Raw genomic sequence first — 72,089 nt, 5'->3', positions numbered from 1 at the left:
ATTTCTTAAATGATCACTTGGTTGAAGAAATGTAGGAGCAGATACGGTGACAGGGAGGGGAAATTCAACTTGTATAAAAAAGGGCAGTGGAGTAGTTAAAATAGGTACCTGTTTATTTCAAAAGGTGAGAAGCCAGTTAACCTACCGTTCCACCCACCTTTGTCCCAAGCTCTTGTTATGCTCAGTGGCTTGAGTTGAAGGAACCTGAATGCCTGTGAGTTGAGAACATGCCTGCTCCTGGGCTGTCCTATCTGGAACAGAGATTTCTCCAACCTCATGCTGTGTCTGAAGTGTTCTCACAGCCATCCTGGCTGGAAGAACTTCCCCAATGGACTTCACATCCACCTTCAAAGCAAGCCAGAGGCTGTGTCCGGTATGGTAACCATATGCTCCTGCAGAATTTTGGGCAGAAGTAATTCCTGCATCCCCCAAGGCCAACCAAACAGAGGCTCAGAGTGCCCTGGGGGTGACCTACCAGGCAAGCACTTCTGCCCCTGAGCCAGTAGCCAAAGTGAGCCATTATGCAGAGTAGTCCATACAGAAGGCTGAAGTCACCCAGGATGCAGAAAATGGAGGTGAGGCACAGAACTCAAACTGGGACACGAGGGCACCAGTGACCACCACACCTCAACTTTTGCCCTCAGGAGCACGGACTGATAGGTGCACATGGGCAGTGCATACTTGATATCTGTGTGAGGCACACAGAGTCTGAAATGTGCCCAGCATATGTGGTCCTGGGCCTTTCAGAGCTGTAGTTTACTCCCCACTCCCTACAATGGTCCTGTCCTGAGGCTCCATCTGCCCTGAGTCTCATATCCATTTGAATTTAATGCATCCTTACCCAACAACAAATCAAGCCCACTCTGGGTTCAGGGTAGTTCTCTGTCCTGTTCACAAGGACAATGCATTAAGGCATTTAATAAAGATTGTGGGGTCGGTGGAGCCCTTGGATGAAGAGCTACTGTTCAGATGTTACTCCATATTGCATAGACCTAGATTTAGTTAGACTGTATATTTCAATGTGGCTTGATCTAAAAAAATGTGATAATTAGTGAAAAAGATACCTGCTGGACACTGACCAGACTAAGGAGTTAAGTCTCTGTGCTCATGGAGATAATGTTCTGGGAGAACTAAGACAGTGAAATGAGGTAATCGTAAGGAATCCTGGGGCCAGTGTGTTAGATCCGGGGCTGGATGTAGAGTGCTGGGTGATGGATTAGTTTGTGGAGAGAGATCTTTGGGAGTTTCTTAAGGAATGTGCATGCCCCAAGCACATGGCGGTGGTGAGGAGCAATCTAGGGGAAATAGATAGTGATAGAGTGAGTGAATGCAGGACTGGGGGACCCTGTTGGGTGGGGTCAAACAAGGAACATGTGTCCTGGCATCCACATGAGGACTGTTCAGGGCTATGGTGGGATACAGGGGATTTGCTCAGCTTTATTCAGGCTGCCACAGGGAGAACAGTTGCTCAGGCAGAGAGAAACAAAGCCAGGGAGATGTGTGTGTGCAGGAAGGTTGTCTATGGAGACACTTTGGTCATGGGCATGAGCAGGTAGATTGTGGCCATTTGATGAATGGGAGTTGGGGTGACCATCACCATGGATTTGTATAGCAATACCCCACAGTGCTTTCTTCATTTACACAGCAGAAAGCAGGTGTCTACAAAGGCTTATACAAGGTGAGGTTCAGGCATGTTCCACCTTCAGATTCACTGTCCTGTAGTATCCTAACAACCCTGTTGCTGGTGAGTCTACCTGGAGCATCGTTATACCAGTTCCCAGACAGTCTCTCCATCCCTCCACCCTGCAGTCCAGTCTTCCCACTGCTGCCACACTCAGGAGCATAGCACTAACAAGATGAACTCACCTTCAGTTTTCCGGTGTGGAATTAAAGTGTCTGACTTTGAAAAGTGACTAAGGACATCACTTCCATTTTCAGGAAACCCACTCCTTGCAGGAAATGGTAATGGTAAATTTGGCAAAAAAATTTCCCCCAAAGGTATGTTTTATTTTGCCCAGAATGAATGGACTCCCCCATCTGTGGAGCCAGACTGATGGACTGTAGGGGCAGTTCTCATAAAGGCAGACTTGGGTTGAAATGAATGATACACACATTGGGAGTCACAAGGATAGTCTCATCCTGTCTAATTGGGATGATCTGAAAAGTCAACTTATTCCAGCTGCTCCATGTCACGTGGGTTCTCCAATTCAAGTGGGGATGCTTGATTTGGTTAAACAGAGGAAGATTTAATCATCAGGAAATAAATACCTGTGGCTGGCAGAGGAGAGATATCTGGATCAGAACTGGGAATGGTCCTCGGTGTATGTCTGAAGCGATAACCCTCCTTTAGATCTCTGGTCCTTTAGTCAGTTTTGAGAGATCCACACTCTCTAGGTGGTGTCAAGGTATATGTCAGAGTACCCCACCCTTGCCCCAGGTTCATCCGCAAAGGAGGAGAGACTGGCCTTTAGGCTTCCAGGTGAGCTGACCACCAGGTTCTTCTCCCTCTGTGATTCTACTGTGCTGGTGGTGATGTGGGCAAAAGTCATTCCCAAGCAGGCATATGAGGAGAGTGGGTATAGAGGAGTGTATCCCGTGTCACACAAGTAACCACAACAGCTCAGGGCTCATCCCCACCAGTGAACTTATCTGTGTTGGCAGACCCTGGGATATGCTATCTAAGCTGAAGACACTAATAAGAGAGGCCACCTTGCTTTAAGGTTTGAGCAAGCCCAACATCAATGCCAAATGTCCCAGTAAAGTGTATGCTTACCTACTTCCTGTGGTGTAAACTAAAATTCTCCAATATCCTCAACACACAGAACACACTTTTCCTGAAACATTCCCACTCCCAACCAGACTTTTGGTCTTTATAAAGTCTCATCATTCCATCTTAGAAATAGTCAGTAGACAAAATATTTTTAGCTGCATTGTACATTCACTGTTGCCTGCAGGAAAGAATGCCAGGATGATGATGTGTCTTTCTACACAGTAGTCCTATAACTTTCTTCTGGTTTGGGAACATTAATGGGGCTTCACTTGCTAGCCACAGCCTTGTAGACCCACCACCTGCTGACACACCAGATTTAAGAAGATATAGAGTCTTATGACACACCTCACATACGAAAAATGTATAATTAAGAACACTCTCGAAAGCAAAGCCCAGAAAATGTCATCTTGAACATGTCACACAATCCATAGATCTCCAAATCAAATTCTGACCTAGATGTGGGATTGCCAATTGATTTGAAGGGAACCATCAGAAAAATGCTTCAAGAAGCAACTTCAAACGTGTTTGAAGTTAATAAGAGCAAGTCTCTGAAAAGAAATATGTAAAGAAGAAATCAATAGAACTGAACAATATAATAAGTAAAACTTTTAAAACAGTCAATTGGCTCAGAAGGACAAAGGATATGACACCAGAAAGAGTCAGTTAACATGAAGGTAGAACAACAGAAAGTACCGCATGTGAACAATGGAGAAAAAATAGACTGGAAAAAAAAAATGAACAGAGCCCCCCGTGCATGAGAAACTACAAGAAATAACCAACCAATGAACAAACAAAAACCCAGAAACCGAAACCTAATATTCATGTCACAGGAATCTCAGAATAAAAAAAAAAATAGGGATTAAAATATTTCAAAAAATGGCTAATAATAGCATAAATTTGACCAAAAACATGAACCTAATGATCTATGAAAGTGATTAAAAACAAAAGACTTGAAACCCCAAGATATCCCCAGGACACATGGTATGGACTATATTATGCACCCACCCCATTCACATCTTTCCAGTCCTATTCCCATGAGCTTGCTTGTGGGGCTTCAGGAGACTCTGAGTGTGACTTGGGGCACAAGGTTAGGACCTTCATGATGGGGTTAGGATACTTAGAGATGAGTAACCAGAGAGTTGGCACTCTCAGTGCACACATACATAGAGAGGTCATGTGAACACACAGCCAGAAGGTGGATATCTGAAAGCCAGGAATATGGGCCTTGCTGGAACATGACCACACTGGTGTCCTATGTTGGACTTCTACCCTACAGAACTGTGAGAAAGTACAATACGGATGTTTAGTCATTGGCCTAAAATTAGTGCATTTTACATATTATATGAAAGCATGACTTATAAGCTAAAACACATGGTGATTAGGACTTTAACAAGATTAAAACCTTTTGCTCTAGTAAAGCTCCTATTAGGTGGATGAAAATACAAGCTACAGGGTCATCCAGGTGACTCGGTCAAACTTCCTTCAGTTCTGTTCATGATATTGCGGTCCATGAGTTCAAGCCCCAGTTTGGGCTATGTCTTTACAACTTAAAACCTGGACCCTGCTTCAGATTCTGTGTGTGTGTCTCTCTCTGCACCTCCACTGCTCACTTTCTGTCTCTGTCCCTGTCTCTGTCTCTGTCTCTCTCTCTCAAAAATATATAAACAAAAAAGAAAACATGGGACGCCTGGGGTGGCTCAGTTGGATAAGCGTCTGACTCTTGGTTTGGACTCAGGTCATGTTCTCATGGTTCGTGGGTTTGAGCGCTGCATTGGGCTCTGTGCAGTCAGTGTGGAGCCTGCCTTGGATTCTCTATCTCTCTCCCTCTCTCTCTGGCCCTCCCCTGGTTGTACTCTCTCAAAATATATAACTATACTTTTAAAAAAGATGTAAAATAAAGAAAATATGACTATGGATTAGGCAAACATATTTCAAACCACATAAATGACGAAGGACTTGTATCTACACAGTATTAAAACACTGAAAAAGCAACAGAAAAAAAAAACTGTCCAAGTAGGAAATGGGTAAAAGACATGAACAGACATATCATTATAAAATACATACAGATCGCATAAGCACATAAGAAAACGTTCTACATCACTAGCCATGAGGTAAATGAAATGGAATGGAATGGAATAATGAAATGAAATGAAATGAAATGAAATGAAATGATGAAACCCTGACTGCATAATTACTTCCAAAATGTTAGAACAGCTGGTTAAAATGAAATAGTTAAAAGATCAAATATTGTAAAGAGGTGGCTCTTTCATACATTGCTGATGGTAATGTAAATGACACAGCCACTCTGGAAAGTCATTTTGAGAGCTAAACATAAACCATACAACCCAGTGGTCAGGCTCCTGGACATTTATCCCAGAGAATGTAAACTTAAGATCCCACAAAACATTGTGTACAAATGTTCACGGCAGGGTAATGTGTAATAGCCGAACCACTTGAAACATACAAAATGTCCCTCAAATGGATGAATTAAATGTTACATCCACACTAGGGATCCCTACTCAATGATAAAGTATTTTTAAAAAATTCATGCACAAGATTTGGGTGGATCTGAGGATCTTTATGCTGAGTGAAACCAAAACAAACAAGCAATAAACAAAACCTACATCAAATATCACAACTGCAGGATTCTCCTCCTTAACAAAATGCCCAAACTCCCAAAATGTAAAACACATTGGTTATTGCCATGGCCAGGGATGCTGGGGCAGGAGTCAATAGCATTAGGGAAATCTTTATGCTGATAGAGCAGTTCCACACATAGATTGTGCTGTTGGATACATAAATGTAGATGACAAACTGACAGACCCAGACACACCAATCATGCCACTGTTGGTTTCCTGATGTTAATATTCTTTAGCAGATGTTACATTGTGGTAGAGAGAGTGAAAGGTGCCTTTGTGAAGGGACCTTTCTGTAAAACCTCAAGCTTCCTATAAGTCTACAAAAATACCTACCTACCTATATACCTATCTACCTTCACTAATGTCATACATGTCATTACATCTCAGAAAAGCTAACAGTCTCATATTGGCTTCTTGGAGTTCCAAGCTTCCCCAGGACCATAAGCTGTGGGCATCAAGCAGCATGGAAGGAGCAAGAGGGGTCTGATTCTGGGCTGTGATTGGGCAAGTGCTGCCCTGTGACAAACTGTAATCCTGAGGGTCAGTGTAGGCCAGGTGTGGGATAGAAGCAGAACCCAGGCTTCTATCCTCCCAGACCTGAAATTTTCCCTTTAGGAAGAAAGGACCAGGATCAAAGCGGACCTTCCATTTTTTTCCATCTATTAGAAAACATCTCTCTTGTACCCTGTGGATCCCCTTCCCAAACCTGCCATCTTTTGCCTCTTATTCACATAAACACCTCCCACCCAAGTTGTCTACATTCTACACATGACAAAATGGGGACTTGGGGATGAGCAGCTCTGGGGTCTCAGCTCAACCAGCAGTCTGATGTTTCTGGAAACCCAGGGTGTGATGAACAGGGTGTGAGCAGCCACACATAGGATGTTCCAATGGTGGGATCACATAAGCGACATACATCTCCCTTACATCTAAGTGACCCAGACTCCACCAGCCTCCCCACAGGCTCCTAAAAGCAGCAGCTCTAATATAAGCTCAGACACCATCCATCTTAAAGACAGAATCCTACACTTCCTATGTCCTCATGAACTTCATATTCCACCTCCACAGCTAGTTTCCTCATGGTTCCCATCAGTTTATGCCCAGTGGCTGGGAGCACACTGCCTTGAGGTGAGCTCAGGAGCCACTGGACTAGACAATTCCCTCGCATCTCAGGTGGAACTATAGGTGGGCCCCACCTCACTGGTTCTGCACCACACTTGAGCTTCCACCCCACATCCCTGGAGCTAAGAGGGACCATTTCCCAGGAGGGGTTGAGCCTGAAAATTTAACCTCCAAGTATCTTCTAACCCCAGTGCCCAATTCACGAAGGAATCTTAGCTCTGCCTCTTGAGAGTGACCACTTTCCGTCATGCCTATGCACACCCTACAATTGTCAAGATGCAACTGTTTCCACCTCTTTCACACTATGCCTTCCTCTGTCCCCGACCTCTGCATCTAAAACACCCAATTTGAATCCCACATGTGTGTCCCAAGTCCTTCAATGTTTCCTTTGTCAGAACAGAACCCACCATCATGGCCCCTCACACCACTCTCTGCTTACTGCACCTCCTCAAGCAGAGACAGGGAATTATCCAATGCCCCTGGCCTCCCTCCTCTCTGGTTATCTGGTATTCGTGTGATATTTGTTCTTCAAAGGCCTGGATCAGAAAAGAAACCTAAGTGTAGAAACATCCGCTTCCACGGCTTGTGTTTGAAGCCATGGCATCAGGGTCCATACTCAAGTTTAGCAACAACGTGTCTGGGACGTCTCAGGACAGAAATGCTTTATGCAGAAATACCTGAGTACAGACATACTGCTTCTCTTATCCTTTCTATCAGAATAGAGCTGACTTGATCAACTGACCTTGGGTTTGAGAAGTCACTGTGTGTGAATGTGCTCATGGGGACAGGCATGTTGTGATCAAGGTCATCTCCCTGTAGTTCACTTACACTTTCTCAGAGCCGTGGAGACACTGTCCACCATTAGGATGATGTTATGTGGCATAAAGCAGTGTTGACTGAGCCAATCTGCACATCACAATCACCCAGGGATTGTTCCTCGTCATTATTCTTATAATATCATTCTCAGTTATTCATTTAAAACTCATGTAAATTATAAACTTATGACATGACCCCACTTCTGGAGATGACCACACTTTTTGATGCTCTCCTTTTATGTCATCTTGTGTGGACGGAGGGCAGCACTCCTTGGACATTGCTTGGAAGTAAAAAGCATCCAGTAAGACCGCCACGTGCACAAAGAATCTCTCTAATTCATGGAGCTGAGCCTGTCTCCCTCCTCACTACTTGGCCTGTTCTTCTAAGGCCCCATTTCTCCAGGTGGGAACACCATTCCTTTATCTGGAGGATTTCATTCAATGACTACTCTGTGTTAAGGGCCTAGGTTTCCTCTACAACTTCCTCCCAGCTCCCCTGCTCATGTTCTGCCATGAGTTTCAGTACAAAGTCTTCAAAAAAATGGTCTGTCTCTTCTTTTATTGGATGGTGTTTGTTTCTTCTGAAGAGGGGGACTCCCAAAAGAGGAAGGCTTCACAGGTTACAGACCACAAGGACTTATGTTTGAAGTCAGTCCTGGGTGCAAAGGGACTCAGTTTTCCTGTGCTTTATTGGGATGTGGAGATTTTGGTCGAAAGTCCCAGTTAGCACAGTGTCCATGGTAACCATTGGTCCAGTGTCAAGCTAGAATAGAGGGCTTGGGGGTCACAGGGCTACCAGTGAAACTGATGTCCTGATAACTCAATTGCTCACTTTTGTGCTGGGTTGGAGGGCTCCTAGAGAGACACGATTGGGTCAGGCCAGTGTTCCAGTGACTTTTTTTGCCCAGTGCTAAGCAGAGTTGGAGGGCTTATGGTTTTAAGGCTCCCATTTGGCCAAAGGTCCAGTGGACACGTGGGTGCAGTGCTGAGCTGGGCTTGGAGGTTTCATAGACTAAAGCCAATTGGCAATCTCTGTGTTCAGTTGCCCTGAACTCTGCTTGATTAGAGTCGTGTTGTTCTCTTGTACAGCCTCGTGTCCAAGGACACATAGTGAGCTCATTCTCCCGGTGACTACATGATGTTGTGTAGAGCTGTGGTGGATGGCTCCAGTTACAAGGTCACATAGTGAGCCTCCTTTTCACCTGATTCCTTGGCCTAGGGAAGAACTGGTTTGGATGGCATGTAGTCTGAAGTTCTTGGCAAACCCAGTGTTCTTGAGACTTGATTGCCTTGTGCTTTGCTCTGTTGGAGTGCTCCAGATCCAAGGGCACGTGATAAGCCAACTAAACGGGACACTCTTTGGCCTAGTTCTGAGCCATTTGGAGGCCTCCAACTCCACAGGCAGGTGGTGATCCCAATGTCCACATCACTTCTTGGCCTAGTACAGAGCTGGGTTGAATGCCTGATGGTCTGAAGTCTCCTGGTAAGCCCAGTGTTTTGACGACTTGATCGCCCTGGCAGTCTGTTTGGAAGTCTCCATGTCCAAGGGTACACGGTGATCTCACCGACCAGATGACTCCATGGAATAGTGCAGAAGTAGGTTTTCAGGCTGCATGTTCCAGGGCATGTGTTGAGCATGTTGTCCAGGTGACACCTTGGCCTAGTTCAGAGCTGGGTTGTAGGAATCATGGTCTGATGGCTCTTGGAAAGCCTGGGGTTCTGGAGAATTTATCTCCCAGTGCTGTGCTCTATTGTGGGGCTCCAGATCCAAGGGCATGTGGTGACCCCACTCTCTAAGATACTCCTTGGCCTAGTACTGAGCTGTTTTGGAGTCCTCCAGGTCCAAGCGAAAATAGTGAGTCCACTGTCCAGGTCACATCTTGGCTTCATGGAGAGCTGAATTGAATGGTTCATAATCTGAAGGCTCATGGGAAACCTGGTATTCTGGAGGCTTGATTGTCCAGCGCTCTGCTCTTTTGGAGGACTCCAGGCCTAAGGGCACATGGTGAGCTCACTGACCAGGTGAGAACATAGCCTAGTGCAGACATGGCTTTTTGGGCTACAGGTACAATGACATGTGGTGAGTTCAGTGTCCAAGTGACTCCTTGGTCTAGTATATAGCTGGGTTGGAGAAATCATGGTCTGATGGGTCTTGGCAAGACCAGTATTCTGGAGACTTGATTGATGTCTCCTCTTCTCAATTGGAATGCTTGTTTTCTGAAAGCACCTTGCAAATCTAGTGTCCCGAGCACTCAATTGTCCTCTATCCTGAGTTGAAGGTCCCATAGTTCAAGGGCCTCTAGTCAGCTTGGTTTCCAGGTGACTCTTTTGCCCAATACTGAGCTGGTATGCAGGACTCATGGTAGAGTGGCTCCTAACAAACCCGGTATTCTGGGGATTCGATTGTACTGTGATATTCTGGGTTGGAATGGTAGTGCTCGAATGGCTTCTGGTCACCCAAGTGTCTTGGGAATTTGTTTTCCCACCACTGAGCTGGATAAGACAGCTCATTGTTCTGTGTTACAAAGACCTCCACTGTGTCCAGTGTTGTGGTGACTCCTCCCAGTACTTTCTTGGGTCAAAAAAATCTCCTCTTTTCCAGGTGTCTGTGAGCATTGTCCACATTGTGAACATCTGGGTCAGCCTGATGTGCCAAGCATTTATATGCCCTGTGCTGAGTTGCAGGACTCCAAGGGGAGTAAGGTGTTCTGGGTTCTCTCAGGACATGGCCTTGGCTTTCCTGTGCTGACCCTTGTTTTGATCACAGAAGTTTGGGAGGGGCTCTCCCACCTGGCTGAAAATCCACTGTACTCTCTTTACTAGTGCCCCGACCCACTTGCCAAGTTGGAATGCATAGGTGAGTGGCCCAGCCAAACTTACAGTGGGAAATAGGTCCTGGAAACATGAGGTGTGGTTACACAGACCCTCAGAACTACATAAGGGTGTAAAGGTAAGAACAAACATGCATGTGGAATGCAGAGTGTCAGCAAGAGGCCTCACATTGGGGAGTAAGCACACATCTTGCCATCATCAGGGGCAGGGAACAGGACAGATAATTTGAGGAACAGCAGGAAGAGCTGTGGTGGCCTTGCCATCTCTTTCCTCAGTATGGCCTGAGCTGTTGCCTGCCTTTATTAAAGCGCTGGTTCATCATATTGCTCTCTTGTGACATCAAAACCATATCTGGCCAATCACCAGGATTCTCTTAGGTTGGCCTTGATCATGCAGCCAATCACCTGGCAGCTCAGCTAGCCAATAACAGATGGCTTTCTCATTAGCCCTCCTGACATCATTGCTTGGACACCATGTTTTAAAGGAAAACATGTTAACATTTCTTCATGGTGAAAATTAATATTTTGGATATATTTATAGTACATTCATGGTGATGTTGAAAGAGTCAACTGGAACAAAGCCAAACGTGTCACTCAGAATCACCATTCACTATAACACACCAATGTGAATCAATACATGGGTCATGAAACCCCATCAAAGGACACACATCAGTGGTTATGTGAACCCCAAGCAAAAGACACACACACAAAAGCAAACAGTGGACTGAAATAATGAGATTGTGGCAATCAGTGAGAAAGGGAAAATCTGAAAACAGGCAGAAAACACACATGATACACATGGGAAAAAGGGGTAAATGAACTGTGAAAACTTTTTTAGAAGAAAATGCAAACTAATAATATTGAATGACATCTTCAAAATCTTAAAGAATAAAAATGACCCTGCCAACACAGAATTCCACGTCTAGCAGAATTTTCTTTAATAAATGAAGACAAATAAATAAATTTCAGGCATATCAACACTGAGAGTGTCCGAGAATAGACTCACGCTACAAGAAAAGTCAATGGGAGTCCTTTAGGCCAACATACAATGGTACCAGATGAGCACTTGTATCTAGGAAAGAATGAGGTGGGTAGAAACAGTAATAGGAAATATGTCAGGCTTTCATCATCTCATTTAAAATTTTCCGCTATAAGATACTAGAAAGTTTAAGTAACTATAAAAGCAATATACTGTTGATCGTGTAGCAAATGTCAAGTAAAACATAGGACAAGAATGGAAGAGTGCTCAAAAACGGGAATGAATTTATTATTGTGTTGTGTATTGTTTGTATAGGGCAGATGGTAGCAGATTTAAGTATCAAGTTATAAGTCCTCAAGCACATACATTCTAATATTTATAGCAACACTATCAATAATAGATAATCTATGGAAAGAGCCCAAATGTCCATCAACTGATGAATGGATAAAGAAGATGTAGTGTAGGGGTGCCTGGGTGGCTCAGTCAGTTGAGTGTCCAACTTCGGCTCAGATCATGATCTCGCAGCTCGTGAGATCGAGCCCCATGTCAGGCTCTGTGCTGACAGCTTTCAGCCTGGATCCTGCTTCGGATTCTGTGTCTCCCTCTCTGTGTGCCCCTGACCCACTCGCATTCTGTCTCTGTATCTCTGAAAAATAAATAAACACTAAAAAAATTTAAAAATGAAGATGTGGTGTGTATACAATGGAATACTACTCAGCCATAAAAAAGAATTAAATCTTGTCATTGTCAATGACATGTATGGAACTAGAGTGTATTATGCTAAGTGAAATTAGTCAGAGAAAGACATATGTCATATGATTTCAATCATATGTGGTATTTAAGAAACACACCAGATGAACAAGGGGAAAAGAAGGAAAAATAACATAAAAACAGAGATGGAGCAAACCATAAGAGATCTTAAATACAGAGAACAAAACTGAGGGTTGCTGGAAGGGGAGGGAGTGGTTGGAGGAGTTAAATGGGTGATGGGCATTAAGAAGGGCACTTTAGAGAATGAGCATTGGGTGTCATATATAAGAGATGAATCACTAGCTTCTAGTCCCCAAACCAAGAATATACTGTAACTAACCTGAATTTAAAAAGAAAAAGAAAAGAAAAAGAAGACATGGGAAAAAAAGGGAAGTATGCCTAGGATGGAGTCTTTGCCTCAACAGTCAGGAAAAATAAGTGCTGGTCTTCATTTGCACCAACCAAGGGTTTGTATTTTAGCAAGTAATTTTTCCTCCTAGCTTCAGTTTGTCCATCCATACAATGAGGAGATGGTCTACAAGGTTCCGTCCCACAATAAGAATACATGATCACAAGAAAGTTGTCCCACCAACAGTCATTTGCAAGCAACTACAAGGACAAAACCAGAGGCCTCAATGGGCAGTATCCCATTGATACACATTGAAAAGGTGGCAAGCATCTGCCATGACACACTGGAGGGAGTAGAATAGAGGCCCAAACAGACCACAGGGAGAGAGACAGGAAATGAGAATGTGGCTATGCAGCTGCATCTTGAGAGAAGACAGGGTGGGTGATTACCCACCAGCAGAGGGAGCTTATAGGTAAAACCTCTCCCTTCCCTTTCCCCTGGTTGTGTCCAAATTTCCTTTTGAGTTTCCTCTTCTCTGGGAAGGTTTCTTTGACAACCAGGTCCACGTGTGTTCTCAGAGTGCCCTGGGTTTTCTTCTGCCAGAGCGTGGAGACCACAGCACGGCAACTGCCTGCCAGCTACTTGTTTCTTCTACTGCACTTTCAGGAGTTCCTTGAAGACAGGGATGATTTTCTCTTTATTGCTAGCACCAGAGACAGGACCTGCCACACCACTGACTCCTTCCTTGTTTTGCATACACTCATCAAGCACTTGCTATCTCCTACCACTGTATTAACAATATAGACACAAGAGGGGCGAGAGGAGCACAGCTGGTCTTTGACTTCATGGAGCATGATTTACTGGTACATGTTATAAAGGGGAACAGGGACAGGTCCACAGAGGAAGTGATGCATGGTTGGGGAAGGGTACTTGGAAGACCAAAGAGAAAAAGTCTCTTTGGCTAGAGGAAAAGAGAATGCATCTGGAAGAGAGAGGGGAACATACTGAGACTGGAAGACCAAAGTCAACTTTTTGGCCTTATCTCAGGACAACACGTAGATACTAAAGAGTTTTATGCATTAGGGCCCTGGCGGTCACCATTCGCCAAGACGTCAACAGGGCCAGTCTTTTCAAACAATCATGACTAACAGCCACCTCACCTCACAGCTAGATGCTGCTTTAAATCTCTCCCACCCCTTTTCTTTGTGACTTAACACACCCCATGTGTGCCCCATCATCGTTCCAGACAACAGGTTCCTCTGTGCTTTAATTCAGTTATCTCAAACTTTTGAATGTACACTTATTAGAAAAACACTATTGGCCACACATCCTGAATCACACAACCATTGTAAGCTATATTCATGTTCAACTGTGTTTTTATACACAGCATAATACTCACATGACCACGATTTAAGATGTGGGGAAAGTGGCTGCAGTTAGAAGTTACTTTATCTGCACAGAGGAATGACTCTCCTTCTCTGAGCCTAACTCCCATTTGTGAGCTGGCATGGGCATCGCTAAGGAGACAACCTGCAGCTGTGCCACTTACTAAAATCCATTTTCTACTCATAAAATAACTCGTATCAAAATAATAAAAAATAAACTCCAATTACAAAGAGTACACAAAATATCATGGTACTGGTATAAAAATAAGTCCATGGAACAATGGAGGAGAATGGAGAGAATAGAAATGAACCCATATACACATAGTTAATGAATTTACAACAAAGGAGCCAAGGACACACGATGAGGAAAGGACAGTCTCTTCAATTAATGGTGCTGGAAGAACAAACAGGCACATGAAAAAAATTAACCTGTGACCCTTTCTTCAACCACATGAAAAAGTCACTTTAATATGTGTTAAGGAGTGAAACATAAGACTTGAAACCATAAAACTGCCACAATAAAACATAGGTGAAAAGCAGCTTGACATCAGTCTTTGTGGTGAATTTTTTGGGGGGTCAGGATTTGACCCCAAAAGTAAAGGAAATAAATGTAAAAATAATCAAGTGGTACTACATCTAACTACAAAGTTCTGCACACCAAAATAAACCATCAATTAAAATGAAAAGAAACCTATTGAAAGAGAGAAAATACTTTCAAATCATAATATGAAAAAGGGACTAGCATATAAAATATAAAAATAAAACAACTTACACAACTCAATAGCAAAACAATAATCCATCCAATGAAAACATGGAAAGTGCTGAAACACTAATTATCAGGAAAATAACAATCTGCCCCACAAAGAGCTATCACCTCCCACCTGTCACAACGGCTTTCACCACAAAAGACAAGAAATAACAAGTGTTGGCAAGATTGTTGAGAAACAGTATTAATAGGATTCAAAATCAAAGAAAGCTGGATTAAAATCCAAATAGATTAAATTTAAAACATCTATTCTTCAGTCTGTTTAGGAAACAGAAATATCATTATAACATATTTACTAAATATGTTTGGCTTACATTTAAGAAAACGAAAACAAGGGGCGCCTGGGTGGCGCAGTCGGTTAAGCGTCCGACTTCAGCCAGGTCACGATCTCGCGGTCCGTGAGTTCGAGCCCCGCGTCAGGCTCTGGGCTGATGGCTCGGAGCCTGGAGCCTGTTTCCGATTCTGTGTCTCCCTCTCTCTCTGCCCCTCCCCCGTTCATGCTCTGTCTCTCTCTGTCCCAAAAATAAATAAAAAAAAAAAAAAAAAAGAAAACGAAAACAAAACAAACACAAACAAATAAGCAAAAACAAATAAACCACGATTTCCTGGGCTAGGTTTAAATAAGGGAAGGGTTGTAATAATAAATCAGGTGACCTGGGTGGAAAACCTCATCATCGTTTACTTAAATGACGATCCATGGGTGCCTAGCATTGACAACAACATAGGATTATATGCAAAGAAACTGACATCTCTTTTACATGAAACTGTTATTTGAATTATATGGAAATGTAGGCATTCGAATCCTTATAACAAAATTTTTGAAGTGTTTGTAAATCCCTTTTATTTGAATGGTTGCAAATTGAAACGAAATAGCCACATTGTTGAGTATCGTAACGTTACCAATGGTCCATTGTGAACAATTGGCTTCAGAACGCTGGTGGGTACTAAGCATTTTGTATTTATAATTCAGTTGAGTCTGACATGCTCTAAGTAGGGAATTTGATGTTGACCAGATATATAAGGAACCACTGGCGGCACGGAAGGCACAGAAGAACCCCTTTCTGAAGGTCATCAAAACCTAACAGAATCATGACAGTTCTATAATGTGTCTGTCTATGGTGGGTAGACATGAAATCCTACAAAACCTATCTAAGTTAGTGTTAGGCTTTATTCAAGGAACACTCCATTTTATTATTTTTTATTTTTTATTTTTTTTATTTTATTTTTTTTTTATACACATTTTGTTTTTATTTTTTAATATATGAAATTTACTGTCAAATTGGTTTCCATACAACACCCAGTGCTCATCCCAAAAGGTGCCCTCCTCAATACCCATCACCCACCCTGCCCTCCCTCCCACCCTGCCCTCCCTCCCACCCCCCATCAACCCTCAGTTTGTTCTCAGTTTTTAACAGTCTCTAATGCTTTGGCTCTCTCCCACTCTAACCTCTTTTTTTTTTTTTCCTTCCCCTCCCCCATGGGTTTCTGTTATGTTTCTCAGGATCCACATAAGAGTGAAACCATATGGTATCTGTCTTTCTCTGTATGGCTTATTTCACTTAGCATCACACTCTCCAGTTCCATCCATGTTGCTACAAAAGGCCATATTTCATTTTTTCTCATTGCCACGTAGTATTCCATTGTGTATATAAACCACAATTTCTTTATCCATTCATCAGTTGATGGACATTTAGGCTCTTTCCATAATTTGGCTATTGTTGAGAGTGCCGCTATAAACATTGGGGTACAGGTGCCCCTATGCATCAGTACTCCTGTATCCCTTGGATAAATTCCTAGCAGTGCTATTGCTGGGTCATAGGGTAGGTCTATTTTTAATTTTCTGAGGAACCTCCACACTGCTTTCCAGAGCGGCTGCACCAATTTGCATTCCCACCAACAGTGCAAGAGGGTTCCCGTTTCTCCACATCCTCTCCAGCATCTATAGTCTCCTGATTTCTTCATTTTGGCCACTCTGACTGGCGTGAGGTGGTATCTGAGTGTGGTTTTGATTTGTATTTCCCTGATAAGGAGCGACGTTGAACATCTTTTCATGTGCCTGTTGGCCATCCGGATGTCTTCTTTAGAGAAGTGTCTATTCATGTTTTCTGCCCATTTCTTCACTGGGTTATTTGTTTTTCGGGTGTGGAGTTTGATGAGCTCTTTATAGATTTTGGATACTAGCCCTTTGTCCGATGTGTCATTTGCAAATATCTTTTCCCATTCCGTTGGTTGCCTTTTAGTTTTGTTGGTTGTTTCCTTTGCTGTGCAGAAGCTTTTTATCTTCATAAGGTCCCAGTAATTCACTTTTGCTTTTAATTCCCTTGCCTTTGGGGATGTGCCGAGTAAGAGATTGCTACGGCTGAGGTCAGAGAGGTCTTTTCCTGCTTTCTCCTCTAAGGTTTTGATGGTTTCCTGTCTCACATTCAGGTCCTTTATCCATTTTGAGTTTATTTTTGTGAATGGTGTGAGAAAGTGGTCTAGTTTCAACCTTCTGCATGTTGCTGTCCAGTTCTCCCAGCACCATTTGTTAAAGAGACTGTCTTTTTTCCATTGGATGTTCTTTCCTGCTTTGTCAAAGATGAGTTGGCCATACGTTTGTGGGTCTAGTTCTGGGGTTTCTATTCTATTCCATTGGTCTATGTGTCTGTTTTTATGCCAATACCATGCTGTCTTGATGATGACAGCTTTGTAGTAGAGGCTAAAGTCTGGGATTGTGATGCCTCCTGCTTTGGTCTTCTTCTTCAAAATTACTTTGGCTATTCGGGGCCTTTTGTGGTTCCATATGAATTTTAGGATTGCTTGTTCTAGTTTCGAGAAGAATGCTGGTGCAATTTTGATTGGGATTGCATTGAATGTGTAGATAGCTTTGGGTAGTATTGACATTTTGACAATATTTATTCTTCCAATCCATGAGCAGGGAATGTCTTTCCATTTCTTTATATCTTCTTCAATTACCTGCATAAGCTTTCTATAGTTTTCAGCATACAGATCTTTTACATCTTTGGTTAGATTTATTCCTAGGTATTTTATGCTTCTTGGTGCAATTGTGAATGGGATCAGTTTCTTCATTTGTCTTTCTGTTGCTTCATTGTTAGTGTATAAGAATGCAACTGATTTCTGTACATTGATTTTGTATCCTGCAACTTTGCTGAATTCATGTATCAGTTCTAGCAGACTTTTGGTGGAGTCTATCGGATTTTCCATGTATAATATCATGTCATCTGCAAAAAGCGAAAGCTTGACTTCATCTTTGCCAATTTGGATGCCTTTGATTTCCTTTTGTTGTCTGATTGCTGATGCTAGAACTTCCAGCACTATATTGAACAGCAGCGGTGACAGTGGGCATCCCTGTCGTGTTCCTGATCTCAGGGAAAAAGCTCTCAGTTTTTCCCCGTTGAGGATGATGTTAGCTGTGGGCTTTTCATAAATGGCCTTTATGATCTTTAAGTATGTTCCTTCTATCCCGACTTTCTCAAGGGTTTTTATTAAGAAAGGGTGCTGGATTTTGTCAAAGGCCTTTTCTGCATCGATTGACAGGATCATATGGTTCTTCTCTTTTTTTTTGTTAATGTGATGTATCACGTTGATCGATTTGCGAATGTTGAACCAGCCCTGCATCCCAGGAATGAATCCCACTTGATCATGGTGAATAATTCTTTTTATATGCTGTTGGATTCGATTTGCTAGTATCTGATTAAGAATTTTTGCATCCATATTCATCAGGGATATTGGCCTGTAGTTCTCTTTTTTTACTGGGTCTCTGTCTGGTTTAGGAATCAAAGTAATACTGGCTTCATAGAATGAGTCTGGAAGTTTTCCTTCCCTTTCTATTTCTTGGAATAGCTTGAGAAGGATAGGTATTATCTCTGCTTTAAATGTCTGGTAGAACTCCCCTGGGAAGCCATCTGGTCCTGGACTCTTATTTGTTGGGAGATTTTTGATAACCGATTCAATTTCTTCGCTGGTTATGGGTCTGTTCAAGCTTTCTATTTCCTCCTGATTGAGTTTTGGAAGAGTGTGGGTGTTTAGAAATTTGTCCATTTCTTCCAGGTTGTCCAATTTGCTGGCATATAATTTTTCATAGTATTCCCTGATAATTGTTTGTATCTCTGAGGGATTGGTTGTAATCATTCCATTTTCATTCATGATTTTATCTATTTGGGTCATCTCCCTTTTCTTTTTGAGAAGCCTGGCTAGAGGTTTGTCAATTTTGTTTATTTTTTCAAAAAACCAACTCTTGGTTTCGTTGATCTGCTCTACAGTTTTTTTAGATTCTATATTGTTTATTTCTGCTCTGATCTTTATGATTTCTCTTCTTCTGCTGGGTTTAGGCTGCCTTTGCTGTTCTGCTTCTATTTCCTTTAGGTGTGCTGTTAGATTTTGTATTTGGGATTTTTCTTGTTTCTTGAGATAGGCCTGGATTGCAATGTATTTTCCTCTCAGGACTGCCTTCGCTGCGTCCCAAAGCGTTTGGATTGTTGTATTTTCATTTTCGTTTGTTTCCATATATGTTTTAATTTCTTCTCTAATTGCCTGGTTGACCCACTCATTCGTTAGTAGGGTGTTCTTTAACCTCCATGCTTTTGGAGGTTTTCCAGACTTTTTCCTGTGGTTGATTTCAAGCTTCATAGCATTGTGGTCTGAAAGTATGCATGGTATAATTTCAATTCTTGTAAACTTATGAAGGGCTGTTTTGTGACCCAGTATATGATCTATCTTGGAGAATGTTCCATGTGCACTCGAGAAGAAAGTATATTCTGTTGCTTTGGGATGCAGAGTTCTAAATATATCTGTCAAGTCCATCTGATCCAATGTATCATTCAGGGCCCTTGTTTCTTTATTGACTGTGTGTCTAGATGATCTATCCATTTCTGTAAGTGGGGTGTTAAAGTCCCCTGCAATGACCACATTCTTATCAATAAGGTTGCTTATGTTTATGAGTAATTGTTTTATATATCTGGGGGCTCGGGTATTTGGCGCATAGACATTTATAATAGTTAGCTCTTCCTGGTGGATAGACCCTGTGATTATTATATAATGCCCTTCTTCATCTCTTGTTACAGCCTTTAATTTAAAGTCTAGTTTGTCTGATATAAGTATGGCTACTCCAGCTTTCTTTTGGCTTCCAGGAGCATGATAAATAGTTCTCCATCCCCTCACTCTCAATCTAAAGGTGTCCTCAGATCTAAAATGAGTCTCTTGTAGACAGCAAATAGATGGGTCTTGTTTTTTTATCCATTCTGATACCCTATGTCTTTTAGTTGGCGCATTTAATCCATTTACATTCAGTGTTATTATAGAAAGATATGGGTTTAGAGTCATTGTGATGTCTGTATGTTTTATGCTTGTAGTGATGTCTCTGGTACTTTGTCTCACAGGATCCCCCTTAGGATCTCTTGTAGGGCTGGTTTCGTGGTGACAAATTCCTTCAGTTTTTGTTTGTTTGGGAAGACCTTTATCTCTCCTTCTATTCTAAATGACACACTTGCTGGATAAAGGATTCTCGGCTGCATATTTTTTCTGTTTAGCACACTGTAGATATCGTGCCAAGCCTTTCTGGCCTGCCAAGTTTCAAAGGAGAGATCAGTCACGAGTCTTATAGGTCTCCCTTTATATGTGAGGGCACGTTTATCCCTTGCTGCTTTCAGAATTTTCTCTTTATCCTTGTATTTTGCCAGTTTCACTATGATATGTCCTGCAGAAGATCGATTCAAGTTACGTCTGAAGGGAGTTCTCTGTGCCTCTTGGATTTCAATGCCTTTTTCCTTCCCCAGTTCAGGGAAGTTCTCAGCTATAATTTGTTCAAGTACCCCTTCAGCACCCTTCCCTCTCTCTTCCTCCTCTGGGATACCAATTATGCGTATATTATTTTTTTTTAGTGTATCACTTAGTTCTCTAATTTTCCCCTCATACTCCTGGATTTTTTTATCTCTCTTTCTTTCAGCTTCCTCTTTCTCCATAACTTTATCTTCTAGTTCACCTATTCTCTCCTCTGCCTCTTCAAGCCGAGCCATCGTGGATTCCATTTTGTTTTGCAATTCGTTTAAAGCGTTTTTCAACTCCTCGTGACTGTTCCTTAGTCCCTCGATCTTTGTGGCAAGAGATTCTCTGCTGTCCTGTATACTGTTTTCAAGCCCAGCGATTAATTTTATGACTATTATTCTAAATTCACTTTCTGTTATATTATTTAAATCCTTTTTGATCAGTTCATTAGCTGTTGTTATTTCCTGGAGATTCTTCTGAGGGGAATTCTTCCGTTTGGTCATTTTGGAGAGTCCCTGGCGTGGTGAGGACCTGCAGTGCACTTCCCCTGTGCTGTGGTGTATAACTGGAGTTAGTGGGCGGGGCCGCAGTCCGACCCGATGTCTGCCCCCAGCCCACTGCTGGGGCCACAGTCAGACTGGTGTGTGCCTTCTCTTCCCCTCTCCTAGGGGCGGGATTCACTGTGGGGTGGCGTGGCCCGTCTGGGCTACTTGCACACTGCCAGGCTTGTGGTGCTGGGGATCTGGCGTATTAGCTGGGGTGGGTAGGCAAGTTGCACGGGGGCTGGAGGGGCAGGCTTAGCTCGCTTCTCCTTAGGTGATCCACTTCAGGAGGAGCCCTGTGGCAGCGGGAGGGAGTCAGATCCGCTGCCGGAGGTTTGGCTCCGCAGAAGCACAGAGTTGGGTGTTTGCGCGGAGCGAGCAAGTTCCCTGGCAGGAACTGGTTCCCTTTGGGATTTTGGCTGGGGGATGGGCGGGGGAGATGGCGCTGGCGCCTTTGTTCCCCGCCAAGCTGAGCTCTGCCGTCCGGGGGCTCAGCAGCTCTCCCTCCCTTTGTCCTCCAGCCTTCCCGCTTTCCAAGCAGAGCTGTTAACTTATGACCTCCCAGACGCTAAGTCGCGCTTGCTGTCGGAACACAGTCCGTCCGGCCCCTCCGCTTTTGCCAGCCAGACTCGGGGGCTCTGCTTGGCCGGCGAGCCGCCCCTCCACCCCGGCTCCCTCCCGCCAGTCCGTGGAGCGCGCACCGCCTCGCCGCCCTTCCTACCCTCTTCCGTGGGCCTCTAGTCTGCGCTTGACTCCGGAGACTCCCCTCTGCTAATCCTCTGGCGGTTTTCTGGGTTCTTTAGGCAGGTGTAGGTGGAATCTAAGTGATCGGCAGGACGCGCTGTGAGCCCCGCGTCCTCCTACGCCGCCATCTTCCGGAACCGAAATTCTCAGTTTATGTAAAGAGTTGATTTCCCTGAAGATATCCTAAAGCATCGGAGAAGCCTTCAGCAGCAACACAGTTTTCAACAAGTTGCTCCAGGAGTTTGTGGGCAGCGAGACATCCAAGAGCCGGGGAACCCAGTCCAGATGTTACCCTACAGCAGCACGCGGGGGATGCATTTACTGTCTCATTGCAGAGCGCCTGCCCCGGAGTGCAGCCGGCGTCCCCCCGCGCGCCCGGCGACCGCTCCGCTCCCGCAGCCGCTTCAGCCGCTGCCGCCGCCGCTGGCTCCGGGCGCGGAACAAGAGCAACACTCCATTTTATAACATGCTAAATTTATTTGCTTTTTTATGGTTTTGTGTTTTCTTTTTCATGTTTATGTGTCATGTATGTGTTGGTGTGTTACTAGTGTTACTGCATGTGTTGATGTTTTACTAGTAGAATTAAAATATATTGCTTTATCAATTGATCAATAGCAAGATTGGTCATTGATACATATCTTTTTAAAACCCATAACTGTTTCAAAGCACATAGCAAGGACCTTTTTTGACAGTTCACTGCAAAGTGAATTCTGTTACATACTTCAGTGACATTAAAGGGAAGTTACCTTAACAGCATTCTGTGCTTGTGGCCGAAATTGTCCACTACAGCTAAAATTGTTTCATTAATCACCATGTAACTTATTTTAATATTTTATTTTAATTCCAGTTAATTAACTTACAGTGTACTATAATTTCAGGTGTAAGTATGATGATTCCACAACTACATATATAACCTACAGCTAATGACAAGTGCACTCTGATCCCCATCATCCATTTAACCCATCCTCCCCACCTCCCCTCTGATAACTATCTGTGAGTTCTCTTGTAGGTAAGAATCTGTTTCTTGGTTCTCCTCTCTCTTTTTCTTTCTTTGTTCATTTGGTTTGTTTCTTAAATTCCCCATATGAGTGAAATCATGTGGTATATGTCTTTCTATGAGTTATTTTGCTAAGCATAATAAACTCTTGCTCCATCTATGGCTTACAAATGGCAAGATTTTGTTGATTTTATGTCTGAGTAATATTCCAGTGGGTGTGTGGGGGGTATTTTTTTGTGTGTGTATGTTTGTAATCATTCAATGGAAATCTTGGCTGATTTCATAATTCAGGTATTTGTAGATGACTGTGTTAAAATTGGGGTACTTATAAATATTGAGGTATATGCACCCCTTTGTATCAGCATTTGTTTACCCTTTGGGTAAATACCCAGTAGTTCAATTGCTGGGTATAGGGCAGTTTTATATATTTACTTTTTGAGAAACCTCTGTACTATTTTCAAATGTGCTACACCAATTTCTATTCCCACCAATAGGGCAAAAACGGTTCTTCATCCTTCATATCCTCACCAACATATGATGTTTCTTGTGTTGTTGATTTTAGTCATTCTGACAACTGTGACATGGGAATTCTTTTGGTTTTGTTCATATTCCCTTGGTTATCAGTGATGTTGAGCATCTTTTCATGTGTCTGTCTATAGACAAAGTCATTTATACGTCAAAAGTATTAATCAAAATAAAAAGACAACTCTTCATCCAGATCCTTGCTGACCACAAGGAGTTCAAACCTGTTTGGTACTCCAACTTGCCCTCAGGATGATTGGTACAAAAAGGAAACAAAGTGACTGGATAACCACTTTGATATGTCCCAAATTTTATAAGGGAATTAGAAAGGGTGAAAGACACCATTGACTAAGGTATTGAGTAAAAGGGAGAAGAAATTACATGTCACACAATAAAGATATTGGCAATATGTTTAAAATAGTTAAGTAAAGGCAGGAAAAATAGGAAATCAAAGTAATGTGGAAAGAGTAAGAAACTATACAATAGTCAAATATATTAAAAAGGAGCCTAATATAATTACATCTTGAAAAATAAAATGACACAATTTAGAACACAATATTTTTGTTAAATATTACATTAGTTTGAGGTGATTTGAAAAATAATAAACTAGAATATTGAGCAAAAATATTGCAGCCAAGGACATTAAAGTAAGATCATTTATAGAGAATAGAATTGTTGGGGTGCCTGGGTGGCTCAGTTGGTTGAACATCTAACTTCAGCTCAGGTCATGATCTCGGGCTCATAGGTTTGAGCCCCACGTCAGGCTTTGTGCTGACAGTGCGAAGCCTGCTTCAGATTCTCTGTCTCTGTCTCTTTTTCTCTCTTGCCCCTCCGCTGCTTGTGCTCACTCTCTCTCCCTCGCTCTCAATAATAAATAAACAGTAAAAAAAAAATTAAAAAAAGAGAGAGAATACAATTGTCACAACAGATAAATGAAGATCAGAATGGGAAGAATTAACAAACATTTAATAGTTTCACTAGAGTATACAAAATAATCAAGTAAAATTAAAGAAATGATGATTAATAGAGTTCTAATTTCAGGGGCGCCTGGATGGCTCAGTTGGTTAAGTGTCTGACTCTTGATTTCAACTCAGATCAGAATCTCACAATTCAAGGGTTCAAGCCCTGCATCATGATCTGCGTTGACAATACGGAGCCTGCTTGGGATGCTCTCTCCCCACTCTCTGCCGGCCCCACCCTGCCCCGTGTTCTCTCTCACTCAAAAATTAAATTGAGTTAAAAAGTAAAAATAAATAAATTTCTAATTTTAAACCTAGGCATGATGTTACAAAACAGAAATGCCGTGTAATAAAATGAGAGAAATAAAATAGAAAAAACTACAGAGGTGAGAGTACAATCTCTGCCGCCTTAACAGAAGCCAGAACTCAGAAAACACAGAGAAATAAGTAGAAAGTGCAGAGAGAAACTGTTGCTCAATTAAAATTAGTTGTGTAGCTAAATGTCTTGAAGTAAGAAGTGTAATTGAATTTAAGAATATTGCATTATCAATAGGGAACACTAACATTGAACTAAAGTATAATAGTAGTGCTTAGGGTACAATTTCCTGTATAAAGAGAAAATTTTCCTTAAGGGAGTTTGAGAAATAAAATGAAAGATAAAGGAACTTGTAAACACATGGGAATATCGAATCTTTCTTGATACTAAACTAGCAACTGGACTGTCCTTGCCATCACAGGTTTCAAAAATATTTAGAAAAAGTAAAATATACTTTTAAATTACATTTAAATTCAAATTAAATTTTAAATGTTATATAAATAAATACTCTATCATTTGAATAAAATAAAAACAATCATTTTTTCAATAACTATTTCATGAATAAGCAGTTATAACTTGATTATAATTTTCCAACACTTTTGAAACACATTTTTTTACTTTTTTATCAGAACCTGTTATTACCAATGCACTGACAGCGGCATATACATTGGGCACAAGCTTCTGGAAATCCAGGGTGACAGGGTCATATATCCATAACAGACTTGAGGAGGAGATGATGACATCCACCCAGTAAATGACACAGCAACTCACCAACAACAGGATGGTCTTGGTAGCCCTTGTCTCTGAGGAGACTCTTGAAGACAGGCTGGTGCTGTGAAGGTTCTGACACTGCCTCTGAGGCCTGGACAAGAGAATGACCATGTATGCACTTGAGAGCAGCATGACTCCTATAAAGGAAACATCTCTGGATAATAAAAAAAAAGTGAAAAACTCTTTCCTGATGATGGCGTTTATGTGAGAAAATGAGCAGTATTTACTGACATGCTGTAGATTGCTCTGGGTCACATTAGAAGCAGCAGTAAACAAGAGGCAGTTACTATTTAGAGACAAACTAAGAAACCATAAGATGATAAAAGCACAGAAGATGTACTTTGTGCACTTATGTTTAAACCTGGCCAACCAGAAGGTGCTGGGGCTGATGATGAAGGCCTGGAGGATGGTAAGGAGGCAGGTGTTGCTCACGGAGATTCTTTGTGACACTGTGATCATGAAGAATAAAGCCTTACTTTTGAAATCATTCAGAAAGTTCAGAACTTCAAACAGGTCTGTAGACAACAGAAACCGTTCAGTGAAGAGTTTCATTATGTGGACAAGGGCCAAGAGACAGATGATCATGTCAGAAGATTTAGGCCTGTAATCCAGAAGGAGTGTGAAGATATGGAAAAGAAGGAAGAAGGTGGTGACAAATATTACAATACCAACTTGTAAAAATAGTCCTATCTTAATAGTCATATAAATGGAAGATGTCATCATCACAGTGGCCAAGAAAATATATACTTTTTTTGTATCTTAAAGAATTAGACCTTACATCATCAATGCCATTCACCATCAACCCAACACAATTTTTATTTCACCCAATCAATCATTAAACCTATGTCATAAAAGTCTTAGAAATACAGTATCAAAAGTTTTTGTATACCAATTCTAAGTGTAGGCATATATTATACACATTCATATCTATGTAGTATCTATCTATGTATCTGTCATCTATAATATATGTATTATCTAAATAGGGAGAAAGAGAGAAGGAAATATAGGAAGGAGAGAGAGATATCTCATATAGATATTCATGCAAGGATAATGTACACATTCCCTATACTCTTCATGCCAGGATAATGTACCATTCCCTATACTCTTTTTTAGAAAGTTTGCTTTCCTGTTCTGCCTTATACTGTCTCATATCTAGCATTAAGAATGCCAATATCTATATAAAGTATGCATAGGTGTTTGTATAGTTGAAGTGATATACATTTTATACTAACAGGGAAAGAATTACCAAACAAATAATTGCAAAAATGTAATGCCCAGGTGAGTTTTCCTTCACATACCATGAAACTTTCACAATTTCTCTTCTTCATACTTCCACATTTAGATACCATTGTGACTACATTTGGCTTATTCTGATAACTCAGCATAATCTCAACTTAAAATCACATACTTATTAATCATCCTTCTATCTACGACATTAATTCTCATTGTCACATGGCCTTTTGTAGCAAAGTGGATGGAACTGGAGAGTGTGATGCTAAGTGAAATAAGCCATACAGAGAAAGACAGATACCATATGGTTTCACTCTTGTGTGGATCCTGAGAAACGTAACAGAAACCCATGGGGGAGGGGAAGGAAAAAAAAAAAAGAGGTTAGAGTGGGAGACAGCCAAAGCATAAGAGACTGTTAAAAACTGAGAACAAACTGAGGGTTGATGGGGGGTGGGAGGGAGGGCAGGGTGGGTGATGGGTATTGAGGAGGGCACCTTTGGGGATGAGCACTGGGTGTTGTATGGAAACCAATTTGACAGTAAATTTCATATATTAAAAAATAAAAAAAAATAAATAAAAAATAAATAAAAAAAATTCTCATTGTCACACAACCTAATGTATTTATATCAGGGATATGAGGATTTGGATATAGGCATCCCAGGGGGTAGAAATATTCTTTTATTACAAATCATATTAACAAAATTTATTCAACATGAACATGGATCATTACTTTTTTTTCATTCACAATGATTCCTTCTATAATTTCTTTTTATATCAGTAAAAAATTGCTGATTGCCAGCTCTAAATTTTCAAGAGGACAAGAAGACAACACACAATTTTCCAATTTATGACATCCACAAATTTGTGTCAAAATGCTTATATGGATATCTATTCTGGGAATTTTATTTAATAAAAGGATATACTCTCATTCCATTAAAAATTCTTCAATAGGGGAGCCTGGGTGTCTGAATCGGTTAAGGGTTTGACTATTGACTTCAGCTCAATTCATGATCTCATTGTCATAAAATTGATCCCTGTGTCAACCTCTGCACTGACAGCTCAGAAGCTACTTAGTATTTTCTCTGTACCTCTCTCTCTGCAGATCCCACACCCTCAAAATAAATAAACAATTTCAAAAATGGTCCCATAAAAATGCTTATATTCATACCTCATCAGAACATTTCCAATATCAAAATCTTTATAAAATGCCAATGAACAGTTTTGCAATTATTTTCTCATGTTATTTGCCCTGTATGCAGTCATAATTATTTTACGCAATTAATGTGATCCAAGGCTTGAAATATTTAGCTGTAGTACTTATTCTATTTGTTCTTCTCTTGAAAGGAAAGAGTGCTACGTTTTGTCTTCAATGAAGAAATTTTTAGAGTAAGTGCTCTTGACTGGAACTCAGAATGTCTTTGCTGAAGTAAAACATTGCTCTTAATCACCTGATATATTTGTTTTTTATGAAGTGATTGTGCATTTGATTAAATGTCTGTAACTATTTTTCCAAAATTTTATTACCTTTTATTATCTAAAGAAAATTTACCTTCAATATCATAAAGAAAGAAACAAACAAAAAACTACAATAGTACAATAGTTGCTACAAACATATATCTGTACCCACAGAACACTTGGGGTCTGCTGTCACCCTAAGGACTAGGATGATATTTGCTTAAAGGCACAATTATATACAAATCTGGGGGATCACAGTCGAGTCTCACTAAAACATTAGCATGTTGGCCACTAACATAAAGGTGTAATTATTTAAGAAGTGTATATTTGAATCATTTAAAGATATACGACATATATCCCAAGCCATGTCCTAAAAAGTTATAGTAAAATACATTCAATAAAATGACATGGAAAAATATTAATATTTTATTCTACCAGCTTATGGTATATATGTCTGGCCTCCTCTAATTCATGTCTGCTTTCTGTAAATGTCTATCACATACTGAAGGCATACTCCTGGTGAACAAATAAATAATGTTTTTTTTCTTCATCCGGTGACACTCTTGATAATTTTTGTATGAGCCTGAACAAGAAAGTACTATGTTCTTCATAGATCTGAGTCGGGGAATAAAGTGTTAGATATTAAGTTAAATTTCATTATCAATCAGTGATGAATAATTATTTTAGTAGATGTATATCCCAACTATTGCCTACACATATCACATGTAAATATACAAGTATTTCATAGTGGTCCATAAAAGTCATCGCCACTTTTCTGAGTTTCAATTTCTGCATCATGTGCTTATATTCAGCAAATCTGGCAACCCTACTAAGGAAAAATCATGGAATAGGGAAAATGTAGACTATATCTTGAGAAATGAGATATAAAAATGTAGATTTCATAGAATGGTGAATAGGTAAAGGGGAACATGGACCTGGCTCAAATGTTGAAAACTTATAAACCTAAATACGCATCTCAGCACTCTGTCTAAGAGACAACAAGTTTGGTGCTGAAGGTGCAAAACCTGAATTGTGCCAGAAGACAGATGATGCATATGAAGTTCCTTCTAATTTGTATGCTGTCACTTGAGGGCACTTTCAATTTTTAAGGCCAAATTATGTATCATTATACCCATACATAATAGTGGATAAATGTCACCATTAAACAAACCTGGCACAAACACTCATCATAAGGTTTTTTTTTTTTTTTGGAATGAAATAAAATGTCTGAAAACTTAAGGGGTAATGAAAAAGAATTCATTTATAAAAACACAAGTTATATTTCTCAGTAGATTTTATGTTATAAAGAGGAAATAAGTATGAAAAAATGTATTTCCTCAGTGGTATAGAAAATGCATTGAGAGTTGTATTCAATATATCTTATATTTACACAGTTCTTTCCAGACTTGTCCACACACAATATATCGTCAAAATGACGAAGCACATCCTACCTTCTATTTTATTATTGTATTAGTCTATAACATCATATCCCCAACTAATTTTACTATATTCTATTAAAAATTGCAATACATATGACTAGTTATTGATAGCATAAAGTCATTATGAGAATTGCAAGTGAAAAGGTGCAAGTAAGTTGGTTGGTTCAGTGGTGATAGTGGCACCATGAGAAACGGAGTTGGCAATTTCAAAAAGAAAAAAAAAACACTACAAAGATGAGTTCCATGAAAATGTTTTTGGAAAAATGTGTCAATACCAAAATATTATGTATTTTAGTCACCAGATACCTTTGAATAACTGAAAAGCATCTGAAATTAGTACAGAACTAAGAGGAAAACAATGATTGCTGACAAAGATATCTTTCTTTTAAGGCATTTAATTTTCAGAAATACTGGGGAAAAGCATAGTGAGAAAAAGTGAAAAGTATTCAAATTTAAATGGAATATCAGGAAAACACAAATATTATTCTATATATCTATAAGTTTATACTCTAATAACATTACTTAAATTCACCTTTAATCTGGAAACATAAACTGATGGTACTTATAGTTCAATAAAAGACTGAAACTATGCGAAGAGAATTCTAATACTTTAACACACACACACACACACACACACACACACACACACACAATCCTGCCTCATCTCACCTCCCATCTGACTCTTGAACACTCACTATTAATGAAGCTTAGAAACAATCACCTACACGAATGAGACTTTAGAGTCAGATTGTGGGAAATGGGACTACAAAAAGAGGTTATAGGTAATGGTTGTCCTCAGCTCATCTCCCCAGTGCCCACGTGTGTCACGTCACCTGTCGAAGCAGGGCATGCCTAACTTTGGGGTTTTTAGGAAGTACGGACACAACAGGGAAAACTGAAATTGTCTAATTCCTGGGGAATAGTGAGAAACACCTGGGTTTCAAACTTTTCTACAACATAAGTTCATTTCTCTAGGTAGCCTTTCTAGGAGTTTTGTGGTCTCAATATCTGTCAAAAAACCCAAAGTCTTTGCATAACATGAACTTCAAATGAGCAGAATACCATGTCATATTGCCCAGTGTATCTCTGATGATTCAAGAGTGTTCAGAAGACTTCACACGTGTTCTAAATTAGTCTCAGGATCACAGCTAAGTGATATCATTTGGGAATGAATAGTGTCTCCTCCACTTCACTTGGGTGCAGTAATGATTTTTTAAAGTTTATTTGAGATATAGAGAGTGTTGAGGCGGTGGGCGAGAGGAAGATAGAGAATCCTAAGCAGTCTGCATTGTCAGCAGAGAGAACCTGGTGCAAGGCTCAATCTCACAAACAACGAGATCATGACCAAAGCTGAAATCAAGAGACTCTTAACAAATTGTGCCATCCCACCTCCCTCGAAGTTATCATTTGTAGAGGGAAGTCAGTAGCATTACAGAGCATCTGCATGGTGTGAAAATTGTAACCTGTCTTCTCACAATCTAATCCTCCACCAGCTTGGCCAGATGCACTTAGTAAACATAAAAAGTGAATCTACATTCAAGCATCACTTAAGGTTGAGATGTACACTCTCCTAGCCACAATGTCTCATTTGACTTAGAATTGTAGTCTCCTGCGGTGGTGTATTCTGTCACTCCCAATCCTTTTCCTCAGTTGTTTCTTTTTCTAAGTTTCTTTATTTCACACACGCTGCACCAAGGAAACAATTCTAGAGACTTATAGAATGTTTGCTTTAATAATACCCATCCACAGCAAATTTTTATTGTTAAATTTAACCTTAATCCTTACAATGATTGTTGTTTTTGTGGTCCATTTTCTTTATCAAGCAACTAATCCGGTATTTGATTAATGACTTCTTCTTTTATAAACCAATACCAATTATACATCAGTATGATTCCAACTATAAGACTTTCTGGAAAAAGTGAAAGCGCAGAGAAAATAATAACATGAATGGTTGCAAAAATAGAGAGGGAGGAGTATTTATAAAAGAGAGGACTTTTTGGACAATGAGAATACTCTGTGTCATTCTATAATGGTACGTACAACTCAACATACCATGTTTTCAAAGACAAAAGAAATGTGCAACCCCAAGAATGAACAATAATGCAAGCTATGGATTTTGGTTGATTGTTAATGTGTCAGTGTAGGTTTATCTATTGTAAATAATGTTCTACTCTGGTAGAGTATGTTGATTCTGGAGGAAGCCATGCATGTGTGGAAGTATAAAGTATATTGAAATTCTCCATACCTTATTCTCATTTTTCTTTGAATAAAAATCACTGTTGGCACATAGTCTTTAAAAATGTAAGATTTATTTCACCATGACAATGAAGAGTGGTCTCCATCTACAACCCTTGCTACCTAAGCAGGTACCAGGCAATAAATAACAGACTCAGCATTTCCTGTTTTTCAAATTTTAAAAAAATCAACCTTCTAAAACACTAAAATAAAATAATACAATTTAAATCAAGAGGTTGTTCTTTGAAAAAACAATCATAAATGAAAAACTACAGCCAGTCTCAAAACATTTAATTGAGAAGACTCAAATAAATAAAATCAGCAATAAAGAAACTAAACTGACAGAAGAAACACAGAAATGAGAAGAATTATAAAATAATATAGAAAGACATTACATGGTAACAACTCAACAAACAAGAAGGAACAGATAAATTCCTGGAAATAGACAGTTTGAACATTCTATTATAATGAAATTGAATCAGTAGCCAAAACACATGCACACAAATCAAATCAAAATCCACAATCTAATGGCTTCACAGGTGAATTCTATCAACTATTTAAAGACGCATTAACAACTATTCTCAAAGTAACCAAAACAGAAGATAAAGAAAAACTTTCAAATCGATTATAAAGGCCACTACTACGCAGATATCAAAAACCAGACAAAGAAACTAAAATATAAAATAACAAAAACTATAGGCCAATGACTCTGATGAATATAGATGCAGAAATTCCTCAACAAATTTTACCAAACAATATTCAATATTAAATTTTAGAAATCATTATCCATCCTCCACTGTGATTTTTTTGTAGTGATGCATGGGTGGTTGAAAATTCACAATTAAAACTACTTGATAAATGCCATCAAAACAATGCAGGGTAAAACCCATAGGATCCTCCCTGTAGGTGCAGAGAAAGCATTTGACAAACTACAGCATTCATTCATTATAATAAGGCTCAGAAAGCGGTTTTTGAAAGAACATATCTCAATATTAAAGGTTCAAATATGGGGAAAACATGCTAAAATCATATTCAATAGTGAAAAAATGAAAACCCTTCCTGTAAGATCAGGAGGGAAAAACAAATACCCACTTTCAACACCTTTGTTCAAGATAGTACTGAACGTGGTAAACACAGCAATAACAAGACAAAGATAGACAAGTATTTCAAATTGGTAAAGGAGAATGAAAACTTACAATGGGCAAAGGGCATGACATTTTATTTATTTTTTTATTTTTGTCAATATATTAAGTTTATTGTCAAATTGGTTTCCAAACAACACGCAGTGTTCATCCCAAAAGGTGCCCTCCTCAATACCCATCACCCACCCTCCCCTCCCTCCCACCCCCCATCAACCCTCAGTTTGTTCTCAGTTTTTAAGAGTCTCTTATGCTTTGGATCTCTCCCACTCTAACCTATTTCTTTTTTTTCCTTCCCCTCTCCCATAGGTTTCTGTTAAGTTTCTCAGGATCCACATAAGAGTGAAAACATATGGTATCTGTCTTTCTCTGTATGGCTTATTTCACTTAGCATAACACTCTCCAGTTCAATCCATGTTGCTACAAAGGGCCATATTTCATTCTTTCTCATTGCCACATAGAACTCCATTGTATATATAAACCACAATTTCTTTATCCAATCATCAGTTGATGGACATTTAGGTTCTTCCCATAATTTGGCTATTGTTGAGAGTGCTGCTATAAACATTGGGGTACAAGTGCCCCTATGCATCAGTACTCCTGTATCCCTTGGGTAAATTCTTAGCAGTGCTATTGCTGGGTCACAGGATAGGTCTACTTTTCATTTTTTGAGGAACCTCCACACTGTTTTCCGGAGTGGCTGCACCAGTTTGCATTCCCACCAACAGTGCAAGAGGGTTCCCGTTTCTCCACATCCTTCCCAGCATCTATAGTCTCCTGATTTGTTCATTTTGGCCCCTCTGACTGGCGTGAGGTGATATTTGAGTGTGGTTTTGATTTGTATTTCCCTGATGAGGAGCGACGTTGAGCATCTTTTCATGTGCCTGTTGGCCATCTGGATATCTTCTTTAGAGAAGTGTCTATTCATGTTTTCTGCCCATTTCTTCACTGGGTTATTTGTTTTCGGGGGTGGAGTTTGGTGAGCTCTTTATAGATTTTGGATACTAGCCCTTTGTCTGATATGTCATTTGCAAACATCTTTTCCCATTCTGTTGGTTGACTTTTAGTTTTGTTGGTTGTTTCCTTTGCTGTGCAGAAGCTTTTTATCTTCATAAGGTCCCAGTAGTTCATTTTTGCTTTTAATTCCTTTGTCTTTGGGGATATGTCAAGTAAGAAATTGCTATGACTGAGGTCAGAGAGGTCTTTTCCTGCTTTCTCCTCTAGGGTTTTGATGGTTTCCTGTCTCACATTCAGGTCCTTTATCCATTTTGAGTTTATTTTTGTGAATGGTGTGAGAAAGTGGTCTAGTTTCAACCTTCTGCATGTTGCTGTCCAGTTCTCCCAGCACCATTTGTTAAAGAGACTGTCTTTTTTCCATTGGATGTTCTTTCCTGCTTTGTCAAAGATTAGTTGGCCATCCGTTTGTGGGTCTAGTTCTGGGGTATCTATTCTATTCCATTGGTCTATGTGTCTGTTTTTGTGCCAATAACATGCTGTCTTGATGATGACAGCTTTGCAGTAGAGGTTAAAGTCTGGGATTGTGATGCCTCCTGCTTTGGTCTTCTTCTTCAAAATTACTTTGGCTATTCGGGGCCTTTTGTGGTTCCATATGAATTTTAGGATTGCTTGTTCTAGTTTCGAGAAGAATGCTGGTGCAATTTTGATTGGGATTGCACTGAATGTGCAAATGTAGTATTGACATTTTGACAATATTTATTCTTTCAATCCATGAGCATGGAATGTTTTTCCTTTTCTTTATATATTCTTCAATTTCCTTCATAAGCTTTCTATAGTTTTCAGCATACAGACCCTTTACATCTTTGGTTAGATTCATCCCTAGGTATTTTATGCTTCTTGGTGCAATTGTGAATGGGTTCAGTTTCTTTATTTGTCTTTCTGTTCCTTCATTATTAGTGTATAAGAATGCAACTGATTTCTGTACATTGATTTTGTATCCTGCAACTTTGCTGAATTCATGTATCAGTTCTAGCAGACTTCTGGTGGAGTCTATCGGATTTTCCATGTATAGTATCATGTCATCTGCAAAAAGAGAAAGCTTGACTTCATCTTTGCCAATTTGGATGCCTTTGATTTCCTTTTGTTGTCTGATTGCTGATGCTAGAACTTCCAACACTATGTTAAACAACAGCGGTGAGAGGGGACATCCCTGCCGTGTTCCTGATCTCAGGGAAAAAGCTCTCAGTTTTTCCCCATTGAGGATGATGTTAGCTGTGGGCTTTTCATAAATGGCTTTTATGATGTTTAAGTATGTTCCTTCTTTCCCGACTTTCTCAAGGGTTTTTATTAAGAAATGTTGCTGAATTTTGTCAAAGGCCTTTTCTGCATCGATTCACAGGATCATATGGTTCTTATCTTTTCTTTTATTAATGTGATGTATCACATTGGTTAATTTGCGAATGTTGAACCAGCCCTGCATCCCTGGAGTGAATCCCACTTGATCATGGTGAATAATTCTTTTTTTTTTTTTTTTTTTTTTTTGGGACAGAGAGAGACAGAGCATGAACGGGGGAGGGGCAGAGAGAGAGGGAGACACAGAATCGGAAACAGGCTCCAGGCTCCGAGCCATCAGCCCAGAGCCTGACGCGGGGCTCGAACTCACGGACCGCGAGATCGTGAGATCGTGACCTGGCTGAAGTCGGACGCTTAACCGACTGCGCCACCCAGGCGCCCCTGAATAATTCTTTTTATATGCTGTTGAATTTGATTTGCTAGTATCTTATTGACAATTTTTGCATCCATATTCATCAGGGATATTGGCCTGTAGTTCTCTTTTTTTACTGGGTCTCTGTCTGGTTTAGGAATCAAAGTAATACTGGCTTTATAGAATGAGTCTGGAAGTTTTCCTTCCTTTTCTATTTTTTGGAATAGCTTGAGAAGGATAGGTATTATCTCTGCTTTAAACGTCTGGTAGAACTCCTCTGAGAAGCCAACTGGTCCTGGACTCTTATTTGTTGGGATATTTTTGATGACTGTTTAAATTTCTTCGCTGGTATGAGTCTGTTCAAGCTTTCTATTTCCTCCTTATTGAGTTTTGAAAGAGTGTGGGTGTTTAGGAATTAGGACATGACATTTTATATGCAAACCTTATTGAATCCACATAAACATATTAGAACTGAAAATTAATTCAGTAAAGTTGTAAAATTCACAACAAATATACAGGTATCTGTTGCATTTCATGCATTCATTATGATGTAGCAGAAAGAAAAAAATGTCATTTACAATTGCATGAGAAAGAAATTATAAATGAAGGTTTCTTTCATCTGAGACATCCAAATCCAAGAGGCACAAAGAAGTGCCATCAAAATCACAAAAGGAGGCAAACATCAAGGTATATTATAGTACAATTTGCAAAATATAGACATAATGAAAACTTTGTAAAAGCAACAAGAGAAAAGAAGTCTGCATCTTACAAGGGAAGATGAATGAGGTTAGCACAAGACCTCTCCATAGAAACTGGGCTGACCAGAAGTAGTGGCATAATACATTCAACATGCTGAATGGGAAAAAATATGCAGCCAAGTATACTTTATCCACTAAGGCTGTTGATCATAATATCAGGAGAGATAATGACTTACCCAGACAAAAAAAAAAAAAAAATGAAACGTGTTGGTGACCATTAAACCAAGCCTGTAGGAAATATTAAAGGGGGACTCAAGAAGAAAGACCCAATGAAATGAAGACTAGAATGAAACAGAGAAAGTCTCCAGAAGCAATGAGAAAATAATAAAATGGCACTAAATTCATATGTATCAATAATCAATCTGAATGTAAAATGATTACATGCTCCAATCAAAAGTCACAGAGTGTCAGAATGGATAAGAAAAACAACACTCATCAATATGTTGCCTACAAGACACTGCTTTTATACCTAAAGAGCCCTGTAGATTGAAAGTAAGGGGCTGGGGAGCATTTATCACACAAATGGAAGTCGTCAAAGCCAGAGTAGCAATATTTCTATCAAAGAAACAAGATTTTAAGCAAAAGACTGTAACAAGAGATGAAGAACATCACTATATCATAATAAAGAGGTCTGACAAGATCTAACAAATGTAAATACTTATGCCCCAACTTGATACAAACAAAATCCATAAAACACTTGCTAACGAACATAAAGGAACCCTTTGATAATAATACAATACGAGTCTTTAACACCCCAATTACAACAATGGACAGATGATTTAAGGAGAAAGTCAACAACGTGACAATGGCTTTGAAAGAGACAGAGGACCCGATGGATTTAACAGATACATTCAGAACATTTCATCCTATAACATCATAATACACATTCTTTTCAAGTGCTTATGGGACATTCTCCAGATTAGATCACATACTTAGAAACTACCTCAATAAGTACAAAATATTGCGATTGTACCATGCATATTTTCCAACCACAGCAGTGTATAACTTGAAGTCAACCACAAGTAAAACATTGGGAAGATCACAAATACATGAAAGCTAAACAACATCCTACTAAAGAATGGCTGAGCCAACCAGGAAATTAAAAAAAAAAAAGAAGAAGAAATACATGGAAACAAATGATAATGAATACATGACAGTCCACATTTGGGATGGAGCAAATAATCATAACAGTGAATGTTTTTGAAATATAGGGTTCCCTGAAGAAGTAGTAAAAGGGTCAAATACACAACCATAATTTACGCCTCATAGAGCTAGAAAAAGCACGACAAATTCATCTGAAAGCTAGCAGAAAAAATGGAAATAATAAAAATTATACTAAAATAAATGATATAGAAAAAAATAAAAATAATCAGTAGAACAGATCAATGAAACAGGAGGTGTTTCTTTGAATAAATTAGTAAAATTCATAAACCCTCATCCAGACTTCTAAAACTAAAAGAGAAAGGAACCAAATAATTAGAATCACGAATGAGCAAGAAGAGATTACCATGAACACCACAGAAATGCAACAAATTGTAAAAGGATATTATGAAAAATTAGTGCCAGCCAGTTGGGCAATCTGGAATTATTGGATAATTCCTAGAAATATACACATTACTAAAGCTGAAACGGGAAGAAATAGAAAGCTTGAATACACTTATAACCAACAAAGAAACTGAATTCGTAATCAACCCCACGCCCCAAGCAAACAAGTCCTCAGCCAGATGGTTTTCCAGGGGAATTACACCAAACATTAAAAGAAGTGTTAATGCCCATTCTTCTCAAGCAGCTCCCCCCCAAAAAAATAGAAATGAAGGAAATTTCCAAACTCATTCTACAAGGCAATCTTTACCTTTCAATGCAAGAATACAAAACCAGAAAATACTCCACTAGAAAAGATAATACAGGGCAATAACCCTAATGAAAATGGATGCAAGAATTCTCAACAAGACCCTGGCAAGTGACGTCCAACAGTACATTTAAAGAATCATTCAAGTGGTATTTATTCCTGGACTGAAATCGTGGTTCAATATTCACAAATTTCAACGTGATGTACAATATGAATTAAAAATGGATAAGAACTATATGGTCCTCTAAAACTACGTAGAAAAAATGTATACAAACTGCTGTCATTTCTTGAGAAAAGTCATCAGTAAAGTAGGAGTATGGGTAATATACCTCCACAGTAGAAAGATCATGTATGAAAGACTCACAACTAACTTGATCGTCAATGGGAAGGAAAAAACTGAGAGCTTTTCCTCCACAGTCAGAAATAAGACAGTGATGTCCACTCTCACCATTGGAATTTAACATAGTAATGGAAGTCCTAGCCTCAGTAATCAGACAGAAAAAGGAAATAAAAGACACCCAAATCGTCAAAAATTCAAACTTTCGCTACTTGCAGATGACATGATACTGTATGTATTAAAACTGGAAGATGGTAGGAAGGGCAAAGAGGAGGTGTTTGCTACATTGACTGGTAGGAGGGAGCCTGGGCTTTGGAGGGGCAGCCTGCTGGGCAAATGGAGCCCTTGAAGTCTAGTTGGCAAAAGAGAAGGAGCCAGATTGCATGAGTTCTGACAGCCAGTGGGACTTAACTTCTGAAATGTTAAAAGTCAACATTTCTGCTCTCGAAGAGCAAGGAGGGCCAGAGGATGCCAGGATGGAGAGTTGTTAAGGCCCAGAAGGACAGAACTCTGGGGGAACAAAGGTGCTGGAAAGCTCCATTTCCCTCTCCTATCCCCCATCCGAAATTCCAAAGGGAAACAGTTCCCATCACTGAACTTGCTTGCACCACACAAACACCCAACACTAGATTTCTGTGGATCCTTCCTTCTGACAGGACTGCCCTCTCCCAGAGCTACACAGCCCCTTCCACAGGGCACCAGCTATGGGAAAGTTAGCTAAGCCTGCCCCTCCTGCCCCTGTGCAACTTGCTTATCCTCCCAGGCTAATATGCCCTGGGCCAGATTCCATAGAAGCAGTACCACAAGCCTGACAGTGTGCAAGCAGCCCAGACAGAGGCCACACCACTCCACAGTGAGTCCTTCCCTTGGGACAAGGGAAGATAAAGTACACAACAGCCTGACTGTGGCCCCAGCAGTGGGCTGGTGGCAGATATCGGGTCTGACTGTGGCCCTGCCCACCAACACAAGTTTCTCTGGACAACAGGAAAATGCCCTGTACTTTGGAGCTACCACAAGGACTACCCAAAATTACAAAACGGAAAAATTCTCCTCACAAGAAATTCCAGGAAGTAGTGACAGATAACAAATTGATCAAAACCGATTTAAACAATACAACAGAACAAGAGTTTAGAATAATAGTCATAAAATTAATCACTGGGCTTGAAAAAAAGCATAGAGCACATCAGAGAATCTATAGCTACAGATATCAAAGGACTAAAAAATAGTCATGAGGAGTTACAAAATGCTATAAATGAGGTGCAAAATAAAATGGTGATGGCCATAACATGGATTGTAGAGGCAGAGGAGAGAATACATGAAATAGAACGTAGAATTATGGAAAAATGGAAGCTGAGAAAAAGAGAGATAAAAAAAAAATCCAGGATCAAGAGGGGAGAATTAGTGAAATAAGTGATGCAATCAAATGGAACAATACCCATACCAAAGAAATTCCAGAAGAAGAAGAGAGAGAAAAAGGGGCTGAAGGTGTACTTGAACAAATCACAGCTGAGATACTACCTGGCAATGAGAAAGAATGAAATTGGGCCTTTTATAACAACGTGGATGTAACTGGAAAGTGTTATGCTAAGTGAAATAAGTCATACAGAGAAAGACAGATACCATATGTTTTCACTCTTATGTGGATCCTGAGAAACTTAATACAAGACCATGGGAGAGGGGAAGAGGAAAATGTTAGATGTTTTTACCGGGTAGCATTCCATTGTGTGTGTGTGTGTGTGTGTGTGTGTGTGTGTGTGTGTGTGTATTATATATATCACATCTTTATCCATTCATCAGTTGATGGACATTTGAGCTATTTCCATAATTTGGCTATAGTTTATAGAACTGCTATAGACATTGGGCTGCATGGTCCCATTCAAATCAGCATTTTGTATCCTTTGGGTAAGTACCTAGTGGTGCAATTGCTGTGTCATAGAGGAGTTCTATTTTTAACTTTTTGAGGTAGCTCCATACTATTTTCCAGAGTGACTGCCCCAGTTTACATTCCCACCAAAAGTGCAAAGGAGTTCCCCTTTCTCTGCATCCTCAACAACAGCTGTGGTTTCCTGAGTTGTTCATATCTGCCACACAGCTAATATCATCCTCAATGGGGAAAAACTAAGAGCATTCTCCCCAAGATCTTAACATGGCAGGGATGTCCATTCTCACCATTGTTGTTCAATATTGTACTGGAAGTCTTAGCTCTGAATCAGACAACAAAAAGAAATCAAAAGGATCCAAATCAGCAAGGAAGAAGTCAAACTCTGTCTCTTCACAGATGACATGATACTCTATAGGGAAAACTCAAAAAAATCCACTGAAAATTGGCTAGAGCTGATACATAAATTCAGCAAAGTCACAGGATATAAAATCAATGTATAGCAATTGGTTGAATTTCTATACATCAATAATGAAGCACCAGAAATTGAAATCAAGGAATAAATCCCATTTACAATTGCACCAAAAAAAAAAAAACAAAAACAAAAAACATAAGATACCTGGGAATAAACCTAACTAAAGAGGTAAAAGCCCTGTATCATGAAAATTATAGAAACCTTATGAAAGAAATTGAAGAAGACACAAAGAAATGGAAAAACATTCCATGCTCATGGATTGATAGAACTAATATTGGTAAAATATCTATGTTACCCTAAACAATCTACACATTCAATGCAGTCCCTGGAGTTTGCTTTTTGGGAGATTTTTTTGTTTGATGATTCATTTTATTACAAATTATTGGTCTGTTCAAATGTTCTATATTTTTCCTGATTCAGTTTGGAAGATTATATGTTTCTCATAATGTATAAGTTTATTCCGTAGTGTTCAATTTGTTTGCATATAATTTTAATAATATAATCTTATAATTATTTCCATTTGTGTGTTCTCGGTTCTTATTTCTCCCCATTCATTATGGTTTCACTTAGTTGTCTTCTCTTTTTTTGAGAAGTCTAGCTCAATTTCTGAGTTTTATCTATTTTCCAATTGCCTCATCATTTTTGAAAATCTTTTTAAAGAATCTGCTCTTGAATTCATTAATAGTTCTATTTTTTCTTAGTTTATATTCCTAGGTGGTGGATTTTTTTTTAATTTTGCAACCAGAAAGTTCTGGGACTGTCATTGATGACCTTGTTTATGATTGGGTGGAAAGTGGTGCAAATAGACTTTTGTTCACTTTGATTATGTAGTGACTCTTATGTTTTGTAAACATTTCAAATTTTCAAATTATTTTTTTGCAGAAAATTTGAGATAAAGCTACAGATATACTCTGTTTCCACACAAGCATAGCCTCCTCCATATACCCATCCTCTACTGGAGTAGCACAATTTGTTACAATTGCTTAACATACTTTGACACATCATAATCACCCAAATTCCAGAGTTTACATTATTGTGCCCTTCTGGTGTTGCACATTGTGTGGGTTTGGAGAAATGGATAGTTATTTCTAGGCACCATTTTGGAATCTTACACAGTGTCCCTGTTGTCCTAAAAGTCCCCTGTATTCCAAATATTCAACACTGTTTCTTCTTGTAAAGGTGGGCAATCATTGATATTTTCATTTCTCTGCAATTTTGATATTTACAGAATGTCTTAGAGTACAAGTCATGCATATGCAGCCTCTTTGGTTGTTTATAGGATAAAGTCACCAGTGAAGTAACCCATGGTGTTTGATACAGAAACATAAATGCAGTTATGACAAGGATAAAGTTTAAAGTTAATTATAACAAAGTTGTTATAGTTGTAAGGGTATACTATGAAAAAGTATATGCCAAAAAACTGGGCAATGTGGAAGAAATGAACAAATTCCTAGACACTTACCAACTTGCAAACTGAAAGAGTAAAGATCGAAAATTTAAATAGACCCACAACCAGCAAGGAAATTGAATCAGTTTCAAAAAATTCTCAACAAATAAAAGTTCTGGGCCCGATCAATTCCCAGGGGAATACTGCCATATATATATATATATATATATATATATATATATATATATATATATAAAGAAGAGTGCATCCTATCCTTCTCAAACTATTCCATAAAAATAGACACAGAACAGAAACTTCAAATTCATTCTATAAAGCCAATATGACCTTGATTCCAAAGGCAGGCAAAGACCCCCACTAAAAAGGAGAATTACAGGCCAATACCCCTGATAAACATGTATGGAAAAATTCTCAACAAGATACTACAAAATTGAATTCAAGTGTACATTAAAATAATTATTCATCATGATCAGGGATTTATTCCTGGACTGAAGGGCTGGTTCAATATTTGCAGATCATTCAATGTGACAGAACCACATTCATAAAAGAAAGAATAAAAATGATATGATCTTGTCAATAGATGCACAAAAAGCATTTGACAAAGTACAGCATCCATTCCTGATTAAAAAAAAAAAAACTCAACAAAGTAGGGGTTTATGTAACATACCTCAACATTACAAAGACAATGAATGAAAGACCGTCAGCTAATTTCACCTTCATTGGGGAAAAGCCAAGAGCCTTTCTCCTATGGTCAGGAACAAGATAAGGATGCCCACACTCACCATTACTAATTAATAAGTAGTAGAAGTCTTAACCTCAGCAATCAGACAACAAAAAGAAATAAGGGGCATACAAATTGGCAAGGAAAAATCAAAATTTCATTATGTGTAAATGACATGCTACTCTATATTCAAAACACAAAAGATCTCCACCAAAAAATTTCTAGAACTAATCCACAAATTCATCAAAGTTGCAAGATATAAAATCAATGTGCAGAAATATGTTGCAATTCTATACAACATAACAAAACAACAGAAAAATAAATCTAGGAATCAACCCCATTTACAATTGCAACAGAAAACATATGATTCTTAGGAATAAACCTAACTAAAGAGGTGTATACTCTGAACAATACTACCCAAATCAATCTGAAAACGACTACCCAAATCAACCTACACATTTCATGCTACCCTTAACAAAATACCACCAGCATTCTATGCAGAGTTAGATCACACAATCATACTTTGTATGGAACCACAAAAGACCCTGAATAGCGAAAGAAATCCTAAAAAATAAAACTGGAGGCATTACAATTCTGGATTTCAAGCTATATTCCAAAGCTGAAGTCATGAAAACAGTATGGTACTGGAACAAAAACAGATTGATTACTGAAACTGAATACAATACTCAGATATGGACCCTCAACTATATAGTAAGCTCATCGTCAAGAAGGCAGGAAAGATTATCCAATGGAAGAAAAAAACAGTCTTGGGTGTCTTGGTGAGTCAGTCGTTTATGAATCTAACACTGGCTCAGGTCATGATCTCACCTTTCGTGAGTTCCAGCCCCACATCAGGGTCTCAGAGCCCAGCTCAGAGCCCAGAGCCTGCTTCAGATTCTGTCTCTATGTCTCTGTGCCCCTCCCCCAACTTGTGCACTGTCTCTCTCTCTGAAAAATAAATAAAGATTAAAAAAATCTCCTCAGCAAATGTTTTTGAGAAAACTGTACAGCGAAATGCAGCAAAATGAAACTGGATCACTTTCTTACACCATGCACAAAAATAAATTCAAAATGGATGAAAGAACAAAATTTGAGACGCGAAACCATCAAAATCCTAGAAGAGAACACATGCAACAATGTCTTTGACCTCAGCTACAGCAACTTCTTACTAGACATGTCACTGGAGGCAAGAAAAATAAAAGCAAAAATGAACTATTGGGACTTCATCAAGATAAAAAGCTTCTGCACAACAAAGGAAACAATCAGCAAAAATAAAGGGAGAGGAAGGTGGGTGATGGGTATTGAGGAGGGCACCTTTTGGGATGAGCACTGGGTGTTGTATGGAAACCAATTTGACAATAAATTTCATATGTTGAAAAAAAAGTATTTGGTATACATCTTCATGCTTTTTAATAGTTGCATACTATCCTACTATATGAATGTACCATAGTCAGTTTTGTGCGTGGACATCTGGTATCTGGGTTGTTTCCAATCTTTTGCTTTTACAAATAGCTGAAATCAATGTAATTTCATGTGTGTGTGCTGATAGATCTTTATGGTAAAATTTTTAAAATGGAATTTCTAGGCCAGAGGGGACATTACATTTATCAATATTGCCAATTATCAATTGTTTTCCATAAGTATTAAACAAATTTACACTTCTGCTAAAAAAAAAAAAGTAAACTGAATGGGACAAGATATTTGCAAATAACACATCTGATAAAGAGTTTGTATCCAAAATCTATAAAGAACTTATCAGACACCCCCAGAAATTAAAAACAAACAAACAAAAAAATAAAAGCACAACAATCCATTGAATAAATGGGTAGAAGACATGGATAAACACTTTTCCAAAGAAGACATCCAGAGAGCTAATGCTCACATGAAAAGAAGCTCAACATCATTCATCATCAAGGAAATACAAATTGAAACCACAATGAGGTATCATGTCACACCTGAAAAAAAAATGTCTTAAATTAACAACTCAGGAAAAAACAGATGTTGTCAAGGTGGGAAAGAAAGGGGAATATTTTTGCACTGTTGGTGGGAAGGGAAACTGATGCAGCACTCTGATAAACAGTATTCAGTTTCCTTAGAAAATTAAAAATAGAAGTACCCTGGTGGCCCATCAATTGCACTACTAGGGATTTATTCAAATGATACCAAAAAGCTGTTATGATGGGGCATATGCTCACCAATGTTTATAGCAGTGCCATCAACAATATCCAAATTATGGAAAGAGTCCAAATCCATCAAATGGTGAATGGATAAAGAAAAGGTGATTTGTGGGTGTGTGTGTGTGTGTGTGTGAGAGAGAGAGAGAGACACAGAGAGAGAGAGCAGTGTGAAATACTGCTCATTGATGAAAAGGAGTGAAATCTTGCCATTTGCAACAATGTGGATGGAACTACAAGGTATTATGATACGCAAAATATGTCAGGCAAAGAATGACAAATACATGATTTCCCTCATATGTGGAATTTTAGAAACTAAACACATGAACATAGGGAAAGGGAAAAAATAAGAGAAAAACAGGGAGGGAGGCAAACCATAAGAGACAAACACAGAGAACAAACTGAGAGTTGCTGTAGGGGAGCTGTGTGAATGATGGGGCAGCAGGGTGATGGGCATTAAGGAGGACACTTGTTGGGATGAGCATTGGGTGTTGCATGTAAGTGGTTATTCACTGGGTTATGCATTTTAAACCAATATTATAGTGTATGTTAATGAACTTAAATTTAAATAATAAATTTTAAAAGTTTAAAATTCATCTAAGTTGATGAAAGATATAATAGCTAGAATCTTGAGAAGCAATATTGCAACCAAGCACATTAAAGACTGGAGTATTATGAGGAACTCACTTTTCACTACAGATGTAGGAAGATCAAAATGAGAAGAAAAAAGTTGGTTCACTAGAGTATATAAAAATAAGAAAATAAAATTAAAGAAAAGATTAATAAATTTATAAATTCAAAATTAGACAATAACGTTGCAAATCAGAAATTCATTGTAACAAAAATGTATTAAAATTACTCACGTAAAATATTAACCAAACTGAATAACAGGAAAGAAAATGAAATATCTAAAGGATAAAAAAATACTAATTCAAAGGGATACATGCACCCTGATGTTTATAGCAGCATATCTAACAATAGCCAAACTATGGAAAGAGCCCAAGTGTCCATCAGCTGATGAATGGATAAAAAAGAAGTGACATATATGTATGCAACGGAATATTATTCAGCCATCAAAAACATTTTAATCTCAATAACATGGATGGAGCTAGAGAGGATAATGCTAAGTGAAATAAGTCAGTCAGAGAAAGACAAATACCATATGACTTCACTGAAATGTGGAATTCAAGAAACAAAACAAACAAAGGGGGAAAAAAGAGAGAGAGAGGCAAACCAACAAACAGACTCATAAGTATAAAGAACACACTGATGGTTCCCAGGGGGGAGATGGGTGGATGCTGTGTTAAAAGGGTGATGAGGATTAAAAAGTGCACTTGTCTTGATGAGCAGGGGGTGATGTATGGAAGTGTTGAGTCACTATTTTGTGTCTCTGAAACTAATATTACACTGTATGTTAACTAACAAGAATTTAAATTAAAAAAAGAAAAAAAAAAGAAAAGCAAAAAAAAAAATGTAAAAGCACTGAGAAAAGCGGGGAGAGGTCTAAAACCAATGAAAGATAAAATAGAGAAAAACTACAAAGGTGAGGGTAAAATCTCTGCAGCCTTAATAGAAGCCAGAACACAGAGAAGTAAGTATAAAGAGGGCAGAGAGAAATTGTTGCTAAGTAAAATTGGATACATAGCTAAGTCTCTTGAATAAGAGTAAATTTAAGTTTAAAAATACTGCATAACCAATAGGTAATACTAACATTGTACTAATTCACAATAATAATTTAGAGTGTAATTTTCTTGTACAAGAGACAATTTTCCTAAAGGGAGTTTGAGAATTAAAGTGAAAGAGACAGGAATTGTAAATGCATAGGAATATCTAATCTTCCTGAATGGTAAACTAAACAAACTGGAGGCTCCTTCACATCACAGGTTTCAAAATATTTAGATAAATTAAGATATTTTTTGTTTTATTTAATTTTTTAAGTTTATGTATTTATTTTAACTTTTTAGTGTTTATTTTTGAGAGAGAGAGAGCTCAATCAGGAGAGAAGGAGAGGGAGACGGAAGGAGACACAGAATCCAAAGCAAGCTCTGTGCTGTCAGCAGAGAGCCTGATGTGGGGCTTGAACTCATAGAACATGAGATCATGACCTGAGCTCAAGTTGGCTTCTTAAGCCACTGAGTCACCCAGGAGCCCCTAATTTATGTATATTGAGAGAGAGAGAGAGCACCAGAGTGTGGGGAGGGGCAGATAGAGGGGAAAGAAAGAATTCTAAGCAGGCTCTGCACTGTCAGCACATAGCCCAATGGGAACACATGAACTATGAGATTATGACCTGAAAGGAAATCAAGAATCAGACGCTAACACCCACTGAGCCACCCAGAACTCCTGATACTATTTTTATAAATATTTATTCATTTTGGGGAGAGCGCAAGTTGGGGAGGGGAAGACAGAGGGACACAATATCCAAACACTGCACCTTGCTAGCAGTCTGACAGGCTGACAGAAGCTGAGGCCAATATGAGGCTGTAACTCACAAAGTGTGAGATCATAACAAGAGCTGAAGCCAATGCTCAACTGACTGAGCCACCCAGGTACCCCCCAAAATATAATTTTAAATTACCTTTAAATTAAAACTACAGTTTAAATGTTACATAAACAAATAATCTGACATTTGATTAAAGGAAAAGAACCAATTTTCAAGTTAATTACTTCATGAATAAATAATTGTAAATTGACTGTCATTTTCCTACACTTTTGAAACACATTTTTTTTTCTTTTATCAGAACAAATTAACACCAATGCACTGATAGTGGCATAGACATTGGACACAAGCTTCTGAAAATCCAGGATGACTCTATCTTATGTCCATAACAGAGTTGCGGAGAAGGAAATGATGTCGTCCACCCAGTACATGGCCACAAAGAAACTCACAAACAACAGGACGGTATGGGTGACCCTTGTCTCTGGGGAGACTCTTGAGGAGAGGCTGGTGCTGTGAAGGTGTTGGCACTGCCTCTGATGCCTGGACAAGAAGGCCACCATGTATGCACTTGAGAGCAGCCTGACTCCTATGAAGAAAAAATCCCTGGATAATGTCAAAATGAAAAACAGCACCTGATGATGAAGCTTATGTGGTAAAATGGACAGTATTTACTGACATGCAGTAGATTCCTCTGGGTCACGTTAGAAGCAGAAGTATGGAAGATACAGTTATTATTGAGAGACAAACAGAAGCAATTGGATGATAAAAGAATGAAAGATGTACTTTGTGAATTTCTGTTAAAGAGTTTTTAATCCTTATTTATTTTTGAGAGAGACAGATACAGAGCAATAGCAGGGGAGGGGAAGAGAGAGAGGGAGACACAGAAACTGGAGCAGGCTCCAGGCTCTGAGCTGTCAGCACAGAATCCGATGTGGAGCTTGAACTCATGGACCATGAGATCATGACCTGAGACGAAGCCAGACAGTTAACAGACAGAGCCACCCAGGCGCCCCTGTGAATTTCTGTTTAAATCTGACCAACCAGGGGGTGCTGGGGATGATGATGATGATGGCCTAGAGGATGCTCAGGAGGCAGGTGGTGCTCATAGACAGACCAAGTGTCTTTGCAGAATAAAGCCTTACACTTGAAATATTCCAAAAGTTTAATATTTCAATCAGATCTGTAGACATCATAAACAGTATAGTCAATTGTTTCGTTATGTGGACAAGGGCGAAGTGACCAATCATAAGGTCAATGGGTTTAGGCCTGTGATGCAGGAGTATGAAGGTATGGAAGAGAAGGAGGACTGGGTTGGCTGATTCTAATGCCTATTTGTAAAAGTTGGCATAGTTTAATAGTAATGTAAATGGAAAATATGTTTATCATAGGCACCAAGAAAAAACATATTTTGTGTATCTGAAAAACAAGACCTCACAACATTAATGTGATTTACATTGTTGGCAAAGTCATCACCATATCACAGTTTTTATTTTACTCAAATGTATTTCATCCAATTTGTCAGAAAAGCTGTGTTGTCTTAGAAATACATTCTCAACATTATTTGTACATCCAATTTGAGTATGTGAGTATTTTACATATGTACATATGTATCTGAAATCTGTATGTTATCTATCTATCAATCTATATCCATCACCTATTTATCACTAACTAGGGAGAGAGAGAGAGAAAGAGGGAAAGACAGAGAGAGGGAGAGATAGATTTCACGCAACATATTCAACTTCATGTCAAGATAATGTATCCATTTCTCACACTGCTATGGTACATGCATTTTTTTTTACTTTCTGTTCTGAATTATCCTGTCTCATATTCAGCACCAAGAATACTAATAGTCATAAAAAGAATGCACAAGTGTTTGTATAGTTGCACTGTTGTATATTTTATGTTAATGGTAAAGAATTGTCAATCAAATATTTGGGAAAAATAATGTCCAGGTGAGGTTCCCATTAGGAATTGTGACCCTTTCTTCTTCCTCCTTCCACACTTAGGGACCATCATATTTACATTGGGCTTATCCTAATAATTCAGAATGATCTCACTTTAAAATCAGATAATTATTAATCTTTCTTCTACAATTGACACATAAACTATTGTACTCATATTAGAGATATGAAGATTTGGATGTGGACATCCTAGGGGAAGAAAGCACAAATAGGGAGAGGTGTTGGGCTTGGGTGATTGAACTAAGGGTCATCCTACAACTGGGTGTCCCCATGGGGCTGTGGGGGCTCACAATGTCTCTGGGATCCTGGTGGGGGCAGTGACAGGGAAAAGGTCAGGGGAAAGAGCAAGAACAGGGGCAGGAGCAGGGACTGGGGCAGAGGCAGGAGCAGGAGCAGGGGCAAGGCAAGAACAGGACCAAGGGCAGAGGCAGGGGCAGCGGCACCAAAGGGGCAGGAGCAAGGCCAGGGGCAGGAACTGTGGGAGGGCTGGGGGCAGGAGCAGGAACAGGGCTAGGGTCAGCCCTTGTTTCTGGAGACTCCCCATTGGTCACTTTCTCCCTGTGTCCAGAGTGGCCCTCCTGGGAGGTTGGACACATGGGCACCTCAACAGGGTAGACGGAGCACGGGTCTGCCAGCCAATCCCTGATCTTATCTGTAGTCTTCTGCAAAGGCACTGAATAGCCGCTGTCCCAGAGGTATCACAGACCTGCTCAGCCATCGTCAGGGTCCTTCTGCCTTCTCCCACGGATGCTCCCAGATAACTAACCTGTCTACAGCCCTGCACCCAGGATGCAGTGACATACAACTTCAGGTCTCAGGATGAACCTTGGGGACACGAGGGAAGCCCCATAGCACCCTGTCCCTCTCAGCCAGCCTTAACCTGGGTTGTGAGCATGACCATCCACCGGGCATCTGACCCTTTATCAGACTGTATCTCCTCAGGTGGGCCTGCCACACATGACCCTTCCTTCCACACATAGACACACACATGGGGAGGGGAAGTGGGGCCACACAGGTCAGTAAAAGAGGTATCAGGCTTGACTGGCCAGATCTGGGACTCTCTCTGTTACCTTTGGGTCTTTCCAAGCTAGAATCCAGAGGCACCCAGTGTGAGACATGACACACTGTCTCCAAGATTGGGAAACAGTGTCACTGTTGGCTCTCCTGAGCTGATAGCCTTGTGACATGGGCACACAGCAGGAAAGCATGTTGCTTATGTGCAGGTTTCCAAACAAATAAGCCAAGCAAGACGCTGTCTCCAGAATGTGGGTGCCTGGTTACCGGGTTGTGAATTCTGTTGTGTTCTGTTGTCAAGGAAGTGTGGTCACTGCCTGGGTTCCCCTTACCAGGCTTCTTCCTCATGCGAGAACCATGCCCTCAGGCTGCAGAAGGGCTCCACTCCACCCCATACCCTGTCCATACAGTGACACCAACACACCTCACCAAAAGCCCCCAGGAGGCCTGGGCGCAGCCAGTGCCTCAGCGTTGAGGACACAGGGTTGGGTTGAGGCCAGGCTCCTGCCCCTGACCATGAGTGTGACCCTGCACAAATCCTGGCCTTCTCAGGGTCTCCCTAGTGCCCCACATTGACCTCCATGCTAGCATGAAGCATGCTTTTGTTTCTCCCTCTCTCTCTCTACCTCACACCCTCTCCCCATCTCAAGCTCTCCAAATAAATTAGGTAAATACACATGGAAATGAACAAAGAAATCAATAAACACATTTATAACTACATTGAGACAAAAATAGCCTTGATTATGTTTTTACTGAACACTTGGATGGGAATATTCTGAGTCTTACTTTATTAATTGCTCACTGTATATGTATTGCAACAGTGACAATATTCAAGGAGCTCAGAAGAGTTAACTAAGTGTAAAGATTTTGTTGTATACAGTGTAAACATATGTAATATAGGATGATGATAAGATATAACTTGATAGTTATGTTTTGAGAAAGTATTATAATTTTTTAAAATTGAATTCCTACTGATGCTCATTTTCTCTCTAGAACAAATGTGAATTGTTTTGTCTAAATTTGTCCCATCAATGAGGAATATCAGAAATGGGATGAGCTGGGATTTCTACTCAAGAAAGGAATATCTTTGTATTCTGAACATATTCCATTTATTCCTCCCCACACTGAAAATTTCACCATTAACTCCATTAGAAAGCAGGACTTTTTCTTTCTTTTTTTTTCTTTTTTTTTTTTCTGTTATCCCTGTTTTCACAGAGAATAATATGGTGTGGGATAGGAATCATGTTTGAAAACAAAACATACCGTCTTAAATGGCCCACTTGCCCATGAGGACATACACTAGGCGAGACAGGAGCAAGCTGGAACCACAGAATGTAGAGGTGCCTTCACTCTGAAAGTTGTCTGATGACCCATCACCATGGAGATGTGATGATGCACCTTTGCTTCCATTCCAATTGTCACTGTGTGAGCTGAGCTGTTGCAGTTTGGTCACTGGTGAGAAGTTCCCCCATGATGGGAAATGTGAATTGTTGTTCTTTAGGTATGTTCCTACTCATTTTCTGAATTCTGTTCTTTCAAGTAGGCTATTTGCCACTGAAATTTTCTCTTGCTGTTCACCTCCACCCCTAATTTGTCAACTGAGTTCTATGAATGTACTATCTTATTTTGCTGTAAAACTTAAGTTCTACGTTTGATTTTTCCACGGAGCTGGCTTTCATAAAGATCTTCCTCAATACAGAAAACTATTTCTGAATTCCCATTGTGTACACAGTCTTACTGAGTACACACACAGAGAACACACCCACACTGCTCTCATTGGGTCAGGAGAATCTTGATTCCACCCCAGCAACAGACATGACAGGGAAGGGAATTGGAGCTCAACTCTTCTGAATGCAGATGTCAAATTCTGAACGTAAATATGAGTAGTCTAAATCGTGACACTTTTATATGGAAAGAAACTAGGATTTCTTGGGTATTGTCCTGGGCTGGTATGGAAGGGACCACGAGCTGTCTGGGTGATGCCTGAGGGCAAAGGAGAAGGGAACATGCCATTGGGTGGGTGGAATAAATGTTTGGCAATGTTTGGCAACTTAGTAACGGACTGCCTGATAACAGTCAAAGGGAGACCTCAGGTGGGGTCTCCAGGCTGGGCACAAGGAGGAGACGCTCTAAAAACAGACAGGAGTCTGAACTGTACACCTACAGTGTCCAGATAGGATAAAGAGACCTAAAAATAAAGACTAGATGTGGGAGAGGAAGGAAGGAGCAAGGAGGTGTTCACTGCAGCCACTGCATCCAAGCCAGTGGCTCTAGGCCAGACCTTATTCCAGGCCCCTTAGGATTTTCCTCAGATCAATAGTAACACTCTGAGCATCATAAACTTCATTCATTCAATCAGCAAGCCCCAGCACAGATGGTAACTTTCCTGTTCATCCCTACAAACTTCTCATCAGGATTGGTCAGTTGAAGGGAAGCAAATTCTTGTCTGAGTCCTAGTGTGGCAGTTTGTTTGGAATGGCCCAAATATTGAATCATCTTTGGGGCCAAGCAGACCACTGGTCCATGTGAATGTTCAAATAGCTATTGGGAATGCCCTAGGTGAGTGAGCTGACTTTCTGAAAAGCTGGGGGGGATGGCTAAAGGTACACTTCCCTGGTCTTCCATTGGATCTTCATTTGGAAAAACTGTACCATATTTTCTGTCATGGACTGAAACTGAAAGCAGGAGGCTGGGGTAGGATGCAGATTATTTCCGTAGCACAGGCCCCTCCCACCTGGCACCCACTGTCTCCCACAGAATCTTGGGACAGGAGGATGTCTGTAAGTGAGGACAGTTCCTGATTCAGAGGTACAAAGCACTTCCTCACAGACCCTGGGCAGGTCTCAGGTGGTCAGCGATCTCTGAACCAGAGACGTAACTAACTTGCTCTCCAGGATATGTCATACATCATGGTGGACTCTCCAATCAGGTCACTTCGTGTCCCTAAATTTCTTTGTCAGCCACTGTGAAATATTGGTGACAGCCTCTGCTTGCCCTCCCAACAGTACTGACACGGGGATGATAAGAGTAGATAATACATGTATTCTCTGAGCTGTAGAGAATCACTACCGTGGGAAGGCGAAACAGTGAGCTTCCACACTCCAACATGGTGCAGCCCTCCAAGTATCCTCTCTGGAGTCAACCATTATCATGTGCCTAACTCCTCCTGTAGACATGCAGTAACTGAACACTTAACAGAGAAATTGTAAAGCACCCAACATTTGTTGTTCTCGAGGTTTCACTTGTAGTACATCACTTTTAGCCCCATCAGAGCACATGAATGAGCACAGCATCTTAACACGTTCACATGTGAGAACAGGAAACTGAGGAACAGAGCCCTCTCTTACCTCTGTCAGGTATGTGTAGATTCTTATTGTGATGTCAACCCTGGCCATCAAGTGTGGTGACTGTGCTTTACCGCATTTCTATTAATGTCTCTGCTAAATAACAGGATTGGCCCTCCAAACTTGGCTGTGAACCGTTTGAGGTGCAAACCAAAGCTCAACATTTTTCTAAGTCCATTTTTGATGCATGAGATTTGTCAGGCAGCTGGTGAGCAGGGAGAGTGGAAGGATGAACTACGAGAAAAGCATGACAAATTGTTCTATGGTCTTCTTCCATCAAGATGCCAACCTTACTATTTCTCTGCATTGCCCAGGAAATTGCTGTGGACATGAAGCACAAGATGTGCCACCCAGGACAACAATATCCATAAAGAAAAGAGACTGCTTCTGGTCGCACACCAGGGTGCACCATCTTCCTGTACCAGAGGAAGGTACCGTGGAAATTTACTCATTAAGTTAAGAATAATTCTTTTCATTCATTGTCCTGTACTTTCAGAACAGTATAAAATGTCGAGGCAGGCATTTCAGCAATTTCAAGGCTAAAAATTTAAACTCTTTGAGTCAATCATACTACAATAACTATAGAAATTAAGAAACATTTCTATATCAATGAAGGATCCATGTTGAATGGTACACAAGTGTCTAGTACCTGAATGTATACACGTTAGCTACCTTTTGAACAGAGATCAATCTAGGTCTCCCCATGAAACAGTGTTTTCCGATTTTTTAAAAATAGTAGATATGATTAGCAACATGTTCACTTAACATAAACTTTTGGGGCACCTGGGTGGCTCAGTCAGTTAAGCGTCTGACTTTGGCTCAGGTCATGATCTCACACTCCGTGAGTTCAAGCCCCGCGTCGGGCTCTGTGCTGACAGCTCAGAGCCTGGAGCCTGTTTAGGATTCTGTGTCTCCCTCTCTCTCTGCCCCTCCCCCACTCACGCTCTGTCTTTGTCTCTGTCTCAAAAATAAATAAACATTAAAAAAAAAGAAAAAAATTTAAAAAAAAATTTTTTTAAAACATAAACTTTTAACACATAATACAGCAAGTTCCAATATACCACCCCTCCACTTTCCCCCATTCACAACATCTTACATGAGGGTATTACATATATCACAATTCAGGAAAGAACATACATACTTCTTATGAAGTCAAAACACAGTTTATGTTGAAAGACCTTCTATGTGCTTCAGGGTTCTATGCGACTGACAAATGCAGAATTACAAGTATCCCCATTACAGTAACTGACAGAAATTGTGCACCAAATATTCATGGCAGCAGATTTTCCAGTTGACATAGAGACACCACCCAAAAGTCCATCAAGTGATGAGAGTGTAAATAACATATGATCCGTGCAGTCAATGGAAAATTATTCAAACATAAAATATCATAAATTTTACCATATGCTAAAAAATGCATGAACTTTGAATAAGTAATACGCTCTTTGAAAGAAGACACACCTGGAAAGACATACAACTCTATGAGGAAACTAGAGTAGACAAATTTGTAGACTCAGAAAGGAGAAGGTAGGATGGCTGCAGCAGTGGAAAGAGAGAGAGAAGTTATTTACAATAGAATGGAAAAGTCTTGGAAGTAGATGTTAGTGCTGAGTCCACAGCATTATTCTTGTAAAGAATGCCACCCAATGTGTACTTGTAGCATCATAGAAGGATCAAATTAATGTGTATTTCATCCTGTACAAACCTAATAACGCAGAAGGATAGAAGACAAATTCGCTAGCGGCATATATGCAGGCCAGGAAGCTGAAATGGCCCTTTCCAGTGGGCAGGACAAGTGAGCGGACTCCATCACTGAAACACAGTGTGCATTGAGCATTTTCCTATTTGAGACTGATGATTTCACATTGAGTAGAACCCTTTGGCTTGAAATCAAAGGCTCTCTATCTCATTTCCTTCCTGCTCCTCTTTGTCCACCAAGGACATTGGATCATCAGCAGGTCAGGCCTTGTTTGTTCAGGAATCACATGCATGCACTGTGGCTCCATGTCCACTCAAGCAAATCTCCCTGAGTCATTCCTGATCAGCACAACCAATGTCCTGACAGCTGCTCTGTGTCCTCCTAGATGCCAGAGAGGAGCCATCTGAGGACCTTCCCGGAGACAGGGCAGAGGAAGTGGTCCCATCTCTTTCCAAGGTAAGCTCACTTCACTTTCTATGAGAAGTGTTACTTCCTTTATTACCTCTTCAATCCAATGGAGAGAGGTAAATCTGACAATGAACCTTAATTATGAGATATGCAGTTTCTTTGCTTGGGGGAATGCTGAGTGAAAGTCTATTACCCAGTGACAGCAAGTACAAAGGGGCAATAAAACGTGAGAGCACCTGTTTCAAACTATATGCAAGTGAACACTTTCCTCAGCAGGACATGTTCCTACTAAAAAGAATTTAGGATTTGATGATAAGAATGAACTTGACACATCTGGCATAACAAGCTCAAAATCTTTACATGTGTCTTCCTTAACTTGGGGGTGGGAAATAACTCAACCACTGTACATAGTGTTTTATCTCCTGATCTTCACCAAATGAAAGACCTATGCCAAAATGTATAGGATGGTGTGATCTTCATCGTGTTTTATTTTCTCAACTACAGATCGATGCTGGGGCAAAGGAAAAGTGTTCATATTTAGGAAAATCAGTCTTTGTGGAAAACTCTAAGGGATAAAGTAGGTTGCGTCCTGTGTCTGTGTTCCTCCTGGGAATGATGGTTAAGGTGTACTGAGAGAGATGTCCAGTAAAGCACTATGACCATGTTTGTTTTATGACCCTAAAACTTGCCCTATTACATGGAGAGCCCAGTTCTGAACCCAGGAGTCAGTCCTCAGTTGCTCTGGACTACTAATATACATCTAGCACTAAGCCATGGCACCATTAGTCACAGAGGAAAGGAATTTTAGCAATGTGTAGCTGACTGGAAGTGCTAGACTCTACAAGACCCAATCACCTCCTAAACTTACACAGTGTCCTAAGTAGTCACATAAGCAGGGCAGAGAAGTAGGCGCAGATGATTTGGGCATGTCGTTGTCTCAAATGCACATAAAAGGACCACATTCTTGTGGTCAGCCCAGAGATTCTGGAAAGTGTGATGCTGCATGGAGCACAGTGCAAGTCCACATCTCTCATAGCTGGGGTCATTGCTTACACATAGCCAATAGCAGAAAAGGAAGAGAGACAATTTAGTGTATTTGATAACATTACCATAAGCATTAAAAGTGCTCCAATTCTGTGGGCTCTTGTGTGGCACAGTTGGTTCAGCGTCTTACTATTTCGGTCCAGGTTATGTTGTCAAGTTTCTGGAGATCAAGTCCTACGTCAAACTCTATGCTGACAGCACGAAGCCTGCTTGGGATGCTGTCTCTCATTGTCTCTGATCTTCCCCATCTCATGCACTTTCTCAAACTAAAGAAATAACCATGAACACAAAAGGAAAGAAATACCACAAAACTGTAAGCACACACCCATAGGCCATTCTGAAACAGGAACTCAAAATAAAACTGGGTAGTAAGCTACGTGTCTAGCACTTTTATTTCAAACCTCCTGCATGGCAATGGTAGACGTTTTCAGTGCTCATTTCAGACCTCACCTCCACAAGGAACTTGTCATTTGTTGGATGGCATGGGCCATGAAGGACAGCACTGACACCCTGGACACACGTACATCTTACAGACCAAAGAAAATTGGGAGGAGTATAGCAAGGGGATCAATAGTGTTTCCTTTCACATGATGGGATGTCAGTATTTTCAAGGCTTCTAGATGTAATAATCTTTATGACAAAATGATTCATGAGGAAATCTAAGAGGATTCTTTTCCTAGGATGAAATACACCTTCACATTTAAAGTTGCATTTCGTCAAGGACAAATTCCAAAGTAGACATGATGAATACAAAATCCTAGTAAATACACGATGGGGATTCTGGCAGAAGAACAGATTTTCAAAGAGGCAGACAGTGATAAATGGGCTGACCTTCAAACAATCAAGAGAGGCCAGGAGACTCAATCTTGACATGCAAGGCACTTCAGGCTTTCCACGACTTTCATTAACTATCTCATCTCCCTCAGGATCGTCTCTGCTGGAAAGACAAACCCCCTGTAACCCATTTGTTCCCTGCTCCTTTTCTGTGCCATCCTTGGTCCCCCTAGAGAATGCCCAGCTGCAGCACAGTCCATAATTACTCTTCACCCACAAGCACACGCTTGCCTCATGTTCAATCAATAAAACCTCTGACTAGTTCCTGAGCTGCCCCACCAGTGTCTTGATGGTTGCTCTGATTCTTCCTAGCTGCCCCTGAAGACCTGATGCAAAAGTTTCCCAGCACAAAGGTGGAGGAAGCACCCATAACTCTTCCTGAGGTAAAGATATTTTCTGTACCTGAAAGAGCACGATTGCTTTACTTTGATTTCAAGGGAATTAAGATATGAACATCTGTGCTTGGCCATCTGTGAGGTTATATCCAATTTATTACTGCTGAAGGTTTTTCCTGTGATTCTATCACCAACTGATGTGATTTTCCTAAGGGAAAAAAGTAATAATTACACCACCAGTGAGAAACTGTATGGTAGTCAGCATTTGTCAGGAGATCATTTTCCTCTGTGGAAAAGAATTTTGTATGTGCTGATTAAACTGACTTGGGAGATGTGACCTTGAAAACGGAAGCCTTTTCACAGGTCACCTTTGTATGATTGTTTGAAGTCATTGACTCAAAACCTGCATCCCGACTAGCTGCTAACATCACCAAGAGAACAAAATCCATGTGTAAACCCTGTGCACAGTATGATGTGAACCTCATACTGTTGCCTATTCTGTAATTACAGGGTGAAGCCACAGTAAACGTTCATGGTATATATTCTGGAATTGGAAACTTCTTGAGAAAGACTCTCGATGACTCTGAGGGTGAGGCTTTCTCATCTGTTTTGGTCTGGAGAGAATCCCTGATTTCTGGGTTCCTGCTGGGAGTGGCAGATGGGGTTTTGTGAGGAAAACGGATTGTACGGTAAAACAAAACCCTTGTTCTACAGGTATGGACAGCACGTAGACCATTTAGCTGGTGTGTTTTTTGTGTATGAGGGTGGTGGATGTTTCTCTGTGATGTGTGTGTGTGTGTGTGTGTGTGTGTGTGTGTGTGTGTGGAGTGGGTGTTTCTTCAGAAGATATGTGCTACTCACACACAACAATTCAGGTGACCAATTTCCAGGACTCTAAGTCAGGGTCAGTGCACACTGCCTACAACAGTACATTCTTCCCTCAGGACAGCTACACCTGAAAGTTTGTTTGGTATTCCCTCTAGGGAGGTGGAGATAAAGAAGAAAAAAAAATGGCCCAACATCTTTCACACTTAACAGCATCTCTCATATGGGGTCTAGGCAGCGAAGAATCAGGAAGATTTCTACTCAATTTCATAACAGTATCATAAGCCTTAGGAAGTACTCAAACCTTGGCGTGCACACTGAAAGGACCGTGGTAAACAGGAACCCAGAGCAAACTTTGGTAGTGAGGATTGTTCCCACCACCCTGGTTGCATATGTCCTGCACAGTCAGGGCAAACACATTGTCTTGAAAATGTCCGCAATGCAGGATCATTTCCTGATCTTGAAACAAGCATTAGGATCATTGGAATCCATCAGCAAAACATAGCATGCATCTCACTGTTTCCAATATTTCCCATTGATTATATTCCCTGCAGCGAAAATTCACAGGCCTTGTTTCCATTTGCTTCCCTGCTCCTTTCCTTTACCTTCCTTTATGTACCAAGGATGACCCAGCAGCAGGTCAGTTGATACTCAGGAACCACCGGTCTCCATATACTTGTGTCAATAACTCCACGAAGCAAAAACCAGGGAACACTCCTGAGCACTCCCACTGGTGTCCTGAAACTATCTGTGTATCTTCTTAGGTTCCATCAGTGACCTGAATGATGGAATTTCCATGGAGAACAGAGATGGAGATTCCACATCGACTTCGGAGGTAAGCTTCCCTTTCCTTATGTAAGAATGAAGATTATTTTCTTTCTCCTTCAATAGAATTAAGGTATATGACTCTAACCGTGTGCACACTGATTGTTATATACCACTTAGTCAAAAGTGACAATGTCCAGTGACAGTCCATTACCAACAGATACATGATTACAAAGGTGTTGAAAAATAGCAGAATCAGTTACTGTCTGCAGGATCCTGAGCTTTTCACGAGCATCCAAATTACATTCTTGGATATCATTTTTCCTAACCAACTTGTGGAGTGCATGGATGGCCCAGTCTGTTAAATGCCCGAACTTGGTTCACGTCATGATGTCACGGAGCAAGAAGACGATCCCTGCATAGGGGTTTGTCCTGAAGCTCAGAACCTGGAGCCTACTTTGGATTCTGTGTATCCCCGTCTCTAGGCCCCTATCCTGACCTCACTCTGTGTGTCTCTCCCTCTTAAAACCAAAACGCATTAAAAAACAAAATTTAAAAAGGACTAGAAACGCACATCCTGTAGGAATATATATGATATCTTTGTCTGTGACTATATTTGCTCTGCTCTTACTTTGAGGTTCCCTGGCCTCTATCACTCTTTCCCATCTGGTTTTTTCCTGTCACTAACATAACAAAAGAGATGTGCAAAAAAACACAGCATGATCTGTTCCTCATAGTGTTTTCTGTTCTGACACTGCAGAGCACACTGCGGGAATGTGAATGGGGAATGTATTCTGCAGCCCCTACCTATGTGAAGAGAAATCTGGAATATGAGAAAGGTGGGGCTGTTTTGCAGGCTTATTGTGCAGGGCCACTATGATTATACCTCCTTTTGGAAAGAGAATAAGGGACATGGCAGTCCATAGGGGTTTCCCAGGAAAAGAACGATGGTCACATTGGAGTTTTTCTCACTTGGGAGTGTCCCTGGCAGCACATTAGTGTCATTAGGTGGTGTGAGTTTGTGTGCAGGGAAGTAGGTGTGTCTACATGTGAATCCATGTGCTGTAACTCTCATTGTGTGTGTGTATGTGTGTTTCTGCCTGTGTATGTGGAGTTTGTGTTTCTTCCCAAAACATCTGCAGCCTCCAGAGCCATAAGAAATAAATTTCTTTGGTCTATTTTGTTAGAGCAGTCCAAATGAACGGAGACACCACCCAAACAGATGTTGACAAGTTTAACAAGATGAGATGAAGAATGTTAATGTAAAATAGAATTACAATAAATGCATTGACCTCAATTTCAGGTTTTTTTTAACGTTTTATTTTTGAGAGGGAGAGACAGACAGATGGACAGAGCATGAACACGGGAGGGGCAGAGAGAGAGGGAGACACAGAATCTGAAGCGTGCTCCAGGCCCCCCACAGAACCCAACTCGGTGATCACACAAACCGCGAGATCATCACCTGAGCCAAGGTCAGACGCTCAACTGACTGAACCACCCAGGCGCCCCATTTACAGTTTTCAAAAAATGTAAATTACAGTATACATCTCCACAACTGTTGTGAGGATTTGTGGGTTACCAGGAGCCCTTGTCAAAAGATTTTAATGTCACTGAAAACTCAATGTGAATCTCTTGGCTTATCTTATCTGCATATGACAAGGTCCACAGGAGGTTTGTGATAAAGCCAGTCAGATCACATCTATAGAAGAGAGTGTCCTGAATGTTCAAGTAAGACACAATCGGGAAGACATAGGAGGCAAGCCAAGGGCTTCATGACAAAATATACTTACTGATGAACTCATTCTTTCTTAGTAGTGCACCAACAACCCAGCCCACTTAATTAAAGCAGCTCTAGAATCAATCTCTGGCAACAGGATCATAAGAAAGTACAACACAAATACCATACAAATAGACACCAAAATGATCTCACAGATCTCACAAAGATGCAGTACAGTACCTCATGAAGCCTATTAAATGGACAAAGAATCTGGCAGTTCAGCCATAATAATGACCCAATAGATGCTCAAAGGAAATGGTAGCAAGAAAGAAGACCGAGAGAAGCTAAAAGAGGGCAGTGAAGGTAGAGGGTTCATTACTAGAGCAACTGATTCTGGAAATATATATACATATATATGTACATATACATATACATATATATGTGTATATATGTATGTATATACATATGTGTGTGTGTGTGTGTGTGTGTGTGTGTGTGTGTGTATGTAAAAGTAAGACAGTACCTAGAGGCGCAATCCAGACATAGGCAATCAGAATCCTAGAAGTGTCCGCTGATGAACATAAAATTGCCCAGATTCTTCTAGTGTCTTCGGAATAGCTGTTTTGTTTTGTTTTCAAGACATGGTATTGTTCCTTCCAAGGGCTGATTTGGACTGCAGAAATCTCATCCAAAGTACAGTTGTGGAGGAACTGAAGGGAAGGATGAGGTGTGCCTGGAACCCGGCTCACCTCCTGCTGTGAACTCTCAGCTGGGTCTAGAGGGGAAGGTGGGATTGTATCCTTTATACATGCCCTTGCCTCAATCCTGGGATCCTTGTGCGCCTCCCCCAAGAGGCCACGAGGGGCGCCATGGTCCTGCTCTCGGAACCCACAATGTAGAAGCAGGCACCCAATGTTCAGTGCGTGGAGATTTTGCAGGCAGATGTCATCCTGAATGCCCGGGGCTTCCTGACTCTTGGTCACCCTTCCCCCAACATTGGCCTAAGACCTGTCATGCCTAGTCTTGTAGGGGGAAGGGTCTGGGGGCAGGTGGCCATGAATGCTGCGCTCCCCAGGATCTGATCAAACAGGGAGAAAGATTAGTGCTTTTCTTGCTGGTGGAAAGTTTTCCTTCATCTTCCCCTCAGGCTGACACAGCATTTCCTGTGTTGGCCTGTGTCAAAGAAGACTTCAAGGCGGAGCCAAGCAAACCTAGATTAGCAGAGTACCTGTGCCTGCCCAAATGGAGCTGGTGGCCATGAGCAGATACACCTGCGCTGGAACAGACTGTCTTCTCCCTCAGCCCACAGTGCCATTGGCCTGTGCATGTTCTTCCCACCTGAGTTTTCATTTGCGAGATCACCTCCACTAAGCACACTCCGGCTATCTGCAAAGAGCTCCTTATCTGCTTGGTGAACTCACACTTCACGGACTTTGAGGTCCTCTTCTGCTGTGCTGGCTTGGCATCTATGTAAGAGCCTCCAGGCCTTCAAACCTAGAGGCTGCACTGAATCCTTGCTTCTATAAATTATTATTATTATTATTATTAATATTATTATTATTTACTATTGCTGGAAGTGTCTCACTGCTGCTCCTAGAAAAGGAAATTTTTGGCCCTCAAAAAAGTGGAGTGCGAGAGGGGCTCTCATCCTCAGCTTCTTTTCCTCCCACATCCTCTATAATTCCATCCACCCCAACATGCCCTGATTCTGGGGATTCTTTCCTTTTCAACTGTGGCTCCCCAAGACTAAGCCCAGCTCCCTCAACAGTAGTCAAATACATGTCTTGTGGTTCTGGAGAGTCAGAAGCACAGAAATTTTCCAAGAGAAAAGGAAGAGCATGCCATGTGGGGTCAAGGAGTCACCCTGCAGAATCTGGATCTAGAATTCCCAGGTCATTCTAGGTTGATATTTGAGGTCAAACTTGATCAAAAGAAAATCCATGAAGATCTTTGGTCTAGGTCATTCCTACATGTGGTAAATTGTGCTATGAAATCATCAACCATGTGACAAGTCACAGGTCAGTCACACCTGGCTGGCTCCATTGATAGAGCATGTGACTCTTGATCTTGGGGTCAGTGAGTTCAAGCCACACATTGGGCATAGAGCTAACTTAAAAAAAAGGAAATTCACAGATCATTCTTCACAAGGAGAAAGTGGATAGTGAGTGCCAGTTCCGGAATATAGACAAAACTGAGTTCGAGTCTGGAAATGCCCAGGTAGGATAAGCTGCTGAGGCCAATGACTGAGTGAGACCCACATTAGTCAGCTTGGGCTGCCTTCACAGAATACCACATGTTACATGGATTTAAGAGACAGGTGTTTTCTCTCAATTCTGGAGGCTGGAAATCTAAGACCAAGACTGGAAGTTCTCAGCAATTCAGGTTTGAGTGAGAGCTCTATTCCTGTCCTCACAGAGAACCCTCTTTGCTGTGTGGTCTCATGTGTCCTTTTCTGGGTGCTTGTGCTCAGGTGGGAGGTGGGGAGCTCAAGCTCACTGTTTCAGAGACATTAAACCTATTGGATCAAGGGCCCCATGCCCTTAACTTCATTTAATCTTATATCTTCTGTAAAGGCCTTTCTGCAAGTACAGTCACACTGGACATTAGAGTTGAACGTAAGAATTTTAACAGGACACAGTCAATCCATACCCACTCCTTCAGCCCTGGCCCCCCTTAAAACTGCTTGCAGCACACAGCTCTGATCCCTGAGAACCTTTGAAGCACAGGATCCTCATATTCATCTCACCACAGATTTTCTCCTTCCTTCTCCCCAATTCAAATGCCTCAACACTGGTACGTGCATGGTCTTTCTTTCTCTTTTCCCTTTCATTTAGTTATGTTCTGGTAAGTGTATACACATAATACTGAAATATGTTGAAAAATGACAATCTCTCCTCATAATTTCTGCAGCACCAAGCACAGAGCTGAATGTATTGCTTCCTTCAGGAAGGACAAGCCCCGTCAGTCACTCATGGTCTCTCTGAACTGGCCACACTGCTGATCTTATGTAGAATTTTTGGGAAGTGTGGAGTTCTGGAAATGGTGAATGTCAGGGACATAAATGAGCTGGTGTCAGCTGATGGCAGGTTGGCACTCAAAAGAAGTAGACTAAGATGTGGTAACGTGCTGATTTACAGTAATGCGGAGACTGCATTGATTGACATGCTTTAGAAATGTGTTCACTGATGGGGGTAGCTATGGTAGAGTAGAGCTTCCCACAAATGTCCACATGATCACCCCATGAATTTGGGGAAATGCTACTTTACATGGCATAGAGACTTTGTAGATGTGATTACATTAAGGAACTTGATCTGAGGAGATTAGCCTGGAGGGGCCAATGTAATCACAAGGGTCCATGGAAGTGAAAGAGGGAGAGTCAGTGTCAAGATAACATATTTTGAGAGTAACTGATCAGCCATGGCCAGCTTTGGAGATGGAACGGGCTCTGAGCTGACAATGTGGGCATCTTCTAGAAGCTGGAAGGGACAACAAACAGATTCTTCCATGGAGCCTCCAGAAAGAAACGCAGCCCTGCTGCCTTGTTGACTTTAGTGCAGTGAACCTCGTGGACTTTTCATGTTCAGACCATAAGAATAAGTTGGTGTAGTTTTAAGAAACTAAAACTGGTAATCTGTTATGACAGATACAGATGATTGAAAAATGAACCGAGTCCCTGAGAACTTTCCCAGGCTTTGGACATTTCAGCGCAGTCTGTGTCGTCCTGCTCCTGAATTCACAGCCACTCTTCCCTGTTGACTAAAAGCGCTTGACGAAGGGGAAAATCTCCTGAGATCTAAGGTCATATCTCAGAACACATTTGTCCCAAGCTCACCAGACCTTGAGTCACATCTCACAGGAAACTGGCAGGAGGGGGAATTCCCTGGTCTTGCCTGGTACCTGCAAGGCACACCGCCAGGGCTGGGACATTTTTGGATGGGGACTGCTGCGACATCCAGGGTTGTACAAAAGCCAACAGATACCATAAGCAATTCACACGAAGCGCCTCACTCATACTTCCTGCCGCTCCCAGCCTTTAGGTACATTAGAGCTAAACACAGACCAATGAAATAAGAACAAATCGACCAGAGGCCCACTTGGAACACTGAACTACAGGACAGAGAAACCTGAGGGCAGGAGGGGAAGGCAGAAACAACGTGCACAGAAAGTGGCTTCTGTGATCACACAAAGAGGCTACCTGAGAGCTGTTCTAGACGTTGGACATTTGAGCATAGTCTGTTTCCATCCTGGGTCTGTAAAACGAAGCCCCAGTCCCCTGTTCACAAGTATCCCATGATCTAGGGACAATTCTCGTGTGATATAATGCCAAATCTTGCAAGATCTCACTGTTACTCTCAGGAGATTTGGAGCCAAATCTCCCAGGAACACAGCAGGAGGGGGAACTCCCTAGCCAAGTCTGCTTTGTGCATGGCAGGGACATTCATGGATTGGGGACACCTAGGAGCACCAGGGTCCCACAAATGTCTTCAAACTCCACCATCAAAATGCCATAAAGTGTCTCACTAGTAGTCCCTATCCCTCCCAGCATTCTAGGAGCAGTGGGGGTAACAAGGACCACTGACCTAGGAGAGAATGGCTGTGAGAAGAAAAACTAGGGAAAACAACAACAACAACAACAACAACAACAACAACAAGATAAAAGGGGCCAGCCAGATGCCTGAGGCTGCATGCTTCCCATGCATTCTTTTGGCTTCTTCTGTAATCTTGTTTTCCTCCTGCCTCCACCAACTATCCATTTAGCACCACTGGTAAGGACCCCTCTATTTTTCCATTGTCTCTCAACTGCCTAGCATCACAGCCAGATAAGGAGGTGAATGCCAAGGTACGGGGCTCAGCCTTTGGAGGTGACTCTGCTGGGGCGTCATGGGTGCACAATAAACAGTTTTTCAGATTCCCTGAGTTCTGTGGCTTGTCTCTTTCTGGGCACAGCATTTGCTGTAACAGCTGGACTTCATATTGTTCATGCTAAATAAGAGGTGATACAAAAAGGAGGTCAGGAGGTACAGAGAGAAAGAAAGTGCCGCCTCTTCTGAACACACAGGCAGTCTGCCATTGCACCTCCTAGGGTGCAGGAACTTCAGGGTATTCTGTGTCTCTCCTGCCTCCAGACAACACATCCACCTTGTCCCTGTTGACAAGTCTCCTGTGATCTAGGGGCAGATCTCATGAGATCTATGGCCAAATTTGGCAAGATCTCTTCCAACCTCCTGGGAACTTGGCAGGAGCGGGAACTAGGTAGCATAACCTCTTTTGTGCAGGATAAAATAGTAGAATTGTGATATGCCTGGGTAGGGGACACCTTGGAAAACCTGTGGTCCCACAATAGACCCTGCCATGTCACCAGCACCAAGACACGGGGGGTCGTGTTCATATTTCCTGTCTGTCTCAGCATCCTAGATGTGGTGGGCAAAACACCTGGCTACAGAAACAGGGGCTGCTGAACCAGACTAGCCTGTTATTCCCAGTAAACTAGAGGCACAAGACATAGGAGAGAAGGAGGTGTGGGGTGAATCACAGTGCACAGAAATTGACTCCTGTGAACACAGAAAAAGTATCGCTGAGTGCTGTCCTAGGCCATGGACACTTAGTGCAGTCTGTGTCTGTTGTGACTCGAAAAGATGCAGCCACCTCTGCTCTGTTGACCAATCTTATGAGATCCCCAAGCCAAATCTCATGAGATGTCAGGCCAAATATAGCCAGAAGGAGGCAGGCATGAGAACTCCTTAGTGTAGTCACCTTTATGAAGTGTAAATAGGCAGGTTGAGACACTCCTGGTTTGTGGAGTGCTACCAACACCCAGGGTCCCACAAACAACCCAAGGCCACCACCAAAAGGATATGAGGTCCCTGGCTCATACTTTCCAACTCATCCAGCATTCTAAGAGCAGTGGGGGTAAGAACCACCACTAAAATAGGGAAGACTTGGCCTGGTGGCCCTTTATTTCTGTGAAGCTAGAGGGGATTGAAATGGGAGGTGAGGATGCATAGAGGAAAGGAAAGTGCGTAGGACCTGGCTCCTCTGAACACACAATAAGCCCTCATGATTCTCCCAGGCTATGGAACCTTCAGGGGAGTCTGTGTTTCTTCTAATCTCAGAGCAATGGGCCAACTCTGTCCTGTTGATAGATGTCATGAGATCTAGGGGCAAATATCATGAGATCTTAGGTCAAATATGTAGAGATCTCGGGCCAAATCTTACAGGAAGTTGCGGCAGCCACAACCTCCTTGCCTAGCCCCAGTTTGTGCAGGGGAATTAGGGAGGGTTGTAATATTCCTGGACTGGGGACACCTAGGAAAACATGGGGTCCCACAATAGCCCCCTCCATGTCACCAGCACCAAGACACAAGGGGGCTCCTTTGAACTTCTTCTGTCTCTCAGCGTTCTCACTACCCAGAGATCATGACCTGAACAGAAACAAAGAGTGGGGTGCTTAAGTGTAAGTGAACATAGATATATGTAATTCTTTCAATTTAACTGGCTAACTGTGCTGGAGTTTCAATATTTACACTATACTTACAGTCAAGTGGTTTAAAGAGTTTTCGTACTTGAAAACAATTTTAAGAGGCACTTAATTGATTTCTCAACCACCAATCGTTTAATTCATACTGTCATATATCTTAATGTAATGTCGTTAAAATTTTTAATGTTTATTTATTTTTGAGACAGAGGGAGACAAAGTGTGAGTGGGGGAGGGGCAGAAAGAGAGTGAGACACAGAATCTGAAACAGGCTCCATGCTCTGAGATATCAGCACAGAGCCCGATGCGGGGCTCGAACTCACGAACCATGAGATCATGATCTGAGATGAAGTCGGACACTCAACTGACTCAGCCACCCAGGCGCCTCGATACTGTCATATATCTTAATACTATATGTCTGTAAGCTCACTAATTCTTATTTTTAACTTATTGTTTTACTAATCCTTCTATTTAAAAGTTAATGATCATTCACTTAAAATATTCATATATATTCATTAAACGTCATATTCATTAATATGTATAAATCACACACAAACACACACATAGATTTTTACTCTTCTTATTTCCTTCATAAATGTTTACTGGAGGGAGAAAATTTTCCTTCAGCTCAGGAATTACCTTTTGTATATTTTGTGGTGCATATCTAGGGATGCATTTTCTATGTTTTGTGGGACATAGTTTCTCACAGATCATTATTTAAAAACCCTTGCCTTTAAAACACGGAATGAGTGTAAAGGCAGATATTTTAGGCACTCTAGACCTGGCTGATAACATGCTCCCATGTGGATTTCTTTGTTCCCTTTCCCCTTTATCACACCTTGTGCCATTGGTTGTGGAAGTACCTGATAACCTCAGGAGGGAGACGGGACAAAATGGAGGAACTCTGGGTTCCTGAAAGACCATATGAAGAAGTTTAGTCTCCAATCTAAACACGCACCCAGCACTGTCATGTGAGGAAATCTATGGGGACAAGCTATTGAAATTTGGCGCGTTCTCTGGTAATTCAGCATAACTTAATATACCTACAAAATGTTAACCTTCAAGATAACTTATAAATCAGTCTAGTTCCATTAAAATTGGCTGTTTCACTCAGTAGGGCATGAGACTCTTGATCTTGGAGTGTGATTTTACACCCCAAGTTAGGAGTGTAGTAGACTGAAAAAATATAAAATAAAATATGTATTGAAAAATGACCCAAGTAAATCAGGCTATAATGACTGGGCTGCTAAATGGTGGGATGGATCCCCTTACCTCTTCATTCAGCCACTGGGAATGAACATCTGAGCATTCAGATAGTGCCAGTGCTGGTAAGGAAGCCAGGCCTTCCCTCTAGAAGCTCAATATCTAGACAGGAAGATGGAAATAACATGAAAGAAAAATGTGAATGACATGAGCAATGACTCCATAGAAAAAAATCAAGGTGCTAAACAGGGTCCTGAGCTCCACCAGGTGAGGGTCTGACAAGTCTGTGCTGAGGAAACATTAATACCTCCTGCAGCAGTGCAAGAATGAGTCAGCCCTGCACAAATCCGAGTATATGCAGCCTGGCAGAAGGCACAGTGGTGCAGACCCTCGGAGGCAGAGGTCGGTGTTGTCAGGGTGGACATGTGAAAGGATACCAGGGAGACCGGAAAGAGCTGGGGAAGAGAGCAGAGAGGGAGGGTGAGGAGGGCCAGGGCCTGGGGCAGGAGGACATTTTCAGTACTCTGCTCTAGTGCTGTGTGACAATATTCCCTCACCCTTAATGGCTTCCCCATAAACTTACCATCTCACAGGCCCAGGGGACCGGGAATTCAGCAGTGCTCTGCTGAGGGCTCTTGCCAGAGCCTCTCAGGACATTGGGGCTGCTATCATTACTGAGACAGAACCTGCTTCACTCAACCCCTGAGCTCACTTCAGGGTGGTGGCAGGATTCAGTCCACATTGAATGCCTTAGTTCTTCCCTGTCTGTTGTTGTCTCTCAGGGCTAGGTTGTGTGTACTGTCTGTGTCATTACTCAACACAGGGTGTTGTTCCCCAGTGTGAGGATCTGAGAGACAACACAGAGAGTGACAGTGTGCACGTGGCAGTGTCATAGACTTTTTATCACCAAAACTTTGGTGGTTTGGGGGTCACATTGCCATCTTCTTTGGAACAGAAATGAAACACTAAGTCCATACCACACTCCAAGGAGGAAATTACACAAGGATGTGTTTACAGGATGTGGGGATCCCAGGGAGCCACTGAGAGGAGGAGAAAGTGAAGACCCTGCCAGGGTCAGTGCCTTGCCCAGAACCAAAGACTGGTAAAAAGTCCGAACCAGGCATGAACCCAACTCCATGTCCTCAACATGGGGACCTTGTCTTGACCCAGGTTTTCTGAGGGGGCTCTGGAAAATGTTGTGTCACTGTAACTGTGTGCAGACATGGAGGTGGCATGGGGGTGAGGCTGAAGAGGAGTGTAACAGGAGGCATTCCAGCATGTTCTTCTCTGAGGAGCACTCCAGGCTATGGCAACCCACTGAGTACAACCCTGACCCCACTGTACCCAGTGGAGTGGGAGGGAATGGCTCATGGCACACAACTAACAAAGTCTAGGTAAATTCAGTTCTGTCCTATTAGACCACAACTGCAATCCCATCTGTAGGGATCACTTTAGAAATTAGAGAACCTAAGCTCTTAAGAAAATTTTGGCCATCCTTCCCTAGGTGGGGATGTTATCTTCTGGGACTCCAGAAAATGAGCACCGGTAAACACACATACATGCACATACACACACTTGCATGCACACACGTAGGCACACACGTATGCACACTTGGGATCAGAGGAGCAGCAGAATCAGAGGAGGCGAGAAGTTGAAGTAAATGTGGTTGGATAAATTTCCAATGGGTGACACCACTCCTCCAATTTCACAGGTATCATCCCACATATGCCTGAGGACATCCTAAGGAAGTACATGCTAGAATTATATCCATTGGGCAAAAAATACATGGACCATCCCTGAGAAGCACAATCGCGAATCTGGGACCAGAAAGAGGTAAGAATGAAGAGTTATGTCTCAACCCAGATATGCCAGAAGAGAAATGTGTGGACCAGAGTGATACCTTGAAAATCTTTCATTTCCCTGGACAGGCCATGTTGATATCGGTCTAATGTGTATATTATAAAAATACCCAAATGAAATATTCAATATCCCATTTATGCTAATCTATTAGACAATAAAGTATGAAGTTCTTAAAAGTTTTCTATAAGTGATGTTTAAGTAGTAAAATTAAGATTTAAATAATGAGGACAGGCACCAAGGTGGCTCAATCGTTTGAGTTTCCGAGTTGAATTTGGCTCAGGTCATGATCTCATGGTTCTTGAGATCAAGACCCAAGTCAGGCTCTGCAATGACAGCTTGAAGCCCTGGTCAGAATTCTCCTTCTCGCTCTTTCCAAATAAATAAATATGAAAAAAAAAATAAATACGGAGAAAAAATTTATATTCTTCAAAGAAATAATTGCCTATAAGACATGGTGTCATATTCACAGTCCTTTTGCTTTGATTGTAGCAGGTGTCTGTGTTTGTGTCTACGAGTGATGTGACAGGTTGGGCGTGTAAGGATCCAGGACTATGGTCTTGTAGTACGTGATGTCCCCACAGTGGGCAGGCACAGTCCTGTCCCCTTCTTCATTCTCAGTGGCCACACATCATCATTTACTCTGCGTTTCCAGAAGCTGAATGACTGAGCCCATTCCAATATTTTGGCTCTCATCATTGTACAAAAGGGTACATCTGTACCACAAATCTTTCTTTCTTTAGGCATGTACACCGAGCACAACTTTTGGAACATTATTTATATCCATTGTTCGGGTGCTGCTTCCACTTTCAAATATCTACAGACTCTTTATACATTGGGGCCTTATGTGAAAAGCAGGGACCCCTGGGACTGAGCGGATACCTGAAGAAATAGGAGGACAAGCCAGCACTGAGGCCATCAGGGTACCTAGGAGTGACCCATGGGGCAGGAAAGAAACCACACTCCCTCATTCTGACCTTCTGCACAGCATCCCTGCCCCCATGTCCTGGAACACACTCATCCAGGCCCCGTCCCATGATAAAACCTAGCCACCTGTGCACCTCCTGTTCCATAGCTCTACTTCTCAGTAGAGCAACCAGTCCCTGCTTTCAGACCGTGGAGGATGCAGACTGGGCCACTGCTGTCTGCTTGCTGGCCCTCCACCCAGGCTGGGTCCCTTACTCTCAGGAAAGTACCTGTAAGTGCAGGTCAGGTCAATGAGTTAAAGACCATGACCTGAATGTGTTCATCCTGAGGATTGAGTGACAACAGCAAGACCCACTTGAACCTCGGCAAGGAAGAGAGTCCTTTACAAAGCACATCAGGAGCTCAAGGAGACTGCAGGATGGAGACTCAGTCAAGGGTTTGATACCGAGTAAAGCCCCTCCAC

At 41.0% G+C, this 72,089-nt stretch overlaps 1 protein-coding gene and 1 pseudogene across 1 annotated transcript; both read right to left on the bottom strand.

The window, feature by feature from the left end:
* Positions 1-11,082: 11,082 nt before the first annotated feature.
* On the bottom strand, positions 11,083-25,810 carry LOC122215609 (putative vomeronasal receptor-like protein 4). Its single transcript, XM_042931109.1, has 2 exons — positions 25,021-25,810; positions 11,083-11,249 (listed from the first exon to the last, which is right to left on the bottom strand). The coding sequence occupies exons 1-2, from the start codon at positions 25,741-25,743 to the stop codon at positions 11,211-11,213; spliced, it is 762 nt and encodes a 253-aa protein (XP_042787043.1). The 5' UTR covers positions 25,744-25,810; the 3' UTR covers positions 11,083-11,210.
* An 11,384-nt stretch (positions 25,811-37,194) lies between these two features.
* LOC122229484 lies at positions 37,195-48,604 on the bottom strand (annotated as a pseudogene).
* Between the last annotated feature and the right edge of the window lie 23,485 nt (positions 48,605-72,089).

Source organism: Panthera leo, chromosome A1, assembly GCF_018350215.1.
Source record: "Panthera leo isolate Ple1 chromosome A1, P.leo_Ple1_pat1.1, whole genome shotgun sequence".
In the NCBI taxonomy this organism is placed as follows: domain Eukaryota; kingdom Metazoa; phylum Chordata; class Mammalia; order Carnivora; family Felidae; genus Panthera; species Panthera leo.
The sequence above is the reverse complement of the archived record's forward strand: the minus strand, read 5'-3'. Positions and strand labels throughout refer to the sequence as shown.

Excerpts from the sequence above, each read along its gene's own strand:
- LOC122215609 (XM_042931109.1), bottom strand. The coding sequence starts at position 25,743 with ATGATGACATCTTCCATTTATATGACTATTAAGATAGGACTATTTTTA. Across the intron at positions 11,250-25,020 it reads CCAAGACCATCCTGTTGTTG|ATACAAGTGCTCATCTGGTA; the intron begins GTGAGTTGCTGT and ends ATTCTTTCCTAG.